The sequence below is a fragment of the Strongylocentrotus purpuratus genome, unplaced genomic scaffold (assembly GCF_000002235.5).
Source record: "Strongylocentrotus purpuratus isolate Spur 01 unplaced genomic scaffold, Spur_5.0 spur5_scaffold_3, whole genome shotgun sequence".
Classification (NCBI taxonomy): Eukaryota; Metazoa; Echinodermata; class Echinoidea; order Camarodonta; family Strongylocentrotidae; genus Strongylocentrotus; species Strongylocentrotus purpuratus.
In genome coordinates, this window is record NW_022145609.1 from 2,624,513 (window position 1) to 2,696,601 (window position 72,089).

At 36.1% G+C, this 72,089-nt stretch overlaps 1 protein-coding gene across 1 annotated transcript; it reads left to right on the forward strand.

The window, feature by feature from the left end:
• Positions 1-3,399: 3,399 nt before the first annotated feature.
• Positions 3,400-41,759, forward strand: LOC105441720 (dual specificity testis-specific protein kinase 2-like). The gene is made up of 10 exons (XM_030996082.1): positions 3,400-3,823; positions 7,148-7,269; positions 17,348-17,396; positions 27,897-28,046; positions 30,547-30,623; positions 32,116-32,200; positions 32,835-32,918; positions 35,145-35,231; positions 36,724-36,823; positions 37,529-41,759. Exons 1-10 carry the CDS (start codon positions 3,476-3,478, stop codon positions 38,149-38,151), a joined length of 1,725 nt encoding a protein of 574 aa, XP_030851942.1. The 5' UTR covers positions 3,400-3,475; the 3' UTR covers positions 38,152-41,759.
• Positions 41,760-72,089: the final 30,330 nt, after the last annotated feature.

Below are 72,089 nucleotides of genomic sequence, written 5' to 3' on the forward strand. Positions count from 1 at the left end.
TCGGAGCTGAGTGTGTGAGCATGGAGTAGCGGTGACCGGAGTAGCCAGGCCTGTCCGTGGTGTGAGGAGAGTCTAAACAACACTTTGAAATTGCTATTATATTGCCCCGATTTCAATATAGTTTCGTGAATAGATGTATGAAACCTGGGCTTAGATTGTGATTATTCTGGCCATGTATAGTTGTATACTGAATTTCGATAATCATTTTTCAAAGTAAAGTTTTCACAAGCAAAGTAAAGTTTTCACAAGAAAATCAGACGGTCGTCATGGTTGTTTAAAAACATGATAATACTTTTAGTACGATACAGTTCTTGCATCAAATCAATTTTTAAAGTATGGGGGGGGGGGGGGGGTCAGGTAACTCAAAGCGATTTGAGTGCAGGCGTGGTGTCCACGGGTACAAAGGGCTGAACCCCCGAAAGCTCGGGGGTTTTGGGCATTTAATTACGGTCAGATGAGCATATTTTTAATACCTTATTTGTGACACTGGCAGGTCGATCACTAATTGGCGTAGGGTCCATATAGTAGAGTTGCGTACCAACTACGCTGAGCTGAGAGTACGCTGGCCTACGTTACCATACCCTGAGGAACGCAAAAAAGTACGCAAGATGGACGCAAACAATTTAATATGTTTAACAAAATTCGCGTACTTTCGACGTAGAAACTTGACGCAGAAAGTACGCCTTTTTTTACGTAACACTACGCTACTAAACTAAACAAACTGCATCTTTAAATGAATTAATGAAAAATTAGCCCAAGAAAAATGAGCCCCCGAAAGATAAAAAAGTAGCCGCCCCCCCACCAAATTTTCCCAAAATTTGATATAGATCGAGTCCCCCCCAAAAAAATCTTTCACTGGATTCTACGCTCACAGTCCCACACACAGTCGAGTCAATTTGTGCACAAACCGTCCAATTTTTCGCGTAAAATCTTTACTTTGAAAATAATTGTACACATTTTGTGAACAATGCCAACATAATCATAATCCAAGCCTCTGCATACATGTATGTAGTCTTTTCATGAAACTACATTGAAATCACAACATTAATAATGCAAATAAATCGTAATTATCGAGATCCTATCTGACATAGTTTGTTTTACGATGCGCCATTTATGGTCAAACAGCATATATTATAAAAATTCTCTATATAAAGATAATCTATTTTTTTTGTGGATAGCACATAGGCCTCTATCTATCTATCTATTTGGCCCCTCCCCTAGAATCCCGTGGATTTTCCACGGGTCCTGCTAGTCCCTCTTTAATACAGAGTATTGTTGTACTATACTGTAGGGTCTACTGGGGTGTGCAATTGCAAGTGGACCACTACACCGGGTTTCCCCCTACTCTTATACTGCACGAATAGTGCTGTGGGTTCTTCACATGCAAAGGTAGAATTCTCTACATGGGGGCCTGTATTTAACGTCCTATCATAGGGACGGAGTGTTTTCCAATTAACATAGCCTGCGTCTATGAAACATGGGGAGGGGGCATGTTAACACACAACGCAGGCTAAGTTCATCCCCTGGGTGGGATTCAAACCCGAGATCTTTGGTTCGACAGGCAGACGCTTAACTGACTGGGCCAACTCGCCTCCCTTCGGTGTAGACCAGGCCTTCTCAACTGGCGGCGCAGGTGGTGCCACTTGTAGCGTGCGCAGTCAGTTGGATTTGCACGTGGCTGTTGCAAAAATAATAATATTAACAAAACAAAAATATATATATTTTTAAATTAAAAAACTCAGCACAATCAAAAAGTGGTAGTCGAAGTTGAGCCCAATCGACATTTCCCGTTTTTATTGCACAACATAACTACATATAAATTTACATCTAGTGTACATGTATTTGTACCCAGGAATTGTACATATCGTCCTTGTTTTCACGAAGTGACGGTAGTGAGGAAAATCGTAACGCAAAGTGAATGCAATTTTTTTTCACTACCGCCACGTCGTGAAAACAGCGACGATATTCCTTTACATCAATATGAAATTATGATTGATAATTATATTTTTGAATAAAAAGGTGTTAAAAATGCCACATCTGGGCCTCTTCAAAGCCCTAAAATCCATCAGCTTTCCTGGACCCTGCATGTTGTCATATGTTTAAAAAAAATGGCCTTTCCAAAACCAATCATAACTTCTGCACTGGGTGACTTGTTGCATCTCCAAACCAGAACTGTCTTTTTAGGACAGCAGCTTACTGTACTGTAGGCCCTACATTGTAATTCAATTCTTTAGCTCGGTAGCAGAAAAATTCTCAAAGGGCAATACAACATCTTTTTCTTCATAGCCTAATATGCATGCATTAACAATAGCCAACATTAATTTGCAAGTTATTTTTACCTTGTGATTTGGGTGTTGGAGCTAATTAGAAGATTTTTTTTAAAAGATCCCCTTAAAGAAGTGCTACTTGAACTTGAAGCTGATATCTTTAAAGACAAAGACCAGTTTATTCATGCGATTGCATTGTGAAAGAAATGTTGTGGAATCGATCAGAAAAGGTTGATCATCTAGCGTGTACTGCAAGGTTCTGGAATCATCAAAATGATTAGAAATTTGGCCCAGTCTTGATGAAGTTACAAGCATTGTTACTTTGTACACAGAAAGATGTATATGGAACTACCCCACACGTGCGCGACACGTGCGGTATATCTATCAGGTCCAAATAGATGTCATAATTTACCCAATATATATCAATTAGTAGGCGGTTTCTCGGCAAAATTTGTATGATCACGTATTAGTCAAAACATACTCTTTCACATGATTGGTAATAAGAGCTTCCATTTCATTTTTTGAGAGGGTTGTGTTTCCAAAACTGGTCTTTACCTTTATCATATACATGGTACATGTACATACATGTACAGTGTACAGGCCCGGAACTGGAACTCCAACTTCTTTAAAAGACTATTTGAGGTGTGAGTCCCCTTTAAATGTGTTGAAATAACCATTTTCTATGTGTGGATGATATTGAAAATGCAAGTGCAAGTGCAAGACATACATTTGTGTACTTTGTACAGTATGCATGGTACATGTACATTATAGGCAATATTGTTGTACTTTAATGATGTTGCATTGAAGCCTGTACTGAAAGGAAATAATCAAAGGAGAAAGGAAGTGAAAAGAAGTTGCGACCTTGCCACCCATGCGCTGACAAACCTGGCCTAGCGCCAGCCAGCTTACATGTACATTTATATCTTATCCAGACTTCAGCTGCGGATAGATCTAAAGTGGGAGTGACAGTGTGAAGAACAACAAAGTCCTTCTTGAATATTGGTTTGCATAAAATATGTGTATTAAATCATTCACTGATACCCTGTTTATTTTCATTTTCATTTTTTAGGGGGAGGGGGTTAAAATTGGAAAGCAACTTGTTTTAAATGTCTTTACTTTCTTTTTATTTCTCTGTACAGTCACTTCCAGTTAAAGTCCACATCACATGACTGGACTAGCCTTCCAGGTAATTCCTTTAATCCATCACCATGACAACGGATGTGAGACTGGTTACTCTGGATGCCATGCCGTCTACCACTGAAGACTCTTCAAACAGTAACACCCTCTACACGCAGAGGGAAGATGAGGAAGGGGAAGGAGGGGAGGATGCCCCCTCACCCCTTGTCAACCAGACCCTCCCCCATCACCCAGGCAAACCTCACCGGAGGTACTCCACCCAACCACAAGACTTGAAAGTGAGATGCCGCACATCCTCCGGAGACTCCAACAATTCTCTTGTCTTTGGAGCAAGAACATCTCCTCTCATGAACATTGTCTTCCTGGACGACTTCGTCAAAGAGGAGATAGGAAGTGGCTTCTTTGCCACTGTTTACAAGGTACGCCTAGTTAGATACACCTTAGGGGTTATTTTCTAGTGTTCCATACATTTCATATCTTCAGTAGGACTCTACATGTATGCCAGAGTTCGCTGAGGCTTAGCAACCCAGAATACATTGTCATTTGCAAGGTTATAAGGTCAGCTGTTGACGATGTGTTCTAAAGGTCACAAAGTCAACTTGTTTACACTCTGTTTCATACAAACATGTTTTGTAAATATCTATACAAATAATAAAATCCCATCCTTTTTTTGCCTCCGCTCAACAAAGGTGGTGCAGGAGGCATTAGGCGCGTCTTCATCAGCTCGAGATTCAACCTCGAAACTTGAAACTCGACCTTGAGAAATTAGCTCGAGATATTTTGCTCAGCATTCGCGCATAGTGCGAGTCTTCGGTCTGGTGAAGACGCATCGGACAAATAGCTGGATATTTTGCCAAACAGTGGGATATTTTGCAAATTATCCCAAGATATCTTGGGATGACAATCCCGACCAAATACTGTATCCCGATAATTGCAACTTCGGGCTGATGAAGATGCAAATTAGCTGGATAGTTTGCGATCGGGTAGTTCAAATTTATATTTGATATTTGGCAATCTCGAGCTAGTGAAGGCAGGCCTATTATGTTTTGGGGTTGTTTGTCCATCCAGCAATAATGCAATATCTCAAGAACCACTTGAGATATGCACCTCAAACTTAATGATAATATGTATCACCAAAGGAAGACAACCTGAAATTACAGGTTTTAGCCTTGCTATTGCAATTTCTCACGAACCACAAGAGATAGGCTTTTTGTTTTCATTGTGATATATCACAAATAATTACATACATTTCCTATGATTGTACATGTAGGTTTACTTTTACATTGGCATGCAAGTCTATAGTCTATACGTTAGGTTTACAGATTATGCTGCATGTTCATGTGGGTAGACCTCTTGAGTCGTGAGTAACATTACCAGAGTTTAATAGGGTTACAGTGGTGAATGAAGCATGCTCGTGTGTAAACAGGAGTTGATCTTTAGACACTATTTACATGTCAACAGATGGTTATCAAACAAACACAGACTTTAACCTCATGAATGTGTGAAAGAATTGTAGACTAGAATGCGTAATTACCTCGTGCACCCTGTGTTCAACCAAGGAGTTTTAAGAGCTGGAGTCATATCTAGCTCATTTCCTTTGTACCATCTTCAATGCTGCCAGGAGAAAATATGTCAGGCATGGGCCACTTGACAAAAATCAGTGACAAATCTGCTGATAACGAATCAGAAGCAAGGATTTCTATAGCTTAGAACAATAACTGTCATTTGTCACTGGCGACAAGTTTTGTGAAATGGGGCCCTGCAGTGTCCTTTTGATATTTTCTTTTTAATGTGATACTGGGTTTAACAGTATGTAGGTTACGGTAATACATATTGTTGAACTTTAAGCTACATGTACATGTACATGTACGTGTATAACTGATTTAACTGATTTCATAAAGTGTAGAAACAATTGTACATTATATAAAGTGGCTTAGTTCAAGGAATGAATCAATTGATCTTGCACTTGACAACATACATGTACATGTGTATGTAACATGGGGATACACACTTGCCTACAGGTGAAAGGTTACACCTGTATGTCAGGGGTTACCTTTGTAGGGGGGTAAGACACAAAGTACCTCTTTCATTGGCTACATGTATGTTTTCAGTTCATGCTACTTCTCAACTTACAGTTACAGGTGTATATGTCACAAAAACATGTACATTATAAATGTACATGTAGGTCTACATGATTGCATGAGCTTTTTACAATCTGTACCGGTATGCATAAAGCCCTAGATGTAGGCGCCCATGTGTCCAGGGGACCTATTAGTGTCGAGCTCTGCATGCATACATGTACATGTACATGTACATGTATGTTTCTTTTATAAAATGATGAAAAATAACAATCTTTTCAGGGCCACATCCCTGAACATGTACCCCCCCTCCCCCTCCTGCCCTTGAATTCCACCCCTCTGCCCCTCCACCCCCTCCACCCCCTCCACCCCCTCCTGCCTTTCCACCCAAGGAGCTTTATTATCTTATTTTATTATCCGATATTTACAGTACCATACATGTACATGTACATGTAGGCCTACACTACATGTTGTACATGTCTAATAATAGAATTCATGTACATGTATGCAAACATTGAAACTTGAAAGCATGCCGAAGGGGAACTATCTTTGTGTTGAGGCTGGAGAGAGTTAATTCAAATTACCATATCAATTCAATAACAAGACCTGGAGGGTAGTCACTTGACATTTCAGTGGGCGCTTCTATAAAATGTGCATTGTTGATTGTTATTGGTGTTGAAAGAAAAGAAATGTTTGCATCATGAAGGTACATTTAATAAGTACAGCCCATACAAATGTAATTTTGAAAGAATAGATTTAGGCACAATTTATCATCCTCAACTGAACCTTTCTTGAAGATTCCAGGCCTGTAATAATTTTTATTCATGAATAGGCCAAATATATATTAAAAAAAACAAAACATGTTTAGCCTCCTGCCTTTTTGAAAAATAGGAAGGAGGAGGCCCTTTTTTTTTTCTTTCTTTTCAAAATGGCCACTCGATTTTCCCTGGCAGTCAGGCTATTTTTCAAGATGGCTGCCGGCATTTTTTTTTCTTCTAAATCAAAAATGGATCATTTTAGCAGTGTTTTTTCATGTTTGTTTTCTTTATAAAAAAAAACATTAAAAACAAAATAAAAAAATTTAAAGAAGAAAAAAAGGAGGCGGCCCCCAAAAAGGAAGCGGGCGGGAATGCTAAACATGGATATTTGTTACTTGGCCTTATGTTGTTGTTTTTTGTTACTGCAGTGTACATGTAGAGTAGGGTTCTCTTTAAAATTACCGGTATGAGCTACATGTACATGTATATTCCATATCTCACTACTCCTACATAAATTTCATTGATTAAAATATTAGAGCTGCAGCATCGAGATACAGGCCAGGTGATGGCTGCTAAGATCAACACTAATCAGAATAACTGGGATAATGTGCATCATGAAATACAACTTATCAGTATTTTTTTTTCTTGACACCCTGTATAGCTGCAGCATCGAGACACTGGACAGGTGATGGCTGCTAAGATCAACACTAATCAGAATAACTGGGATAATGTGCATCATGAAATACAACTTATCAGTATTTTTTTTTCTTGACACCCTGTATAGCTACAGCATCGAGGCACTGGACAGGTGATGGCTGCTAAGATCAGCACTAATCAGAATAACTGGGATAATGTGCATCATGAAATACAACTTATCAGTATTTTTTTTTCTTGACACCCTGTATAGCTACAGCATCGAGACACTGGACAGGTGATGGCTGCTAAGATCAACACTAATCAGAATAACTGGGATAATGTGCATCATGAAATACAACTCATTAGTCGCTTGGTACACCCTAACATCAACAGGTAAGCACTCAATCAGTCCTTCTTAACCCATTAACAACTGAATTAACTAATTCTCATAGGATTAAAACAGGACCATCCAGTTCTTGTGGGCAATGGGTGACACCCTATTCGTACATGTACATGTGTACTTGATGTAATGAAATACTGAAAAAATACCTCCGCTGCAATTTTTTTTAAATTTGAGGCAGTTTACATGATTGGGCTTTATACCATGAACCGTACCTCTAGGACATGTCGGCCTAGACGTTAAATGCTTGGGGATTGAGAATATACCAGTAGGCTCTTACAAATTTGAGATGTCCATTTTTTAATTTGGAAGCTTTAATAATGCTGTCAATATGAATAAAAGTAATATATGTTTGAATGTAATATCGTACTTTGTACATTATCTAATAAAGCAAATTGTCTAGAAGAATTGGCAGGGTTAGGGTTAGGGTTCTATTGTCCATTATAACAACCCATACTCAATCATAATCCTCTGAGGCTAATGGCTTTTCATTCTAAATATCATCAATCAAATTTGGAACAATTCCAAACTTGTTATCTTGTTCCTCTTATTTCCTAATGATGAATCATGAACAACTTTTCTTATTTGTGTAACCTTCATCATGTAAACACTTTTATTTGTTACTCTCAAACATCAAATTCTTTTCTCCTCTCTTCCAAACATTCAATCAAACATGGAAGTCTTGCATGAAAGGGTACATTATGAGACTTGTTTTGGGGAATTATGTGCACTCCAACTGAGTGCAATTGAGTCGGGTGTAAGATTATTTTTTGTGTTCTTAGTAAAACATCTGATTTTTTTTGTGGTGATATGCCCAAATTACATGATAAAGAAAAAGAAAAGAAAAAAAGAATCATTAGGCCAACAGAAATACATGTACAAAAACATTGCACCTTTTTAGGGTCATAGCCATTGGGCTTACAGCCAATCTTTCACTGATATCCAGACATACACACTGTACATGTACATGTACAAGTGTGCAGTCAAACCTGTCTATTAAGGCCACACAAGGAAAACAGAGAAAGTAGCAACTGTAGATATGTGACCTTTGTGACAGTTTGTACAACATATTTCTTTTTTGATGGAGACACAATACATGGCCTCTATAGACAGTGTTGCCTTTTAAAAGGCCTTTATGGAGACTACATTGTACATGGACAGCTTACACATAGTACACCATGCCAGGATGCAGTATTAAACTCCATTGTAAAGAGTCAAGACCATCTACATGTAGGCTTATTTACCAAACAACGAAATACAAAAATACAGACAATTATTTAAAATTATTTTTAAATTGAGATTTTTTGTCTTGAGATATGTAAATCAAACTTTAATGAGATAGTATTAGTTTAACCACTTTAATACATGTATATTTCAATTATATCCATTGTGGTATTTTGCAAGGTATGAACCTGGGAAATGAACTATCGAGTCTGGGTTCTCAAATACCATTCACACCCTATACAATGTTTGGATTGCAACTGTTCACACCTTGTGATGTGAAAGTACATGTGTTATTATTGAGAGGGAGCGATCTAAAAGGTAAACATGCTCGCTGATTCTCAAATCACTTCCAGACTGAGTTGTGTTACGATTAAGGCTCCAATTCATTTCCTTTCAGACTACAATGGAAGGATACATGTAACAAATATCGTATTCATACCTCTTGTATATTTTTTTTGGTGTGTTTTCATAACTCAAGAAAAAAAATATGGGCTGGTTAAAGTAGAGTCTTTGTTGACTACCTTTATTTAAGCTTTATTCTATCAAAGTATGTACATTCATGTACACGTGTAGATCAGGATGAATCAACCTGGTAAGGGTATGCATAATTTAGATGTTAACTGTACATGATGGTTGGGACATGGAGATGTACAATATACTGTACATACAAGTAGAACCAATGAATATTACACCATGTGATACACTTTGTGTTTCAATGAATAAATTATAGGTAATTTTGGTATTTTCCTACATTTACAAGTTCATGATAGAAAAGAAATCACTCCTATCTAGCACAAAGAGAGGTAAATTCCACTTTAAAAAAAACACACTGGAAAGATACATTGCATGGTTGTTTTTGACATGTACCTGTACACCTCTACAACAATTGCCTGGAAATGTGCAAACTCTACCTTACATGTATGCATTTCATACATTTTATACTTTTCAAGATATTTTTACATGTATTTTGATGATTAAAACATTTTTTACCTTGGATTTGTTAATTAAACACACTTATTGACCAGATTACATGAACATAATCCCTTTAAGCGGGTGTAATCATTGCATATATTGTTTGTTTTATGTCACACCTGTACATCAATAGAACGATATTGTCACAGAATGACAAGGTCTCATAATTGTTTTGACGTTGGCCGGTGAACTTGAACTTTAGGTATTAAACTAGGTTAATGCTGCTACAATAGCGTATACCGGTAGTGCAGATTGTATTCAGCATCTTGTTCACTACAGGGCTAATCTCTCACAAAGCCCATCATTGAAACATGTACATGTAAATACATGTTCATGTATATACTGTACACAGTGTACACAGATGTGAAAAGGTATTACCGGTACTATAATTGTAGTATTAAAGCAATTTAATTTGAAAATTAACATTATAAATGGCATGTGACCTCCAGAAAAGAAGAAACATGGATGTTATTTTTTCAAATTTGCTTGATTTCAGGCCCGATGCCTACCTGTATTATTTTATTTCATGCTTGTTTTAGGCTTGATGATGTAGAAAACGTATGTTATAATCCTCGTTACAGACAAATGTTAAAAACCAACCAGTATTTCTGAAAAAACAGCTCTTGAAAAGATGTACCCGGTAGACAAAAACTCTTCAGAGGTATTCACAACTTGACGGATGTGTACATGTATGATCAACAAAGCTATAAACCAATATGATTTCTCTAACATGCAGATCTAATGTACAGTACATGTGTATTTCAGAGTGAACAAGTTTGCCCATGACTGCAAATATAGATTGAATAAAGGATAGAGACATTATAATAGGCTGGATATTACAGGTATGTCACATTTAGCCTGTAATCTACAGTAGATATGAGGATAGTTTGATCAAAGAACAGTACAGTTAGGAGACTGCTCAGCCCTCCCCTCCTCCATTTAATGTTGTGAAAAGCATTCATATAGATGCTTACATGTACATACATGTACATTCATGTATATATGTACATTATTTTTGTTTATAGATTGGAATTATAATAAAGATGACCCCTTAAAGTGCCAAGTTTAGGAACATGAATTGTCAAGAAATTTTAATTGAAGTAACCATTTTATCCTGCCTTTTCATATTGGTTTTTGATACAGTAACCATTGTTCCATATATTAGATAATTAAGCGATGGTACATTTTATAAACCATCACAATTTTTAAACCCATTTTAAATATGAGGAAAGGAGAAAGACAAGCCCTGGAAAGCTAATGTACTCCCTTAGAAAAAACAAACAGACAAAAACAACAACTCCCATATAGTGGGAGATTTAATTCAATTATACATTAGTTTCAATTCTCTTCTACATTTGCAGCTCCAAGCTTTTAAACACTTCCCTTTAGTATAATCTAAAAATCAGTTTGTCTGTTAACTGGGTAGCTGATCAGTAGCTAAAGGCAATTCATATCTACACTATCTTCACAGCGTGGATGATTTGCATTCTCAGCTTTATCACAACTGGAATTTATCTATCATCGTCTTTGGTAGAGGACTGCAACTCTATCAGCTAGGCCAATCTCTCTCTTTCTGATAATTAGCATACCATACATGCCTGTCTACCTCATACGTACATGATGCGATGCATTTCCGATGGACATAACTTACCAAGCTGGTACATGGGAGGGATAAGATACAGAGCTGGGTGAAAACCTACAGGTATACAGTGTATTTGTGATTGGTAACAGATGCGAATCTCCACTACATGTACTGTACATGTATATAAAAACTAATTATTTTAATGTGTCAAATTTTACAATTTAATGTGGCTTGTTCACTCCACATTGAGATCTATTGAATATTTTTACAATGATGTGTATAGTATCCAACCTAGGGGTGTGCATGGTGCCCCATGAGTCCAACATATGCATGAATTGAGGAGGAATTATAGATTAATATTTGTAAATACTCCAATATTGTTTTGAAGCTGGAGTCTGCTAGTTTTGACACTGGTCACTGTGCCATGGTTGTTTGATGGATATACAGTGTATGTGTACATCATACTGTATACAGATCGAAGACCTGTTTAAAGGGATTTTTAAGATGTGATGTTAAGCTTTTGTGAAATTCAGAGATGTGATGTTTTTCCTGAGTGTAGTCATGCGGCGTAGTAAAATTTATAACTAAACATGGATTGTTTTCTCTCGGTGGAATGAAATAATTCGATCAGCACATTGTATCATGTACATGTACGTGTTGACCTGTCAGGGGCTAATTTCAACACTAAAATAACAAAGAAAGTGATTTGTGCCATTATGACATCATATGTTCAATGGAGCCTGATCTTCTCTCAGCAGGTTACATCCAGCTGTTTATCAATCCATTCATGTCAGGTCTCAATAGAGTAACGTCCATCTTCACTCATTCATCAAGACAGCCATCACTAATCATGCATTCAGACAGCTACCTGCGTAATGGCCTCCCACATTAATGCTATTACCATGCCTGGGACGAAAGCAATAACAACTGGCATTTTAAGAGACATTGCACGCTTTCAATACAACAATCGACAATGAATTAATAGCTAAGAACTGCCAGTAAATAGGATTAAGTAGTTAGGTTGATTGTCAAAATGTCAAATGGTTAATTGCTTCCTCGATTGGGTATTAAGTGGGTGTTCAATGACAAAATGGTCAAATGATACAAACTGTGTGGTTTTGTTAGCTGACAATATACCAATTACATGGTTCATGCTTGTACATGTACATGTATTAGCCAGTTAAATGAATAGACCTTGTGTATATTGTTTCCTCGACTTTTATGTAAAGATTAATTTAAAAAGACATTTTGTACGTAACAATTTTAAATTAATGAAATGACATTGGCCCTTGATGAATAATACAAATTGGTACAATATACAGATATATATATATATATCAGTAAAAAAAAAAAAGAACAAAAGCATAAACAAAGGAATACATACCATGTATGAAATGATTAATTGCTAGTTTTAGAACCCATTCTGTATCCATGTTTTTATTTTGACTGTTAAAGTGGTTGAAAAGAAAGCACACCATCTATATAGCTCTTGTACCTTTTCCTGAAAGTTGGTTTTCCATTCAGCTTTTGAATGAGAGTTTATAATGTAACAACCTGGTGTAATTACAGGTTTTAATGAACTAAATCCCTCATCCAGTATTTTGTTCCTTCTGGCCCACGATTGCTACTCGTTGCCCTAAGGTTCAAACAACCTAGAATCGTGATTTAAATTGCCCAACCCAAGGTAAGAGTCATGTTTCTCTACACTCCCTCAAGGCTCAAAGTAGAGTTCAGATTTAATTAGATTAACCATTGAAAGCGTTGCCCTGTTCACATGGATATATTATGTGTACTGTATGTTAAAAAGCAAGAACAGGTAGAATCTGGGGACCTTAAAGTTGCTTTAGAGACGTACTCGAGCGCTAACTTAAACACACCAGGCATTCAGAAACCCTGGAGCCTTGCTGTACCTCTTTTCCTATGCTGAATATATCTAGGAACATCATCACAAAATTTAGCGTGCATATGCCACCCTGCCAGCTTTCATTACATTCTTCATGATTTGTGTTGAAGAGATTGCAAACTGCATGTACTGTACATCTATCTTTTCATGTAGGCCTAGAATGTGTCTAGGGCAGGTAGCTAGCCCCTGTCAAGTCCCAGGCTTCGAGGATTACCCCCCCCCCCCTCCTAATGATGACGATGACCCCTCTTGGCCTGAATAAGTATCCCCAGACAACTAATTGTATGTACAAATGTATGTGCCCCTCGATCCACCCCTCTCCATTTCAATAACTACATACACAGTCTCTTTGTAGTTAATGTATATACCTGGTGGTACATACATGTACATGTATACAGTAACCATACATTTGTTGTCATCTCAATATCATATTTGTTGTAAGGGTAATTGCATCCCTGCCAACTGTTCTGATTTAAAGGTAAAGACCAGTATTGGAAACGCCCCAATTTCAAAAAATGAAATGGAAGCTCTCATTACCAATCATGTGAAAGAATATGTTTTGACTAATACATGATGATAAAAAATTTGCCGGGAAACCGCCTACTAATTCATATATTTGGTAAATTTGTTTCTCTCATGGTCTGTGAGAGATATAGGGTAGTCCCATATACATCTTTCTGTGTATAGTGCTTGTAACTTTACGAAGAATGGGCCAAATTTCTTATCATTTTGATGATTCCAGAACCTTGCAGATGCTAGATGCTAGATGATCAACCTTTTCTGATCGATTCCACAACGTTTCTTTCACAATGCAATCGCATGACCATAACTGGTCTTTACCTTTAATTTGAATATTCAGATTCTGATTTTTCAAAATTCTGAATGACCATTTATTTTCCAAGCCAGATTTTACTTGTACAAAAATGTACTAATAACTATCCTTAACCAGAGCCCATCATTTAATTTTGTTTTGCCCATAACACTTCAGCTTCAGGGGGTGGTGTCCCCTATACCCCTGCAGGTGCGCTGCCCTTGACCCCAGTGAGGTGTACGCCCCCAAACCCCGCTAAGGGTACATTTTTTCTTATTTTCAATTGTTGGCAGGTACTGGTATGTAATTGTTGTAGGGAGTAGTTGTCCGGTGAAGGGGGGGGGGGGAGGGGTAATTTTAAAAGATGTGTGTATAGTGGTGTGTGAGTGTGTGTGTATGAGGGTAGGTTGTCTTCTGGGTAGTTGTCATGGGGGTGATCTCAGGGAGTACATACACTGTGTGTGGGTAATATTACATGGACTCTAGAGTGAATTTGTAATGAATTACCTAGCTGTGAATGTGGACTGGGCAGAAGCTAGAGTGAAACCAATTTCAAGAGACCCTAAGGTGTGTAGCACTATCTCCTTGTTAATCATGATGTTACATCAGGATCTTATTTATTGGAATCTCTTCTCCAGAGAATCTGGCAGTGGACGGAAATCTAGTATTAGGACTGTACAGTTTTTGTGTACATACTAGTCAGGAAAGGATGATGGACATTTTGAAATGCCCTATACATGTACATGTAGATCTTACCCCTCTTTGCCATCTGAAACCGATTCTTCCATAACAGTTTCATTATCTTGATTTTATACAAAGTAATCTTGGAATGAATGATAAAAGGTTCTGAAGCCTCTTATAGAAATTTACATTAACTATGACCTTGACCAGTGCTGCCTATTCCATATCATTTTAAAGCATTTCCATGAAATTCAATAATTGCTACATTTACCTTGAAGTAGCATTCAATCTAACAAATTACCGGTACTTGATTTAGATTGAATCTTGAATTTACGAACAGTTTGCTTTAGCAATAACAACGTACTTGTTTCAAATTGAATCTTGAAATGAGTTCCTTGTGTATCTGCCCTTTCAAAATTGAATTTTTATTGCTTTTTGAGGCTTTGTGACACTTATACAAACCAATAAGGAGAGCAGGAAATGGGGGGGGGGGAGAGAAGAGAGAGAGAGAGAGAGAGACAGAGGATGAGGGAGGGAGGAAGAGAGAGAGAGAGAGAGAGAGAGAGAGAGAGAGAGAGAGAGAGAGAGAGAGAAATACATGTAGGGAGGGAGAGACAGAGAGACAGAGGGGGGGGGGGGGGGCATAGCATAGAGATGATATGAGATTTAATTTTTCCTTGTGATACAGTTATCACATTTTAATAGGTGACAAACAAGGCTACTGAAAGTGTCCTGGTTTCATTTTTTAACTCTTTGTGATCACGTTTTTAATCTTAATTTTTTCTCACATCGATAAACATTTAAACAATGATGAAGGCCTACATGTATGTATGTTAATAATCCATCTCATGCGATATGTACATCCTTCCGTCCTTCTTGGATCATCATAAATGATTGATTATGATATCTTCGTAATTAGGATGGCCTTGCTCACTTCCTGTCATGTGATGACGTCTAAAAGAGAAATGAAAGGCGGAAAAGAACGTTTGATCATGATTGAATTATGAAATGAGGCGTGAGCCAGGCTTAAGTGCTCTCTCTCACACATTCATAGAATATTATTTATGAAAAAATATTTGATCATATTTCCAAGAGAAAAAAATGTGGGTGGTAATTAATGAGAAGTGTGCTCGAGTGTATTTGGATATACATGTCATGTACAAGAAGATCATATATAAAATGAGAATAAACTAATTATTGAAAGTGTGCCGGAAGGTTAGGGGAGTGGGAGGGGAAATAAAAAAAACCCGGGGAAATAAAAAAAAACCCAGATAAATATGAAATACGGGGAAAAGAAAGCCATGCAAAATAAAAACTTTATTAATTCTGAAAATCTTGGATGAATATTGATGCAGGGATTCTCTTATTAGCAATTTGTTTCTGGTGAAAATATGGGCTCCTGGAATATTACTCTCTTTCATGGTTTCATTTTCAATATTTATCAGGAAAACTTACACATCAAACTTCATCTATGATTCTTACAGTGTATCTGCAGTAGTAGTTTTGTTACATGTATCTATTGCATCTACATGTACATGTTAAAAAAGATTAACAGATTATCCTTTTTTTTAAATAACATTAATTGAGAGTGTTTCTCTTGCTATCCATCGCCCTTTTTATTTCACCAATTATGTATTTCTGGATGTAAATAACCTTTTAAGTATTGTTTATTATTGGGATGATAGGAAAGTACTGGGCATTGATAATCCAGAATACACAAACTAATGCAATTTTCTTGTAGATTCTGAACGAACATAGGTGATTACCTTATCTTTGATAAAAAAAATAAAAAAACAAAAAACAAAATATCTGTTTATTACCTTTAATGCAATTGCTTTGAAATATAAAGCTCTGTCATTCCTCTTACCCTTCATGTTATCTCTATAAAAAAAACATCCTGGTGCGGAAAGAATGTTTCATCAACTGGTCATTCATTTGTAGATGAGGATAGAAGCAGGTAAATTACAATAGGCCGGTTTTCATCAGCTCGAGATTGCCGAATATCCTGCCATTTGAGCTATCCCGATCGCAAATTATCCAGTTAATTTGCGTCTTCATCAGCCTGAAGCTGTAATTAGCGGGATATTTGGTCGAGATAATCATCCCAAGATATCTTGGGCTAGTTTGCAAAATATTCAGCTATTTGGCAAACTATTCCGCTATTTTTCCGGTGCGTCTATGCGTGAACGCTGAGCAAAATATCTCGAGCTAATATCTCAAGCACGAGTTTCAAGTTTCGAGGTCAAGTCTCGAGCTGATGAACACGCAATTTGTAACTTCGGGATTATTTCCCAAATCAGAAATAGCGGGCTATTTTGCAATCTCGAGCTGATGAAGACAGGCCTAATGTGACGCACATGGTCGCTGCCGGCCTACATCGTGTAAGGCTCAAAGTAGAAGCAACAATATAAACAGATCTCTTAGTGATGAAAAATTGCTCTGATCTGCCACTTTCATCAAAATTCTATCTTCATGAGAACGCCAGAAGGGTTTCTGATCCCGGTGTAAGTCAATAAAGAGACCCTCGTGTGCACTTTACTATTGCGTTGCTCTAGATAGAGTATTGAATTGATCCATATTTTTATGTCTGTACGTCAACAAGGGAGTTGAGAACTGAAGTCTTATGGAATTGTAACTGTCACGGAAGGGGAAAGATGGCATAACTATAAAGAAACTAACATTTTATATCCAGATATTCTGTCTGCTGAGAGAAAAAAAGGGTATTATGATTATCTATAACAAGTTACTTTAAAGAGTAAACATATCTGTGCTGAAGAACTTGGTTAATGCCCCTACATGTATGCCTCTTTAATTGAGAAAGAGCAAGACATTAACATTTCCAAATATCTGTGTATTTTAAAATGTCTTATTAACAAACCTTCTTTTTGTTTTTTTCAGGTTTATGGGACTCTGCATCCATGAGGGCAGTCTTCATCCACTTTTAGAGGTAAGAAAGAGAAACATAGAGAAAGAGAAACAGATAGAGAGAGAGAGAGAGAGAGAGAGAGAGAGAGAGAGAGAGAGAGAGAGAGAGGAATAGAGGGGGAGGGGAGAAGATATTAGGGTATGAAGAAGGAAAAAGAGGAGAGGAAGAAAAGGGAAAAACCCAGATACATTGATTGCAAGAGGGTAATATAAGGTATTTATTTAAATAGGAAATATTTAGAACAGAGGAAGGAAGAGATAGAGAGAGAGAGACAGAAAAAAAGAAAGGGAGAGGGAAAGAGACAGAGAGAGAGACAGAGATATAGGAAGTGGATGGGAGAGATCCAGTGATAGAGACATGTACAGAGGAAGGCAGTAAGATGTGTGGAAGGAAGACTGGGAGTCACGAAGCAGCTTGACCATGGTAGAGTGCACATTTTCCATTTGAGAATATTTTCTTCGTTGGTAATCAAGAAAGATGATCTAGAAAGACACCCTAAGGAGTGTGACTGTGAGAGAAGCCTCACCCTCAGATAAATGCTCTTTGTATCATCTGAGGACCCCTCAAGAGATATCTTGGTGTGAAAATGCATTTGAAGAAGACGAAATTGCCATGGTAATGTGTAAATTTACATTTTAAAAGCAGAGAAATGTGAGACTTCCCTGATTAATGGCACTGAAAACATATGGAGAAAAAAGGGGGGGGGGGGGTGTCGTCACACTAAATTTATAGACATGAAATTCTAGCTCCCCATTAAGAATATGTGTTACTTAGTCCAGCTTTAAGCCCCTATTTTACTATTGTGGAAATGTTGGAAGGAACTGTACAGCGAAAAGGGTTGTGGGCTAATTCATCTTGCTTTCACTGGTTCAAACAACCAATCTACTGCAGGATAAACAATCAAGAATAATTTTTTTTCATAGCAATTTTCTCTCATAATACGATTCCCATACCAGAGCTCAAGATTAGCTTTAATGTTTCTTTACACATGAATTTCCTATGGTAGGATGTACACATCTGTCTTGTCCGGAGAACATTTGTCCTCTTGGCCTAGCCTGAATTGACCTCTGAGTGAAGTGTTTTGTATGAAGGTGCACAGTAGCACACAGGCTTGCTTGTAATGAGATCCGCTATCAAGGTGTTGATAGGGTAATGCATAATGGATAGCATCGGAATGCTATGGTGGTAATGAAGATGAGATTATACTGGACAGTGTCTATTGTACTATCATATGCAAGCTCATGCCCCCTATCTCTCTCTCCCTCTCTGTCACGCATCCCCCCCCTCTCTCTCTCTCTCTCTCTCTCTCTCTCTCTCTCTCTCTTTCTGTCTCTCTCTCTCTCTTTCTGTCTCTCTCTGTCTCTCTGTCTCTTTGTCTCTCTCTGTCTCTCTGTCTCTTTGTCTCTCTCTCTGTCTTTCTACTTTCTCTCTACTTTCTTTCTATACCTCATTTCTTTTACTTTCTGTTGTTCTATCAAAGACATACATTGTACAGTATCAAAGAGATATCTTGTTGGTTATTTCTTGCTCTTTGTTACCGGACAATACCGGTATGCACTCCCTCCTTTCTCTCTATCTCTCCTGCCAACCAAACTCTTTCTCTCTCTTTTTCTCTGCTCCCCTTCTGTAACTCTCTATTTCAATTTTCTCATTTTGTATGCTCTTTCTTCTCCCATCCTCTTTTCTTCACATATCCTTTTCACTTTCTTTCTTTCTCTCTCTCTCTCTCTCTCTCTCTCTCTCTCTCTCTCTCTCTCTTATTGTGTCTTTCTTACAAGTTACATTCTTTCCTCATCGTTCTCTCTCATCATGAATATATGCATTCAGTTCAGGAACTGAAAAGATGATTGCTTTTTCTAAAAATTATTTCCTGTCTATTGACAACAATTTTCACTATACTGGTAGTCGTAGGAATGAAGGAATTCAGCCCGCCCCCTTCACTTCCCATTCGTGTACATCCACATGACTTATCTCCCCCATCTCTTCAAGCTGTCCACACCTTCTGTTGCCCATCTGTGATGTTCTGCATTAGGCTCTTTCACACCCTTCCATCTATCTCATATCATTTGTCCTGTACATGTATCGGTATCTCACTATCTGTCGGTATTTTCACACAAGAGGAAATTGGTATAATGGAACATTTTACATAGAGATGCCTTTGGTAATTGCATAGTGACAGGATGAATACAAAGTCATGAGCTACGCATAGTCACTTAAAAATAAACGACTTGAAAGTTGTTTAACAATAACAGAATAGTGCTTATTGTATACAGTTTCCTTATTGAACAATGTTCACACAATATGATAATCTTGATTCTGTATACTGTAGATGTCTCTTTCAAAGTGATCTCCAAACCTTTGTGTACCACTGCTCCCAGGAGAGCTGTATCACACAAAACATAGTTTTTGTTGTCTGAATGAAGGTTTATCAGTGTCTCTTATCTTTGTCTGCACACTATTAAACAACTTTTGATGACAAAGATTTATGAGTACTAATGAGTGATTGTGAGCTAAAATATCAAGGGCAAAGCTATATATCACATCTTATGGTGCAATCACACTAGTGGGATATATTGATATAAAGGTATAAAGTGGACATAGAATATACCTGCTCTCATGTTTAGGTATTGATAATCAAGGTTATTTTCTCCAGCAGTGAAAATTATACTCCATTTATACATACATTACATGTCTTTATTATATCACTCATATGAAGTACTGCCTGTCCTTTTATCTAAAATATATGTCATCCTTTCATACAGTGCATATATTGTATTGGATTATTATTCACAGCTGACCTGATTTGATTATTATTTACATCTGACCTGATTAATTTACGATGCCCCCCCCCCCATAATTTGGATGAAAAGGAAGCATTTTCTTTCTTTTGTTGGCTTTTTTTGGGCTTCTTTTTGCAATCTAAATATTGTCATGTGCCCAACAGAAGGTTGTGAATTGATCTTCTCAGTCGGCTGCTGTTTTGATGTGTGATAGAAAAGAAGAAGAAGGATGGATGAGGTATGATTGTTAATACTACAGGTACATATATTCTTTGATAGAGATGGAAATGACTTCTGGTGATCACCATGAATATGTCATGCTGTAGACTATAAATTGTCCTTGTTTTCACAAAGTGACGGTAGTGAGGAAAATCGTAACGCAAAGTGAATGCAATTTTTTTTTTCACTACCGTCACTTCGTGAAAACAGCGACGAAATGTGTCATCTTTAAAATCAGCGACGAAATGTGTCATCTTTAAAATCAAGTGGTATATGTATATTAAAAGTTTTGAACTAAAAGATAACACTTCCTACATTGTAAGTGTCTGTCCCACAAACCTCTGTGATTGACTCAATATTTACAGTGAAACAAATGGGAAGGATGCCAAGATATTCAACCTTGTGAATAAAGGAACAAACCACACCAGAGACTAAACCAAAAAAAAGAAATTGTCACAAGAATAAATGGGAATCCCCTTCTATTCTTTACATTGGTCAACATTTCTTTTAGACTGAATCAACATCTCATAATGGTACATGTATCATCCCACGAGACATACATGTACCAAGAATAACACCGTCTCAAGGCAGGAGTAATTGTGAAATATCTCACTGGACCAGGACTTCCAAGGAATTGGGGAATTCCCTTCCAAAATATTCTAGGGTACATGACCGAGACAGTGTCTTCACTTGGAAAATACTTTCATTTCTCTGTATGAATTATGTTTTTGATCAATTTGTATTTGTAGTCACACTTAGTTCATCAACATTATTTTCTAGGAATGTATTAATGTAGGCCCCTACAACTTACAAGGGTATATTGTTGATAAAACAGGTGCAATGCAACTGTGGTAATTTTATGGAAAGACTCGTCCGCTTGCGTAATAATTCAGATGAAACAGACTGGAACGTTTTAATATTTGTTCTGTCAGTTGATCAAACAGTAGTCAAGGTTACACACTTGCCTACTTTTCAAAGTTACTAACGAAACCTTGATGACAACTATCTACAAATTTTGACAAGCGATATTGCTTTTTTTGCTAATAATAGAAGCAAACATAACAAGGAAAATGAAAATGAAACTTGACTGTGGCTTTGTTTTGGTGTGAGATTGGCCATGCATCATTAGGAAGGCCTGGGGAACTTTGAATGAATGCTCTCCTTCTCTCTCTCTCTCTCTCTCTCTCTCTCTCCCTTTATCTCTCTCTCTTTCTTTCACTCCTTTTCTCTATCTAAATGTATATCTCCCTCTGCTGTGAACCATCATTCAGTTTTGATTTTCCTAAATTAATTTCTGTTAATTCTAGCATGTTCCAAACTACACCTTTTGCATCCATGTTTTCTTTCAATACATTTGTATGAATACACCTGATAGTGGTGGAGTTGAACATACTGTACACTACCCAGTATGCTTGAAAGCTTGAAAGATATATTGATTTGTGATGCATGGAGAGAATCCAGATTTTTCAGAAATTGGCTATTGAAATGGGCAAATGGCCAATCACAACCAAAGAGGGAGAACACATCTTACCCCTCTCCACAGATTGATCTGTTCATGAGTTGACCTCCATCAGACAAGTGCCTGGTTAAAGATTCCCATATTTGTGTTCAGAGTATACCTTCGAGAAATCCAGGACCCTGTCTTACGAAGAGTCTCGATTGATCCAAACCAATCGCAAGTTTGCAGCCTCCTATCTCTTTTGTACCTAGTTGTTTATAACTTTGAGATTTCACAAACTTAACGTTTATAAAGGTAATGTAAAGTTTTGGGAAATTTTGAAAATTGGATGGATAGTAATTCTTTACAATTTTGATTTATTTGGATGCTCCTGTGAATGTAATATACGCACTAGAAAATTTAGACCGTAAAACACTTCTGCTTTCGAGAAAATGAATAATAACAAATTTACCGGTCCTCCCAGTAAATTTCAAATATCAAATATTTCAAATAGCGCATAAGACCATTCCATGGTAGCTGTGACCATTTAATTCTCAAAATCTCAAAATATGCAGTTCTGATATTTTCCAAACGGAATTAGCAAATCGGTCGATTGTTGTAAAGTAAATATCAGTCTTGAGAGGGCGCTTTACAACTTAAAGAGTTTATTAGTTACAATTTCATCACTCAATTTCATTCGAACTTGATTTCAACCGCGACAACAATCATTGAATATTTTAAAATCGCATATATGCTTCCAATATGTTCATTTGAACCAAACTCATGACCCCATACCAAAAATTTGTATTACCCCGGTACCTTAATATGACAGTCATGTGTGTACATGGCTATAGGTAATTTCAAGTGCAGGCCTAAGTGTTTTTAGATGCATGTTTTGTATCAAGGGAGGATTTGGGAGGATCAGAGGGTTACGGTAGTTAATGAGGGAAGTCAATATATACACTCCTTCATCTAAAGGTAGACCTATATAAACTTGATACTGTAACAGGTCAGATGGTGCCGGTTTGTGATGTAAACATAATCAAGAACCAACGATTTAATTCTCATTTAATCAAAGTTGGATGGATCACCTCCCTGGATGGATTTAGTGCCTTACTTAATCATTGTTTAAGCACAGAACTGTGGAATGCACTTTTTCTTTAAAATTAATCTCTATTTTCCCGAAATTAAAGACATATAATTAGGTATCATGTAGCATTAACTACAGCTGGATAATTATTGATTTAAACTGCACATCAAATGTAGTGATGCATAGAATTAAATAGTTTTCCATGAAAGGAAATTATTTGATCTCTATACCAAACCTTCTTAGAGAAACCAATCATATTGGAGGCCTGTACAATATAGGGATCAGGATTTTTCTCCATAAAGCTGTACTAACCCAACCAATGGAATTGTAAATTTCATATAAGTACCTGTGATATAGGATAAAAGTTTTCATAAATAACTCAGGCTGAGTATGTTTAGAGGTGAAAAGATCAGGTCAACTGAATCAAATAATATATCTTGAGGTCACTGTGCACAGATATATCTCAAACCACCAGGGATCTGGTCAAAACTTAATAAGAAGTAAATATGTCAAGTCATTCCTTGGAGAAGCAAAGTCCAATTTCAAAACTTCTAGTCTTGTTCTAGTCTGTTTTCCAGATATAGTGAGTTTTCCTTGCTATCAAATCTCAAGGGATATGCATTTCACCCTCACCTGCAGCATTTCCTCTCCATTTTTTAATATTTTTTTTATTTTAATTTATTTATTGAATAATTTATTTCAATTTTATTTATTATTTTTATTACTATTATTATACTTATTTTTAATTGTTTTGCGGGGGGGGGGGGGGGGGGGGGGGGGGAAGGAGGGATATATATATATATATATATATAAATTTTAAACATATTCACAAGTTAGAGTTTCAAACGGCTATGCAACTCTACAAATGTATTTGGACCTAGGCTATGCTGAATGCTGTTTTCATAAAGCTCGTTATGAGAGGAATGTCAAAATGAATTTGTAGGATTCCTGTCATGCTCGGAATGTTATCATGTCAGAGAGGGAAATATTTGTCTGTCTAGAGCGAGAAGGGTAATGACTGAAGAAATGCCCTCCTGGATGCAGTGGATGATTTTACTAGTAATGATTATTCAATTAACATTAATATTGATCATAAAAATGATAATGAAAATAATTATAATAATCATCATTATCGTCATCATCCTCTGGATTTATATAAATATATCTCAAAGCGTTTCATGCATTTTTTTAAAAATCCCAGTCGTCAGATTCATAGAGTTCATTTACTCACAATGGGCATGCACAATGTACACCATCTCCACTCCCTGTATTTTAGTCCTTTCATATCATTTGATATGTTTTCTATTAATTAACCTGGAACCTTATGTAACCATTGCATTTTTTTTTTTTTCCTTGTGATTGCCAGGATTTTATATTCTGATGATGAATTTCTGTTGATAAAAAGTATTTGTACAATTTCAAATAATTTTCATTTTGATTGAAATGGCATTTTCAAGTCAGTATGTGCTATGATACTCTGATTTCCATCTATTTAGATGTTGGTGAGAAGCAAGATAAAGTACATTGTAGATGCAGAGGATAGATAGAGAGGGGAGCTTGTGTAAGGGAAAGGGGGAGAGCACATACATGTATATGTAATGAACAAACTGCAAAGCCAGAAAGACACGATATGGAAGGCTAACGGCTCCCAGAGTTTTAATCAAAGTCCAATAAATTGCAAACAAGCCTGTATTGCATTGTAAATATACCTGCGTCAGTACCAGATAGTGACCAGTAGATCGGATAGGAGTATTTGATCAGTCCTTTCCTAACTGTCAACAAGGCAGTGTGTGTTATATTGACATTAATGCATGAGTCACAGTAGCTCCATGAAAAGATATATCTCAAGCTTAATTGAGTTATATTTCTATGGCCCTGTGGGTCATCTATAAAGATTACAAGTGTACACACAGTAGAAGTATATCAGGAGCTGCATTACACTGCAAGCACAAATCATAGATTTTTCTAACATTCCGATCAATCCCGTGTTTCAATTTAAGTTTTATGCTTACAACAGACAACCCTAACTATGTAATCTTTTATCAATATTGGTCTTCAAACACATTTTTTTTTTTTTTTCGGGGGGGGGGGGGGGTAAATCCTTGCAGAAGTGTGTCTTAAATGACATCCTCTTTCAAATAATTATGATACATTTTAAGTGAAATATTGCCATCAAATTTGTTGGGCTCCCAACACTTTAGAGGGGCTTTAATACAAGGTATCGTATTATTACCCCGGCTGTAGCCTACCGGGTACCCATTTATTCTACCTGGGTGGAGAATGGCAAATGTAGATTAATGCCTTTCCAAAGGACAGGACATTTATGTCTCCCCTATTAAAAATGATTACAAAAACAAACTCTGAAAATTGCAAATAAATTCTTATATCTCAGATGATAAAGAGGATGATGAATTACAAGTGACAGCTTTTCTTGATGAGAAGCCTTGTATATCCAGGTCAGGGTATTTCATTTCCTAAAGAATATATAGCATCATAATCAGTAGGGCCCTTTACCAGGATCACTTTCTAAAACTAATACTCTGATAACGATGTAATGAAGATGGATGTTTTTCTAATTATAGATCAACCAGGATATTAGATGCCGTATCAATCTGGAACAAACCAGCAAGGATAGGAAAGAGATTTCTAAAACTATTTATTCATTTCCTTCAACTTCAGGAAATCCAGTAGACTAGAATATCCAGTAACCTTTTCCTCTTTAAATTATTTAATTCATGATGACGCTTACATGTATGTCTCAATGGTAGAATCTGATTTGTTTGTTTAAATCTCAACTTATTGAATAGTATTAAGCCTGAGATACATGTACATGTACCTAGAATATAACTAATCTGAAAATGCAATTTAATCAAAATTAAATTGTCTCCAATGGTTTGAAAGTAACTGAAAGTGAGAGAACCTCATGCCTGCCCTTACCTAGTCAATGGAGCATTATTTCAAAGGTATACATGCATATAACACAGAGTTCAATACTTTAATATACATTTTACATCTTGTCCAATGGCTTCTTTAAATGATCAAGAAATGGTCTTATAATGTTAGTGGGGTAAAGCTTTCTAAGAGTGCAGAGAGACACTGTTTTCTCTGTGATTTGGGCTATATATACAAAAACTGAGTATCATTTTCATATTTGTTATTGACATGTTGGAAGGCAAATTAAAGGAAACAAAAGTTTAATAAAATTAAAACAAATAATATGTGATCTGAATAAAACCTTTAAAATGCCTTGGGCACAGATGGTTCCTGTCAGGAAATGTTTTTTGAAATATTAAATATCATGCTGTAATAAACACAAACATAACATAAACATAAACATGTACATGTTATTGACAAAACTAACTTTGACTATCGGTATATATGTAGGCTTCTTACACACCTTAGGGAAAGACAATCATTCTTTTAGTCAGACAAAATGAGGAAAGTGAACTCTCTATCGTAGGATGATTTTAAATTATCTCATATCCCACATTTTGATTAGTTTTACACTGGAGGGGCAAATAGAAAATTATATTATCAAAGGGTCCATAGATCTAGTGTATACAAACTCGTTAAGATACATGTAGTCCGCCCCCTCCCCTTAAGAATCTAGAGGAAATAATCAGCCCCCTAAAAATTTATCACACCCTGCAATAAAGCAGTCTTGCAAAAATAAATCTGCTCATAAATAGAAGCTTGCTGAGATCTGTAACTTGTGAAGATGCATGTGTCAAGTGATAAATTACCTCCACCCTTCCCTTCCTCTGGAAGAGTCTGGTTTCGATGGGGGACCTGGACATCCCTCTAGCATGGCTCAATCCCTAAAAGCTCTCGTGAAGAAGTTTTTGTGATTGATAGAATCGTGTAACCCTTGAACCCCTCCTGACAAAACAAAAACAATGAATGACCCAACAAAACACACCCACACTCACACACGCAAACAAGTAAAAATGAAAACAAAAAACACAGAAACAGGTCCAAACATTATAGAGTAATTAAGTGCAACATTTATTTGTTTTGTGTTGACCCAGAAAATAGCTTGAACGTTCTTATTGCTGTATGGCATTTTTCTTAGTTTTACTGTGTTCTATTCCAATTTATTGTTAAGCTTTCTTTCTACACTGGTCCTATAGTATACCAAGATACAATTTTATAAAGCTATTTTAAGTGGTGGCTTGAAACAAGAAGGTGCTTTGATCAGATCCATGTCCACCACAGATCAGTCATCGTATCATTTGACCCACACTAATGGGGCCGTGTTAATACCAAATATGTTTATTTCCTCTTCAAAATTGTGTGAAAGAGACATTATTTGGAATATTATCCAAGCATGTTTACAAAGATGGACCATATCATATGATGGCCATGAAATATTTGTTGGTCATATTGAACAAGAACCTGGATTGTTTGAAAGTGAGAATGATGATGTGTTCAAGGTATGTAATGGGTGAGTTTAGAATAGAAATATGAGGTCATTCTGGTGATGGATGAAATAGAGATCTTGTATAGAAATAGAGAAGGGGAGAATTAAAGGGGAGAATTAAAGGGAAGAGAAATAGGGAAGCACAGGGAATAAAGTGGGAGATGTAGGAAGATAGAGAAGAGAAGAGAAGAGAAGAGAAGAGAAGAGAAGAGAAGAGAAGAGAAGAGAAGAGAAGAGAAGAGAAGAAAAGAGATGAGATGAGAAATAGATAAAGAGTAACAGACAGTAGTGATGGACAGAGGGAAACAACATATTTACTGTTATCATGTGATCATGTTTACCTGCAATTCTCATCATTATTAAATGGAAACTCATAAAGATAATTTATATTTGTATAACTTTTAACTTATACATGTAGATTCCCTAATTTTTTGGTAAAGAGCTTGCAGTATCTTTTTATTTGTCATATACAGTGTACTGTGTGTTATAAAAAGTAACTACCCTATTTAGTGTTTTAAAACTATGAAGTGCAGTATGGTAATATCAGTTGTGTCTCAACCTTGTATAATTTCAGTTCGTCAATGGAGGAACGTTAACAGACCTGCTTTGTGACAACCAAGTTTACCTATCATGGATCGTAAGGATTAGCTTAGCGTCGGACATCGCTGGAGCTATGGCTTACCTTCACAAGAAAGCTATTATGCACAGGGATCTAACATCATCAGTAAGTTGGTTAAAAGGAGCAGGCTTGATACAAACAGGCGCCTGGGACATGTGCCCGAAATCAAAGTCTGGACCTAAATTAATTCCAAAAAATGCAACAAAGGACTGTATACTCCAGTATACAGACCTTTAAAAATGAAATTCAAACCCTGATTAAATGGGCACTAATTTACCTCTTTATGGTAGGTGGGCTTCAATAGAAGCAGACAAAATGAGAGGAACAGATATCAGAAAGAAGTTTAAGAAAAATTAGATGATTATAAGGGAGCCTTGAATATTTAAACTCAAGACCAGATCACTTCTGAATGGGGATTCCCTGTTAATGATGTGGTCATCAATGGGGATTCCCCATTAATGATGTGGTCATCATGAGTGATGTCATACAGGGAGAAATTCCAAAAGAATTGGGAATTTCAAATTATTTGTGTACACTATATTAAAAGGATTGAGTTTTCCTTGTACGACATCACACATCAAGTTCGAATTGCTATTTGGAGAATACCCATGGCAATGGTGATAGGAGCTTTCAAAAAGGTATAACTTTCTTATAAAATATGTCTGATTTGTTGCAAACCTAGATAGATCTGTTTTCACTGAGGCTACCTGCTTATGAAGGGTTGATTAATGTAATTCTTCGCAAGAGACATTAGATATTGTGAGCACAGGAAGAAATCCTGTATGTGATGTGAAAAAGTTCACAAACCCCATTTTAAAAGCATGTTTGGTTCATACAGTTATTAGATATATATATATATATGTGTTATATTTTCGGGAGATACGACTTAAAATAGTTGGGAAAAAACACATTATGAATCTTCTTTGAACCTTTGTAAATTAGAGCTTTTGTATAGATAAATTCCCAAAGTCTGTATTGACTGTCATATTCATCTTTTCAAAACAATTTCCTCCCCTTTTCTAGCGTATGAACAATTTCAGGTTTGCTCTGAAGTTCAGAAATATATCATTGAGAGGCAGAAAATGTATTATATTTTAGAGGCAAAAGAATTCATTATTTTAGAAATACACATTCCTCTTCCTGTTTTGGATGGACAAAACTTGTTTACAGAATGACAATAAACAATTATCTATTGTGTTTGTTACCTGATTGCTTCCAGATCCACCATGCTTGATTAATTATCTCATTAATATGCTATGTGCAGTTCTTTATGCAGTATCATGTTATGGGAGTGAAACAGTTACACAAAGTCTATAGTCCAAGTCAATGATTAGGAACATGTATTTCCCAGTTAAATGTACAGGAAAAGAGGCGTGATGGCTTAGTGGTATAGCAGTATTCTCGTAATGGGGAGGTCCTGGGTTCGAAACCAAGTCGATGTGCTTGTGCCCTTTGGTAAGGCATGAGTCATTACTAAATCCCTCAGAGAGGACTTAAAGCCGGTGGTTCACCGGTTGCTTTCTAACGAACATACACATGCTTGTTTTAGCAGTCAGGTAAAACAAACAAACAAACAAGGTTCACACATGTTAAACACTAAAGGCAGGAAAATAGGAATCACTACCCCAAAACAGTATTGGGCAGCAGTTAAGATACATGTAATATTTTGTAGAAGGCATGTTTGTTATATTGCTTGTTGTTTCTGTAGTAAGTCTTGCAGAATCTCTTTTAATATCATTCTATATATACAATGCTAGTATACATATTCACTTCCTCAGTCATTAAGAGAGATGAAACTGGAGCTTTATGTTACCTTGAATCAAGATCTTGAGTACTTGAAATACAATCCTTTAAAGAGGGTTTGGTACATATCTGTAGTATCCCACCCATAAGTTCAACAAGTTTACAATCATACATCCTTCTTGTAAAGATATACATATGGTTTTGAAAATAAGGATATTTTGATAAGATCTAGTCATGTTTACTAGGATATGAATCTTGAGTCAGAAATAAAGATCTTCACAGCTTGGATACAAATTGAAACTAACAGGATGTCAGTAATTGATTAGTGAAACTTGCTACTCTCAGCATATACATGTATGAAATATACCAGTATAATTATCCATCATGATTAATGTTACCATTGTTGTTTTCACTGCCAAGAGGTCATTGGTTCTAGGCCACATAGTTTCATTTTCATCCTCATTAATAAAAGCTCTTCAGATATGATGTTTACAATCACCACCAATTTATTATTTTTATTTATTTTGGTAACTTGTTAAAAAACAAAAAAATGACAACTGCACGCAGCAAAGGTCCTATGTGTATTCACTAAGATCAGCATTACAAGATGGGAGATGCGAAGCATGACATACTTTAATTATCTTTGTTTCCTATTTCTTACAATGTTATCCATAATATTTTAAGAGTGAAACAATTTAACTTTGATTTATGTTATTATGCTATACCTGCTGTAGTGTATAATCGGAATGATTTTAAATTGAAAGCTTGAATACCTATTAGTGTACGAGGTATTCAATATGTGGGCCTCATTTTTAACATTAATTTATTCATTTTTGCTCTCTCTCTCTCTCTCTCTTCACAGAATGTTCTAATCAAGAGAACTGGTTTGGACATGAAGGCCATTATTTGTGATCTGGGACTCTCTTGCAGGTTTCCAAGGTAACATGAATCATAACAATCTCATCATCTATAAGATCATGTATATGAAAGGTGAATGCATTGTTGATCTGAAGTCATGAGTAATTCCTCACATTCTGGCCGGGCTGATGAAACCAAAATCCCAGATGACAAAAATCAGAAAAACCAAAGTCTTACCCCAAATCCTCTTCCTAGTTTTGAAACAATGCAAACAATTACAGCCACAATCCCACAATAATAATTGACTCATGAAATTTAGTCTTTAATAACACATGTTGTTACATGGAATAATGCCTTTATCTTTGTAATGATTCCAATTTATAATCCCCTTTCACCTACAACTGTTTAGTAAAGAATTCCACTTTATTTATACAATTGAAATAGCTTGTTTAAGCTCACTTTACATACTTTTAATTGTTTTGTCTTTACAAGCTTTACTGCGTCTGTGAATAAATGAGCCAGCTTTCATGAGATTAAACTGAAATTTGACCTGACAATACAGACTTTATATATTTTCTCCTCCTAATAATGTTCCTTAACTCCAAATGATTCTACGCCTTCTAACCGAAATGTAAATCACCTAAATTACATTTGATTCCATATATGATTCAAGTGAGATAGATAAATGGCAATGTGTGTAGGATAATTAATGTTAACACTAATGTACATGCATTTGTTTAATAAGTCCATTGTTCTGAAGCCTTTCCATCGCTATTTGATTGTCAAGGCCATATACTGCCATCATAAATCAGCTGACCGACCGATTAGCCTTAAACCACTTCCCTCTCGATCAGTCAGGTCATTGTATACTAGGTCATTTAGCAGAGGTCATTCATTCACGGAAGGTCAAAGTCTTAGATTGTAAGATGAGACATGTTCATCTTTAGATCAATTATTCATACTCATTTTAATCATCATAATGATTGTTTCTTGTAAAGCGAAACCAAACAAGAGTGCTCATGTATTGCGATTCTGCATTTTGTAATGCATGCTCTCCACTCTCCTGGGAAGCATAGTGCCACGTCTATAGAGGTGGCACAGGGATATTGATTTCATGATCTATTAAAAAATGTTGTCATTATTTAAGCAACATGAAAGGGTACTTTTAATGGAAATAAGCTGGTAGATGAATGTCTGTCTAAGTCCCACTACAGTAACAATAGCTTTCTATCCCCTTGGTGAATGATGATATTACATTACAAGCTATTCATTGCCAATTTAATGTTGTTCTTCTTTGCTTTTGAATGCCAGAAAGTGCAAATTACCTCCATATTTATCACTTATGTCAACCTGACAATATGCTACAGGTGTCTGTTCTGATGCCATAAGAAATTGGATGAGTAATATATGATAGTATGTGATGAGGCAAAGAGGTTGGTTCAAGATGGAAATACTTGTAGAGGCAATTTTTTGAGAAGATAATGTAGTATGTATAAATCTTTGGACATATTGTTATTAAAGATGATCTGCTGCAATTCGTAATTTGTGTATCTTTTTGTTTTGTTCCATTTAGGGAGTTGTCTAGTCTGAAGTCCCCGGTAGGAACTCCATTCTGGATGGCCCCAGAGTGTTTGCACTACAAACCATATGATGAGAAGGTGAGATATACCCGACATAGCAACAAATCTAAGAAAAGCATTGCAATGAAAATAATTCACTTTGTGATCATTGATTTCTTAATGGTAATAAATTTTAGTAGTTTTCTGAAATCTGTTAACTTATCAATAGGTTAGTAAAAATTTATATAAACACACTGTACTAATATTGTAGTTGAATGAATGATAGATGTGTTAAACATTAGCTTCAGTTCTGGTAATGATAGAAAATAAATTCTCACAGAATCCAACAAAACTTACACTGAATGTTCAAGATTACAAATAAATGACATGTGCCAAACGACTTTGGTAGAAATGTATAGGGGCCGAGTAATGAGCATAGAAAGATAAGGAAATCTGGTAAGTCGGCCCGACACCGGCCATGTGCTTAAAATAGCTCACTATGTGCAAATGTGAGTTGTATTTTTTATTGAAGATGATTCCCAGGAAGTTTTTGTGAGGTTGTTTTTATTTTACTGGTTCAAACAATCAATCTACTGCAGGATAAATAATCCAGAATGAATTATCACCATGTTCTCTGAACATACGATGCCCATACCAGAGCTCAATATTGGCGTTAAAATGTTTCTTGTATCTAATACCTATGAATGTCTTTGTCTTTCCTCCCTCTCCTTAGATTGATGTCTTCTCATTTGGCATATGTTTGTGTGAGATGATAGCAAGAGTAACGGCAGATCCTGATGAGCTTCCAAGATTAAATGTATGATCATCCTTCCTTTCATACCAAACCAATCAATATGTTAGTTCCGGCTAAGGGTTGCTTTAAGTTACATTTTGTTGAAACGCCAGATAATGTACTTACTCCTCTTTTATATATTATTTATATGGGGATATTTCACCTTAAAGCTAAAGACCAGTTATGGTCATGCGATTGCATTGTGAAAGAAACGTTGTGAAATCGATCAGAAAAGGTTGATCATCTAGCATAGATGTACTGCAAGGTTCTGGAATCATCAAACTGATAAGAAATTTGGCCAAGTCTTCATAAAGTTAGAAGCACTGTACACAGAAAGATGTATATGGGACTACACACACATGCGCGACACGTGCATTTCATATCTCTCAACAGGCGAGAGATACACTAATTTACCAAATATATTTTTCACAACATAATAAATACTACAATTAACCTTCATTAGTTACCATTAAGTTTGTAAACATTGATTATAACTAAATTTTCATGAGAGATGAAATCAGTGTTTTACGGTATCAAAGACCACAACTCATAAGCCCATTTTGACTATCAATAAGAAATATAAGCTTCACTCACTAATGTACTACAATTAAGATGCTCAAAAGTGTCTTATGGCATTGTCAGGGTTAAACAAAGCTAAGATCAGCAATGTGGCATGAGAGAGAGGCAATCGAGCTCTCTGATCCTGATGTAGACATGATTTAGGCTTGGTATCCTTTTATTTCGGAAGTGGGTGTAAGCCAAGCTTAAGGTGCTGCATTTCAAACCTAAAATATGAAAACATATTAAAGGAAGTGTGCTTCCTTCCTATGTGGTTTCACAGCTCGAGTACCCTAGGAATAGTCGACCTTGAAAATAAAGACTTTTTCCTGATGTTCTGTGAAAGTTTGTTTTCCTTGCTTGTTGATTTTTGAAAGACAAAACTAGGATTAAGTTTAGAGGATGAGGCTAGAGCCAGTTTCATATCAGTGAGTATGAAATCAAATGCTGGTAAATTACAGCGCAGGAAGTAGGCTGGATAATAAATCATTTTCATGTCGTCTGTTTGGAGCAAAAAGGCCAATATTTTCCTCAGAATTAATGCCTTTCCTGCTGCAAATATACAATATCTTCTTTTCTAACCTGGATTAGGGAGAATTATCCAGAGATATATTGAGAATGCCTCTATTGGTTCTTGCTGATGGAATGCATGTCCTGCATTTCTTCCCGACTTCAAATCATACCTCTCTTTCACCAGACTTGCAAATACCAATTTGGGCAATACCATCATTGCCCAATGTATATGTTGGCACCACTGAAGGGAAAAGAGATTTGAACACACACATGATGCAAGAGGAATATACTCATGGAATTGAAAAAAAATAAAGATTTAGCCTAACTATAAGGAGGCAGATTATTTTGAAGACGAAGAAGAGATCTTAAGACTATGATATCCATTGGGAATATATGTTTAGAAGAGACACTAAGTGAAGAAAGAAAAGCAGGAGGAAAATTGACCAATAGAAAAATAAAAATTACTTTTGTGCTTCATATTTGATTTGGAACCGATAGGTTTATTGATTTGGACATATCCCCTTTTGGATGTCTACCCAATCATATTGAAAGTGTGTCGACCTTTAGCTGTCAGTTATACAGTTCCCACAAAATGAAATCCATGTCGTGTTATTGCGAAGGTAGAGGAAGGAAAGTGTTACTCATTTCATTGCTCAAATTGAAAAAGGGAAAGGGCAAGGGTATGATTCTTGGCAGAGCATTTCATCTCTCAATTTAGAATGTAGCCTATTGGGTATGAGATTTCATTTCACGGCTCTCTTGATTCCTCAGAATCAGAATATTCAGTAGACTTTCAAGGGAGACTTTACTTGAGAGATTGCAAAATGGCTCAATGCCATTTAGGCATGGAAGAGTGGATTGCAAAGCTTTGTCTATGGCATTCGCGGTGTAAGTACAGTGTAATCATGACGTAGATGTAAAAGTATTATGTACACTGTAAGCTACATAGCTTGTTCACTGTGTAGTCTATGAAAACATTTTAAGATATTAATATATTTCAATGAAATCTCTATATTGTAAAGAATAATGACAATCTTTTTCTTGCTTTGACTCTCTCTCTCTCTCTCTCTCTCTCTCTCCCCTCCCCTCCCCTCCCCTCCCCTCCCCTCCCCTCCCCTCCCCCCTCTTATCTTCCCTCTCCCTCCTCTCTCTCTCTCTCTCTCTCTCTCTCTCTAATAGGACTTTGGTCTAGATGAAGTAGGCTTCCAGTCGATCAGTTCAGGCTGTCCAGAGCCTCTCTTAGAACTAGCTTTTTCCTGTTGCAAGGTCAGTATCTTGTCATCCACCATGTTACAGAGTTTTTTTTTATAACATCTATTAAAGGTATTACAAAGTTTTGGGAATTTTGAAAAATGGGTGGATAGTGATTCTTTACAATTTTGATATATTTGGATGCCCCTGTGGATGTATTAAAAACACCAGAAAGTTTAGCCCCTAAAACACTTCTGCTTTTGAGAAAAATTGAATATAAAGATTTACCGGTGCTCCTGGTAAATTTTAATAAATTTCAAATAGCTCCTCCGGCCGTACAATGTTAGCTGCAACCATGAAAATCTCAGAGTATGTAGTTGTGGTATATAATTTCTAAACGGGAATAGCTAAACGGTCGATTTTAGTCAATAAACATTGTTTTATAGCTTAATTAATATCTTGACCTTGAGAGGGAGCTATTCAACATAAAGTGTTTATTATTTCCAATTTCATAACTTAAGAGTCGATTTCGACCGCGACAACGATCACTGAATATTGTAGGATCGTATATGCTTCCAATATATTCATTTGAACCAAATTCATGACCCCATACCAAAACTTTGTATTACCTTTAAGAGCCATATATCGCCGTCAACAGATAAAAAGCAGACAAAAACGAAAAAGAAAAAAAATATTTGTGACAGTGCGAGATAAATCTGACAAACATATTTTTTTATTGTTTGTTGTTGGGAGGGGGGGTTGCTTGATTACATATGAATTGATTTCTCTGGAGAGCATTCCTTCATATGTTATGAACAAAATAAGTCTGAACTATATAGATGATAGGACCTTTGAAAAAATATCAAAGAAATTTGAATCAATTGTAACTTTGTGAGTGTGAAATCTTGCAGCCCACATCCTTTCGGACATATTTTTCTACAATCTTTAATATCAAAGTTCAATTGTACCTGAAAGTCAGTGTACACAAACAGTGTCAGTGAAGCTTCTAAATTTGTATTCTAGATTCTGATTTTTTTGGGGGGAAAGGTATCAGGACCTATTGGATGATTTATGGACTATAGATCATGAGGTACGGGGTATGGATCCCAGCCTTTCATTCCTGTTGTTTAGTAAGACATTAATTTACAATTGCCAGTCTCCACCCAGGTGTGGATGGGTGCCTGATATGCTTGTTACTTTGGCGGCTCAGCTATAACCAGGGTAATAAGGTCTAAGCACCGCGAGCGTCACTGTGTGATGGATATTAGCGCTATTATGAAGCTGTTCTCATTATTACTACTACTATTCTTCATGACATGACTCAACCTTATTCAGTCAAACCTGTCTATAGCGACCACCCAAGGGAAACACAAAAAGTGGCCTTTGTAGACAAGTAGTGTTTGTAGACAAGTTCCTTCAGTGCATGTTTAATGAGAAACCATTTTCAAGGGAACCCAAAAAACTGTGGTCCTTGTAGACAGGTGGTCACTAAAGCAGATTTGACTTTATATCTTCTGTGGGATATTTTGATTCATGGAGATTGTTTTGATTATAACTTACATTACAGATGAATAAGAACAGTAGACCAGCGTTTGTAGATATTGAGTTTCAACTGCAGCATATCAAGATCAAGCTTGGACGGAACGACAGGCTGATGACGGACAAAGGTTTGTTGACGCTTTATTCATTTCATTCTACCTGGGTGGTATCAGTATATTTATGTACCAGCTTGGATTACTTTTATGTTTCATCTGAGTAAGGAAACTATTGTCGAGCCAAACATGGTATGAAAATGGGGAAAATCTACTTCTTGAGCTTGGAAGACTAAAAACATCAAAATAATGCTGATCTTGGAATTACTCAGAAAAAAATTCAAATTTGGTTTTGCAAAATATATATAGATTTTTTAATTTTGTGAAATTTGAATTGATCCATTTGGATTTGTTGTTGTTGGTTGTTCTGCTTTTACATTGCACAAAAGAAAGGGATTTATGGAGGTTAAATCAAGCTATGGAAATGTTGGCAATTTCCATAGTGGAATTACCCTTCTAACCATGACTTTAATCTTTTAAGTTTGATAAACCAAGTATATCAACCTGGATGGTGAAGAGTTATCAGTATTTTGTTCTTCTCATAGCAGTGATTGAGGGTTCAGCTTTGCCAGAGAAAAAATACCATATGCATTAAAATTGGGACATGAAATATAGATGTATTACGAACTTCATGTTAAAGAATCTCAATACTTTATGTTCTGTAGATAAGTCTTGATATGTGTGAAAGGGAGAATACAAGTATGAAATAGTGCATATATTATCTTTCTAAAGGGGATCATTTTTATGCATGTTTGCAATCTGTTTTTTTTTTTTTTGCAGGTGATAAAACCACAAGATCTCGGCGTCACACCGTTTATTTGAATGTTCCTAACACACCCAACGCCCCAGCAGTGCAGCAACCGCGTAAGCATCCTTTAGTACGAAGCAACTCGGACAGAGGGGCACGGGATCGCAGGCATTCGCGCCAAATGAACCGAACAAATCCCTTTGATACGCCATCGTTGAACGGTGGCAGGACAAAGTTTGTGAATTCAGGTCGGGACCAGCTGAAGCAGCTGTCTCCAGATATGTCCTTGGACATCGGTCAAGTGCTTTCCACCTTGTTTGGAAGGACGGACATCATGAGTATCTTTGAGCAGCCGATAAAAAGAAGACTTTCCGTTTCCTTGCCTTCGTCTCCGGAGCTCCATCGCCGGGAGCTCTCGATGGAGGATGATGACTTCTATGATGATCTCATGAGCTGGCCAAGCTCGTCGGATACCTTTGAACTTAGTACGAGTAGAACCCCTCCCCCTCCGGATGATGCATCACCCCCGTATGGAGTGGGAGAGTCCGCAGAGTCAGCATCATGCAGCAGTGCGCAGGATGATACCACTTTAAATGGAGGGGAGCCTCACAATAGCAATAGAAATGGACCAAATTCCAATGATAATAGGAGGTAGGACTGGTAGAAGGGTTCTACTCAAAGACTGAAAGCGAATGGATGGTGGGTCTATGCATGTATGCATCATCATAATAATGGCCCTTTATCTAGGCTGAAATAAATAAAAATGCCAAATGTGAAAAAGGTTGTATCTTAAGAAGAAATGGGTTTGGAGTTTCAAAAGTTATTCTTACCTATCGCATGTGTATCTACTATGCAGACAAACAGAGATTAAGTCTTAACCAATGATATGAATATGCATATGTTCATCTATAGTCGTACTGTAGTTATTCAGCATTTTACTCATTTGTGCTGTTCTCTGATCGTGGCATTAAGCTCTTGTATAGCTTGCATACTTTATCTACTACGAGTGTCTTGTATAGTACATGATTACATGATGATGATGAGGGTTTTATCTGAAAAGCCAACTCTCATACTCCTGGATGTGGAGAGTCAATGATAAAAGCCCTGCCTTGTAAAACTCAACCTAGTCTTCAATCAAATGTTAGAAATAATTGATAAGTAAAAATAGGAAACATCTTCACTCTGTGCATTTTTTAGATAGGCATCCAGTTTGAAATTTGTGTCAAAAAAAAAACGAAATTTCATTCCTTTCTGTCATTTGCATGCTTTGGATAGTACTCTTGGCTGACCAAATTTACAAAAATCCCTGCATAATGGCATTTATATTCTGTTTAAGACCATTCCATATTCAGCAAGTTAACTAGAGAAGCCTGTAAAATTATGAAGAGAAAACCTTATAGCCTAAGGTATACAAGTCACACACACACACACACCAAGAAAAATAGCTCTATATGCTAAGGGTTCCATGTTGCCTACTATATTCAACGTATGAACTTCATATATTATTTCTGGAAAGATATATTGCAAGTTTAGATACACTCTCAATTAATATAAAAAGCAACTTGTTAGTACGTTCACATAGAAAAATAGAAATGCACCTACACGGAACTCAACTGAGTTGGGCTCTGTGATTGAACATACATTATTTTTTTAGGGGTTTGATACACAAGTATAATAAGATATTAATAGCACATATTCTCAAGAGCAGACTCAATTAAGGCTTGGTTTTATATCTGAAAAAGTGGGTGAGTTCGTCTTACCCTTTTAGTGAGGACCAATAGCCATTTAGTCTCCATTTTGTTCACAATAGTTCTCTCATAAAATTTATCAGTTATAATAATGTCATAAATTCAATATTTTTTGTTTATGCAAGACATAAATCTGTCTCTAGCTCTTTGCTCCTTTTTTGTCCAAAGAGAAATGCCAATGCACTTCTAAAAAATAAAAAGTTAAGTGCTATGTTAATCCAATATATTAGAATTGTACCGGGATAGAATCAAGGATATACATGAAAACATGAAAACTGCCCATTTGTCTGATATGCCATCCATTGCTTCCACTAAATTCAACATATGTTTGCATGTGCTCAGACAAAATAAAACAATGCCTTAGAAAAAAAATCTCTGCAAAATGTAGAAGCACCAAATGAAGAAAATTGTCTATATTTTAGTTATTGAATGTGAGAAATATATTTTTCTTATCGTTCCCACATCTGCACAGAAAATGTAATGATAGGGCATTGCAAATATATATTTTATTACAATTTTCCTGACTCCAAGATTACATACAATGTATAATCAGAATGATACATATATTTTGTGTTTGCTATGCTATTTCTAGTATACTGGAGATAAAACAAATGGTGTGTATCATGTACATGTATTATGATATTGACATTTGAAGTGAAGTGTCTCATAGTTGTTTTGTAAGTAAAAAGACAGAAACCTTTCGGGACAACTCTGAAAGAAAATGATGGTAGTCAACTCAGCAGAGCAAGGAAACCTCAATCTTGTTTTGGTTTGTCCTTGCTACCTTTGGTAGATCTGTCACCATACATGTAGGTGTTCATCTGGCATTAAACTGTGTATGCAAGACTGTTCTCGTATCTGCAACAAACAAAACAATTTCAGGCTACATCTGCACATTTTTTTTGTGTGGATAGGGATAGGGATAATCTAAATGTATCAGTAAGTGACAAATAAGAAATCTGAAGAGTAGAAGTGTTTTTATATTACATAATATTTGTGATGTAAAAAAATAGGCAATCTGTATTGAAGCACCCCTCCTTGAAATACAAAGGAGTTTTGTTTCCTGCAAATGCGCTCTTTTGTTTTTGCAACATGATCTCTCGCTTTTTGCAAAATATCTCTCTTTCTTTCCCTTCAAAATAGGGATTATTTTGATATCTGGAACAATCTTGTTTTACACATTCTACATAGTGAGTGTACATGCTGGATGCAGAATCCTATAAAAGTTAAATTTAGATAATGTTTAGTAATACTTACAGCTCTCACTCTATCTCAACATATTTAGAATGCGTACACTTAAACAAATATTTGGTAAACTGTAGGTTGCAGCGTGCTAGGTTTGTGACAGGTAATTGCATGTAAAAGTGGAAAAAGAAAGAGTAACAAAGTAGTTTGCAATAGTTTTACAGTCTTGCCCCTATATTTTTTCCAATCAATATGTACATGTAGATCAATCACTTGGGTTCACAGTATCTGTGTTGTGAAGTATTTAGAGTGAGATTCCAATCACTATATTACCTCAAAAATTAATATTTCTAACATTACAGTGTGCTCAGTCTATGCTCAGAATCAATACTGTAAGTCTGTCTATGACAAATGTTTGTCTTTTGTTTTGTTTCGTGATTGTGGTTTTTGCATTTCAGTTTACCTCATAATTAACAGTATACTCTATCTCGTTTCATGTACCAAAAGAAGCAGTTGAAATACTCCAGAAAGATGTGCAGCTTTTTAGTCTCCAATTCTTAATGAGAAAAAAAAGTGAAGAAAAGAAATGAAGAGATGGCAGTCATTTTACAGAATAAACTGTTCTCGTTTTCCATTAAGAAACAAATTACTTTTCTGAGGATTTGGGTTATAGAGCAGAGCAATTACTGCAACAGAAAGCAAAAATGTAGGCAAGAACACACTTTTGGAAAATGTTAAATATTGAGTGTACTCAATTTTCTTGGATACTGTATATTTAGTCAACAAAAGATTGAGGTGAAGCAGCTGATTGTACTCTGCTGGATCAGGAATGGAAAAGTATTTTGTTGCTGCAAAATGAAAATGCTCTTGGGTAAAATTGAGTTGAAATCTTTTAGTATTAATCAGGTGATCAAAATAGTTAAATGTATAATTGATTATTTTGCTAATAATGTAAGAAACTTTTCTGTGGACCCCCCTCAGCCAAATGTCAAAGAATTGTTCAGTTTAAGGAAATATATATACATGTGACTGCAACCCTACTTATATATTAAATCTGCATATGTATACCTTGGTCTTATTAACAAGAAAAGAAAAGACATTGCTCCATTGGCCAAGAATTGTATGGTTTGGAGTAGGTTTGGCATTGGTTTTACATTAGGTATGGTCAAACCATCACAATTTTCAAAATACTGCATTCTTCTTAATATATTTTTTAGTTAATATGTATTGTATTATGCTTTGAAATTTGTTGAACTCTGAATGCCTCAATTTAAAAGTCAGTCAAATGAATCCCATGAACATCCTGGACAATGAAAAACATATTTAAGAATCTGATAGAAAATTTTAAGCAATGTTCATGTATAAAGGAACACTAATCATTAAGTGCAATATAATATACACACGTATCACAACAACTACTTACGACTTCACATTGTGTAATTCATGCACAGTAGAAGGGCTTTAATAGAATGATAAGATAATAAATTCTGATGAGACAAGCCCATCAATCTGATCTCATCAAAGCTATTTGACATTGATTGATACACAGTAGGAGGACTTACACAATGTTAACTACAACTCCCCCATCAATATATTATCTTTTTGTTGAAACAATGCTTCATATTCACACAGTGATAATGCAGTACAACTTCCATCTCCAGATGTTCACCGTGAAGAAATGATATTTAAAAGAAAAACATGATAATAATAATAATAATATTTAAATTTTATATAGCGCTTAATACAAATGTCTCTAAGCACTTTACAAATATACTATTACCCTGTTATAATCTGTAAGGATGATGGCTGAGGGGTAAAGTAGTTCACATATTTTTGTTTTTTTATCTTGCCAAATGTGTTTTGTAAATAATAGTTTTGTCTACTGGTACAAGTATGTATAATTTGCTTGAAGAATTTGTTTGTAAATTTTTAAAAAAGAGTATTATTAGAAGAGAATATGTTTATTCTAAATTGTGAAATGAAATATATTTTGTAGATTTAAGATTTTCAATTCATAATTTCTTTTATTGAATGCTTTATTTATAATTCTTCTCAGACACATATTGTTATTCAAATTCCACCTTAATTTATCCTCGCTAAATCAAACTTCTAAGTGACTTCTGTGACAGTCATCGGTGAAAACATCTTCTTCTTGTTGTATTTAGTTGGTCAGAGACCAAATCAATTTAAGCTTTTTATAATGGGCTTTGATAGCTGTATTAAGAGGATGACCCTCAAAGGTGTATCCAAAAATGAAAAGCTCAAGAAACTTTCTCTTTAATAATCCCTCTGACTTTCGCCATTATTAGCTGAGAGTTTTCTTTAATACTAATGTTTGCACAGACTGATTTAAATATCTGACATTTTGTAGTATCAAGCAAAATCGTACCACTGTTGATGTCCTATGTTTTTCTGTGCTTGAATTCAATTCACAGAGATGAAATTCCAAAAGTAGAGATATCCCTGTTTAATAAGTAAAGCAGGAAGTGCTGAGGGAATAGTTTGGAAATTTATAAGATTTTCAATGAAAAGGAGATATTTGAACTTCTTTGATATTGTAGAATTACTGAGAGATGTGTACATGCAACTGTAAATATAGAGAAAAAGTGAATTCTATTTTCAATGTGGGCATTTTTTGTTTTTACCAATGACTTGTTTATTAAACATGTACATGTAAGTGTCATATGTGAAAATGATCAATAACTCAACTTTTAGTTACACTCAAATATTACTATTTACTCACATTCTAGACCAATATTGTATGTTCATTACTTTGAAAAAGTGTAATATTTCTTGAAGTATATCTGAAAGTTTTTTTTTCTTTCTTATATTTATTTTATTTATTCATTTACTTTTTTTTTATTTTGAAGGATCTGTTTTTCTGCAGAAGTTGGACAGGATCTTTGATAATTTTTTAATTTGTATTTCTTTGTATTTTATTTCATTAGGTTTATATTGAGTTTCTTGTTATTTGATTTTATTTACTTTATATCAATCATTCATCAATCAGATCATGCCAAAAAGCAATAATCTTTATCCTTTAAGTGTTTATTGTGTTGGGTTTACTAAGTTTGCATTGTGACGTTTGAGTTATTATCATTTGTTTTAATTTTAAAGAAGAAAATTGTGTTGACATAATTTTGATGAATATTTACATTGATATACATGTATGACATTAAGTTGGTCTGTAGGCTCAGAGGTTACTTATCATGTAGATCACCTCAAATCATTTTCTTTCTATAATAATGCACGGATAAATCTTTGGTGATTTATGATGCAATGTTGAAGGTAATATGGTTCTAAAACTGTATTGAGATGTCGCCCTCTCGTGTCGTGTTACACTGATTTTTCTTATTCTTCATCAGTGTTCGATAGTTACTCTCCATAGTTACCAGTATAGCGCTGTACATGAATCTACATACAATTAACAATTGTGTCACCATATATATAAACAGTTATGATGAACTTTAAACAATAGTAGAGTTTTCTTCAAGTTTTATAAAAGGGTTTGTTTTTATCATGAAATTCTTTGCATTGACTTTAACCGGTCTGTTCCTAAACAAATTTACTTTACAATTTTCTTAAATTTTGAAAAGATTTATGACAACTTGTTCATGTTGTGTCATAGTTTATGTGAAAATCTCAGTATGAATTCTTAGGGCATTATTCAAGCATTCCCCTGCGGTGGAAGATTTTAAGCAAGTGATTGTCAAACAGTCTTTAGCTTTCTCATTTCCTATTTCAACAGTAAGGTAAAGTATACATAATACATGAGAAATATGAAGAAATCTTGATTAAAACATGTTGGAGTGATGCTCGTGTCATCTGTACTCTATGTGATAATAATTAAACATAAGATTTGTAAGGCGACAAATCCACTTGACAATCAAATGCTTAATGCTCAGTGTTGCTCCGATAGAATTGTTTTATAAATATTAATTTTCCTTCTGTTCTATAGCACATTAATATATTTTTGTTTAAAGTCGCGGTTGAGAAAATTATAATTTATTTCATTTTTGATGTATCTACAGATACAGGCTATCAAAAGAAAGCTACTGCTTGTGCTGTGCACAAGAACAGTTTGGAATATTTGTTTTTCTTATATGATGGCTCTACATTTTGGCAATCAATATATGGTTATCACGTATATGGTGATTATTACAAAAATGTTTGATTTTGATGAATTCATTAATAAAAAGGTGCGTTTTGTTCACTGTTGCAAACTGGAATCAAGTCTTTGATTATGATCTGTGTTTTTGATCTCTTTGTTGTAGTGAGATATGTTGTAAGTTGCAGAAAGGGCGTTGAAGGTGATGTTTTCAATCATTTACTTCAGCCCATGAACTTGGAATCAATTTTTATGCCTCCGTTACGAAGTAGCCGGAGGCATTATGTTTTCGGGTTGTCCGTCCGTCCGTACGTACGTCCGTACATACGTCCCGTTCTCATGATCGCGTTATCTGAAGAACCGATTGATGGATTCCTGCCAAACTTTGGTCATGTATGTATCTTGCAGAGCCGATGAACTGATTAGATTTTGGGGTCACGAGGTCAAAGGTCACAGGGCTCATTATGTATGCAAAAACAGCTCGTGATCGCGTTATCTCAAGAACCGATTGATGGATTCCTGCCAAACATTGGTCATGTATGTATCTTGCAGAGCCGATGAACTGATTAGATTTTGGGGTCACGAGGTCAAAGGTCAAAGGTTACAGGGCTCATTATGTATGCAAAAACAGCTCGTGATCGCGTTATCTCAAGAACCAATTGATGGATTCCTGCCAAACTTAGGTCATGTATGTTACTTGCAGAGCCGATGAACTGATTAGATTTTGGGGTCTTGGTCAAGGTCAAAGGTCATGCGGCTCATTATGTATGCAAAAAATATAGCTTGTGATCGCATTATCATTAGAACAGATTGATGGATTCCTGCCAAACTTAGATCATGTATGTATCTTGCAGAGCCAATGAACTGAGTAGATTCTTGGGTCATGAGGTCAAAGGTCAAATGTCATGGGCTGATTATGTATGCAAAAATTGCTTGTGAACGCATTCTCATTAGAACTGACAGATGGATTACTATTTAACTCAGGACATCTTGCAGAGCCAATGAACTGAGTAGATTTTAGGGTCATGAGGTCAAAGATCAAAGGGTCATATATGTATATGAGAAATTGCTTTTTGGTTTGTAAACTTGCTCTATGACGGAGGCATCATTTTCGACTGCACGCAGTCGAAGTTCCATCTAGTTTGACCTCTTTTCAAGAAGCGATTATGAGAATATGATATATTCTTGAATTCTCGAAATTGTATTGGAATGGAATGGTGGTGGTTATTTTACCTGACTGCTAAGAAAGCATAAATGTTTGTATGCAAGCAACCAGACGGCCGACGGCTTTAGGTCCTCTCCGAGGGACCTAGTAATGAGGATTAATGGCTTACCAAAGGGAACTAGCACATCGCCTTGGTTTCGAACCCGGGTCACCGGATTACGAGACCACTGCTCTACCGACTGAGCTATCGCGCTTTTGAAGATATTAAACATTTTCTATCAAGAATAAATCTTATTGTCATGATCACGTCAGAAGAGGAGGTAATAAAGTAAAAGTTTATCCAACTTTATGGGCAACAGTATATGATTGTAATGGAGTGAAGAAGGAAATAACTGAGAGACTCTTTAAAAATTCATTCCAGTGTAGAGTAGAGGGAAATTAGTCGGTCATACATGTATGTCAAGTGTACGATGTCTCATAACCATTTCAGGAGATAATCTTTTAAAGGACTAAATTGATAAGTTTTCCTATATTTCAAACCTGCAAAGCACTGATATATTTGTTATCATGTATCAACAAATTTCGATTTATTTTATTGTTTGCTTCGTTTTCCTAATCAAGAGTCAATGACCAGTGTTCCCGTAATAGGGCAAAGTTTGAAGAACGATGACAAAATAATTCGAAAAATACATCAAAAAAGATTAATACTCAATTACGCTAATGGACTTTAAAACTGCGTTGACGTAACCAATTTATATACGGGAAAACCCCCGATAGTTTTGAACATTCATTTCAACATATTATTGCCAATATTAGGGATTACGTTTATTTAAAGAGTCTCCTCCCACAAGCTATTCTATTTGTTGTAATATTAACTCCTTCCCTGACGATTTGATTAAAATGTACTCCTTGGTGAGAGAGGGAGGAGATAATTAGATGAAGAGAGGGGGAAGGAGGGAGGGGAAAGAGAAAGGGGCGGGGTTGAGAGAGGGGGGGGGGAGAGGAAGAGAGATGGTGAGAGGGAGAGAGAGGGAGAGAGTGAGGGAATAAGAGAGAGAGAGAGAGAGAGCGCGAGAGGGAGAATGAGGGAGGTGTATTGATAAAGAAAGGTTCACGTTGAAACCATTTTGAGTTTTGTTGATGTTATGTTTCGGTGTTGTTGTTTTTTCAGTTTAACTTATCTATTTGTTTTTGGTTCTTTTGTCATTCCTTAGAAAATAAAGAGGATATGAATCTGCTATAAAACAAGATATAGAAAGGGGGAGTTAATTGGAAAGGGATTTTGAGGAGGTGGGGGTCTTCTTTTTAATCAGACATCTATTATTTCTTTCTGCACGTTTTCTGTGAGGCTTCCTTTATCTAGTTCAAATATTCATCGATACACTTATATCAAGAGAAGATAATCATCCTACCCATGTATTTGCTACTGACATTCTGACAAGCTGGCTTTGATAATATCTTTATCTGTTATTTCATGCTCGAATTCAAAGACTGACCGCATACATGGAAAACACATTTTAAAGTTATATAGATTCATCAAGCAGATTGGCAAACAATCGAATTCAAAAGCCCACTTGTACCTTCATTATTTCCTATTACATAATTTTACAAATTTATTGACAAACTAATGAAACTTGTATAACAGTGAACAAAAATTGTATAAGAATAAACTTAGATCAGGCTTAGATAACAAAATAGTACAAACCACATGTATAATTATGTACACAGCAAGGGCGCATAATTATTATACCAGTGCTGTACGTAAGAATCAAAAGAATCATGAAGAATACAACACAAAGTTTTTGGTTTACTTATGTCAAAGGTCACTGTGGTAATGGGAACAATACATGAACCCTTTTTAGCTGACATCACACTTTTGCATCATCTTACGTCAAAGATGATACTTTCATATCTATTTTCGTTTTCTGCTTTTTTGATTTTGTCTGTAAATTTACGTGCGTCTGAGTTGTTGTTTGTTTCTGATATTGGCAAACATGTTTTTAATAACCTGGAGGTATAGATTTGACATCCAAACTACTCGATGGCAGCCAGGGGTCTTCAAGATTAAAAAAGTTGTTTACTATCAAATCTCAGATTATTAAGTCTTTAAGTGGACATAAACATGATTATATACGCCTTATCATTCTATATTTGAAAATTTGCCTCGAAAACATTTAAATTTAGCTCCTTCCCTCACAAATCCGGACAAAGCTCGTTGTTTTGAAAGGACATCCATAAATACGAATACACAGAAGCCCACAGAAGTCATGAGGTAACGTGAATTTATGACGTAGCATCAACTCATGACGTAATAGTAGTTTGGTTGACGTCATCCATGACAATGTATGTTGATTGGTCCATACGGCATGCGATGATGCTACATGAAAGCCGATTATTGATGAGGCTGAGATGTCGATCCCTTGCTATTCAATGAGGGATGATCGTATGACGTAGCAAAACGTGAACCTCCACCGACTGATTGCGTGCTGTCGAAAGATGGAATTCACTGCGCATCGCGAAAAAGGTGAAGGAAAAAAACATGGATTGTTATCCACCGATAGACCTACTATTTGTTTTCGGAAGGGACTATTTATTCGGACGAGGAACACTTCCTCCTAAATTGCACATGCACTTTTCTATGAACTAATGTTTACCACGGTCAGGCAGTCCTTCATGTCAACTCCCCATTGCTTTTATTTCTGACAGTTTATGGGAAAATATCAAAAAGTCGATCTCCTATGAAGGTACAGTCTTACTACTTCATTGTAAATCATATATATACACAGTGTTGCCAAGGGGGTGAGTTTTTATATCCGATACATACACATTGAAGAAATCCTTGGGTTATGCTTGTTGTCGGGAGTGTCAAGCAAACTTCGGAAAGTAAGAGGGGGGGGGGGGGGGTCATGAGCAAATTGAAAGGGTACGCATTTCAGGATAACGACTAGGTGAAATACACAATTACCCTTAAAGCTATAATGAGGTGCTTTTTAACTTCTAATGAAATCATTATGACAATATAATATATACTTGATATAAATATCCTCTCAGAACGTTATCATTGATCAATCGTTACTAATCAGGAATCAGGAATATTATCATATTGTCATAATCAGGTCATACAAAATATTGACAGATCTATAAATATGTAAGTCATACTTTCCGTTGTGATGTATCATTATCTAATAGGGAGAGTGGGATCGAGGAAATCCCATTATGGCATTTCACCCCAATACTTTTAATTAGATTTACAAACTTGTCATACTGCTTGTCAAAGCATATTGATTAAAAGTGTCACATATTGTAAGAGTAAAAAGAGAAATAATAGCTCACATTGTCACACTCCCTTATTGTTTCCACATGCCCAGAGTCTGTGGAGCGTCTTTCAAAGTGTGTTTGTGTGGGGGGGGGGGGAGGGGGGGGGGGGCAGAAAAGGGCACTTTCTGAAAAAAGGGCTCCTACAAAATATTGGTATACTGATTATATTATCAGGGATGATAAAAAATATCTATTTCTCTCTTTACATTATCCAAGATACTGCTTAAGCATCATACTTTTCAGTTGGGTGTTATGATCTGAATGGTCTGATGGTCTCAACCTTTTACAGATTTTAACCCGTTGACTACTGAATTATCTAATTCCCATAAACTTAACACAGAGACTTCCAGGTTCCAGTAAGTAATGAGTTAAATTGCGAATAATAACATCTTTAAAAAATGAAGAAAAAAACAACAATCCTGATTGAGTTTTAAGCACAATCTAATCATGAAAGCCTGAAAAGCCCCTAATAAGAAACATAATTATACTAACTTTAAAAGCGAGCCAGCGTAACTACCAAGCTTTGGGTGAAATAAAAGAAAAAGTTGCTTTTAGCCGCTCTAAATTAGAAGCACATTTTATGGTGAAGGGAAAAGGGGCACACATCCAAAGGGAAAAGGACACGTATTAGAAAAGAAAAGGAGCAAAGGGCATAGTAAAACATTATCAGAGGTGAAGATATGGCACTAGCTTCTCCTACCTGATAAGGAGCACTCATCAGAGATGAAAAAAGGTACTGATGAGAACGAAAAAGGGGCAATTATCAGAGGTAAAATGACACTTATTGGAAAGGAAAAGGGGGCACGTGTCAAAATAAAAGGGGCGCTTATCGTAGATGAAAAGGGGAATAAAACTATAAGAATGAAAAGGGGGCATACAAACGAAAAGAGGCACTTTTGAAATATAAGGGGCACCTTTCAGATTTGAAAAGAGGGAATTTTAAGAGGTGAAGAAGCACTTATCAGAGGTGGTAAGGGGCACTTCTTGTACATGAAAAGGGGCGTTAATCTGAGATGAATAGAGGCACTTGTGAGACTGAAAGGGGGCACTTATTAAATCAGGGAAATGGGCAATTGTCGAATGAAAGGGGCACCTATCGGGTTTCAATAGAGGCATTTATCACAGGTATGAGAAGGGGCATTACTGATAAGGGTTAGGGGCTTTTTTTAAGAAAAAGAAAAAGAAATCATTTATCTAGTCAGGAAAAGGGGCACGTGTCAACATAAAAGGGGACGCTTATCAGAGTAAATAAGAAGCACTCATCATAGATGAAAAGGGGCACTTATCAGCACGGGAATATACAATTATTACAAAGAAAAGGGCACTAGCTAAAGTAAGAAGGGGCCAGACGTATACGCAAGGGGGAGGGGGGGGGGTCGGAAAATTTTGTGCTAATGGTTGAACAAAAAAAAAGGTGACCTTACCCCCCCCCCACCCATCGGAACGAAATATCGATCGGCCAAATTTTCAAATTTCGGGACAAAAAAAAAAAATGTGCTTTACATTACTAGGGGAGCGGAGATCATTATGTTGAAGTGCACTCGTGAAATAGTGGAATCCGTCCTCAAGATTAATTTTACCACTATTATGGGCTGGATTTCAATAAAAACTTGGAGCGGACACGGGCATTCAGCTCAAAATAAGATGACCGCAAGTATGAATCCTAAAAATGTGGATTTTTACTCATCTGTAAATCAGAGAGTATACGATATTTGGTAAAAATGCCCCCTTCCCCCATTAAAAACGTGTAATTTGCCCCCCCCCCCCCTTAATTCCACTCCTCTCCCTTGGATTGAACTCACAATAATGTACATCACATATTTCGATAAGTTGCCAGAGTTTCATGTGAACACCATTTACAATGATTTGATAAGATTTGATTACCACCAGAGGGCTATAAATCAAGACATTTTCCAATAGAACACAATCTTGGATCACGGCCATAGGCTTACCAGAAAGGCAATACATACAAGATCAAAATAGAGGACCAATGAAAGACACGAGCTTATGGAGGGCGACTTGGAAAGTCTAGACAATGTAATTAGTTTCTTATTTTCTTCTTCTTCTTGTTCTCCTTCTGTTATATTTCCATCTTCTTCACCTTCTTCTTCTTTAGATTGACCCATGTTCTGCTTTCTAAAAGTACTTTGTATTATTTTTACAATGTATAATGAAAGTGATTTATTTCATATCAAAATGAGCCTTTTTTGAAATGCTTGTAAAAGAATCATATTGGAATTCTGTTTTCAGTGATTACCGCCCAGTGCGGAGGAAACATCATCTCCAGGACGTTAGCTTCTGTTTTGTGTACGTATATGTCAAAAACAAGACCCTTTTGTTTCTTATCGGTTTCAAATATTTTTTTGTTTTCTCTCTTGACGTCGATAGCACATATTTGTATGTTTGATTATGATTGCCATTTTTCTCGCTCCAAAGATATCAGCTAACAATGCTTACATAAGTTACATTACTGTGTTACAGGATTAAGAAATTCAGAGAAATGATTCCCACAATAATTCTGGAGCCGGTCTTATACGACATCATATAGACTATTATATAAGTAATGTTATCATTATTATCATTATGATAAAATAGTTCATCGCTACCTAGTAAGAGGTCGCGGAACCCAAACTATGGAAGCAGATATTGCTTGTGAATGCTTGTTATTTGCTGATATAGATCTGTATATTTCTCTCTTCTTGCGGAGAACGTTTTGTATCGGCATGTAAGAAAAGCAATCCATATATACACACATGCCCTTTACTCTGACATTTTGAATTCTCTTGTGGTTTAATTTGACGATATATCATCAGCTGTATGCGGGTATACGCCACTCTGATCCTCCTTAAAACGATCAAAACCTCAGATAGTTGAGTTATACACGAAATAAAATGGAATAAAACAAAAACGGTTTGAGCGAACAACGCCCTTCTATCTAGTGGTCTTTGCGTGCTTACTGTAAACGGTTGACGTTTTGATAAAATATTCATCATGTCTGGTTGTCTTCCATATTCCTAGCAAAAGAACATTTTATTATCAATCACATGTAAACATAGTTATTCTATTGACATTTGTGCTGTTAGATAACCACGAAAACAAGAAACTGAAGCTTTTTCCCGGATAGGTTTATGTAAATCATTCCAGGAGCATACGCCTCTGTATATGACACAGAAAATGTACCTTGCGTTGTCCTTACTTAAGCCATACTTAGCCTGTTAATTTTCTCTTAATCCTGTCTCATATCTGTGCTCTACGAAATAGCAGTACTGAATAAGGGACTGAGGCAATTTGTTATCCAATAATTGATGCATAAATATATAGCGCTTAATACAATGTTTCTAAGCGCTTTATATACTATTACCCTAATGGCCTTATAGGGCTAAATGTTATAGCTCTGATTGCCATCCTTTAGCTTAAAGGTGCCGGTAACTTTGTCTCAGATTCTGAAACAAAATCCTGGATTTAGCTCATGTTGCAATGATATGTATAAACCTTTAGGTCAGTCAGGAACCCCATAACTTTTACAAGCCGATCGCCTGTCTGATTATCAAGATATTTATGATTGGAAATCGAAACAAAATTGTGCTTTTTCCTATTGGTTTTCAAAACACTACAGTCAACTGGGGAAAACAAGTATGGTCAAACCGGTCACTCAAAGATTTTTACTTTTTTGAGGTGCTTCTTGATCATTTTGAAGCGCGATTTTTTTTAGGGCTTCAATATTACACCAAATCACAGACACTTATAACACGTAGGGCCGTGCATCTCAGATTTAACATTGTTAAACGATGCCTTTAATAATAAACATTTCATGTTAATTTTTTACAGTTGCTTCCCCAAACCTCAACTCCATATGATATATCTGGTTGAATTAATGTTTTATACAATAACAATACAATAATTCTAGGTACAAACTGTCTTATTCTATACAAACACCAACCTGTTTTAATACACTTAATATATATTTACTCTTTCGTATAAGTTTTAAGTCAAATGTTGGACTATATATGGATTTCTAGGAATGATACAACATAAACCTTATTTATTTCGGTGTCGGCTATTTCAATACCCCTTGAATTATTTGAATTACTACTGGTTGTCTACTCCCTCGTACAAATTTACTGTAAGTTTATGCATTTTACACCTGTTGTCACCTTACCGATCTCATATCCTTACGTTCCCGTACGTCGTCACGAACACTTCGTTCATCTTCCACATTACTGTTAACACCTGGACCCCGCACTAACACCCGGTATGGTGACCGCGCCTTTTCAGTTATTGCCCCCGCTCTCTGGAACAAACTGCCCGCCTTTATTCACTGCGCCCCCTCTGTATCTCAATTCAAATCTCTACTCAAAACCTATCTTTTCAAATTGTAAATTGCAGTTGTGCGTCGGTCAATGGAGGTGCGCACCATATTTGTCTTTATTTAGTTGATTGCCACTGTTTTTCTTACCTTATCTATGTTACTTTTGTATTTTGCTTTTTCTTCTAATTTAATTCTACGGGTTATAGTCTTCTCTTAATCAGAACACTGTGCGCTTAGAAACATCAGTATTAAGCGCCTAATAAATGTTATGTATTATTATTATTATTATATTAACTAAATCCATATTTATTACATTTAATAGTGGAAATATACGAAACAATAGAATTATCAGCAAAAAGTTGAAAATTGAAATAATCTGTCGAGTTTGCCAATCATTTATATAAATAAAAAAATAGTGTAGGTCCCAACAATGACCCCTGAGGGACACCACACACCGTCATCTGTCTTAATGAGCCATAACCATCATAAAATCAAAAACTGAAATCTATCATAAAGGTAATCTTTAAACCACTGAAGAGGCATTCCCCTATATAATGCAATAATGTTATAGTTTACTAGCCAGTATTGTGCGGTCTATTGTATCAAAAGCTTTCTGAAAATCTAGGAATACTCATAAGGTTATACTAACCTTATCCAATGATTTTAGTACATCATTAACTAAATTGATTAATGACAATTTTGTATTAAGTGTTTACAAAACCATATTGGTTTTTATATAAGACATCCTTTCTTCAAAATAATCAAGTAGCCGGTATGGTGCGGTCTATCGTATCAAAGGCTTTCTAGGAAAACGCCTTTACTACCCTTATCCAACGATTTAAGTACATCATTGACTAAATTGATTAACGACACTTTTGTACTAAAGTGGTATAATAAAAACCATATTATTGCTTATAAAAAACGTCCTTTATTTCAAAATGATCAAGTAACCTTACAAGTTTCTTAAATACCTTTTCCAAAAGAGGCAACACTGAGATTGGTCGGTATTTACCTGGTATTTTTCTCTCTCTTCCTTTAAAAAAAAATAGGTGTAACTTGAGCTACTTTCATCGCCTCTGGAACCACACCCAACAATAATGATTGGTCAAAAATATCAGCAAATGGTCTTGCAATTAAATCAGCAGCATCTTTCAACAATCGAGCTGGAATATTATCTAAACCACATGCTTTCTTTATATTCAAAGTTAACAAATGGTCTTTAACCTCAAAATGTGTAATTGGTTTCTAAAACAAAGAGTTTGTTGCTTCATTACTAATATAAGGTAATATTCAAATCTGTGTTAACATTAAAAGTGCAATCGGTAGATTAAGCAAGGTTAGGCCCAACAAAAACCTCACTAAAGCCTTTTGCTATTAATTCAATCCAATTTGCAAATGGATCGGACCTGCCCGAGATAGATATAGGGAATGGTTATTTCACCTGTTGGACTGATAATATAATTTAAAAAAAGTTTAAAGATATTAAGATTTTAAAATTTCAAATAGTATCATTAATATTCTCCATGAGACTACTAAGATTACGTAGGGATTATCTATGTTGCTTGAGGTTTGTATAACGTGTATACTACATTTGAAAAAATTATGAAAAAACAATTCAGTGCTCAAAATTACTTTTCAGTTCGTACTTTGTGAATGGCGTGGGCAAACATTTATTGACACCTTTCCTTGACGACGGCCATGACGGGCAATAAAATATGATTAATGGAAATGTTTACGGTTGAACATAAGCCGCTGATATAGGATGACACGGGAGATACAGATATCATAATAAATCTCAGTTGATGGTATACTGATTTTAAACGGAAGATTGTATTGTGTATGAGCTATGTGAATAGGTATTAACCTGTAACCTTGCAATGAAATTAGATTTTGTCATTTTGGTCTCAATTAGTCCAGTGGCCGTGAAATCAAATTTGATCATGTCAATGAAAGAAAAATTTAGAATTAAATTATATTTGTTTAGATAATCAAACAAATAAACGGTGTAAATTAAAAAGAAAACAATGCAACAAAAACAAAGACACAACAAAATGAAACATTTGACTCTTTTGAATCTATTTGTCAATTTCGTCTTTCTTATGCGTGATTTTCGGCAGTCTCTCTTGCATGGCAAGATAAATATACAAAAAATATTCGTATAGAAACAGGACTACCCTAAATTTAAAAGTAAATGGAGCATGCATCAAATCGCGATCAACAAAACAGTATCATGTTTGGTGGATGAGAAAGAAATTCTAGAATTGTTTACATTTGCTTAATAAGTATTGTGAATCGCGTAGACTTTGTCCTTTTCAGTTACAACAATACTTTAATTTCAGACTAAATTCTTTGCAAGCCAGGAAACAATTTCCTTGTATAAGCCTCTTGCTTAATGGTATATTAGTATGAAAAAAAGACATAATTTCTTCGAACTGTTGACTTTCATCATCCTGCAATAAAAAATCAGCTCGAATTATTGTGAATGGTGTGGAGGAACGCTGAAACCTTTTTATTGGAAAAAAAACTCCAATACAAGTGTTAATAATGATAAATCTAATTATGAGTGCATGTATGGCTAGATATAATAAGATTTATTTTATCTTTTTATCCATTTGTCGATGCTAGCATCGAGTCACAATGCATCGTAGCAGAGTCCAATAAACAAGTAATAAAGACATCATCTTCAGTATTATTCATGCCTCGTATCTTTTCTTCTCCTCTCATCATTTTTCAGGCTTTAACGTTACCATAGCAGCGAGGAAAGATATGGAAGGCATCTTTTGCGCGCGTAAAACTGAATCGGAATGGAAACAGAGAGATGGAGCGACCGAGTGCGAGACAGAGTGAGAGCGAGAGGAGGAGAGAGAGAGAGAGAGAGAGAGAGAGAGAAGGGGATGCTGAATAATTTATAATCCTTTGTAAATGGTCTAGCGGGCTCACATCACGTATTATGCATCGTTCTGTGTGTAAAAGCGTACTCCGTTTTCCCTGTAACGTACGAACTGAATTTCCTCCTCGCTGCCTGCCTCTCTCTATGCATGCGCTATCTAACCGAGATAGTAAGGTAGTGCATGTAGCCCGCATCATCATTTGATGGGGTTGTAGTCCAGCCCCGCGGATTTTTGTAATTACAGCACGGGAGGGCTTTACAGATCAAACAGGTTGATCTTGATCTGACCGTCTGAGAGGTTCTGAGGAGGCTACTCTGAAACGGAGGCCCTCTTGATTCATATTTCATATAAATCATTTGCTTTCAAATCTAACCGCTATAGAAAGGCATGAATTCTGGTGACTATAGCCCCATGGATGGAGGGGTCAATCGTCAGTTCGACATGGTAGTCGGCAAGTCGTGGAATTGATCGTTGGATTACCATTATATTGTATGCCCTCTATGGTCATCATTAAGAACGTGTTTGATGGACTACATCAAGTGCCTTTAGGAGGTTTCTTACAACCAACCGTCTGGCTAAAAGGCAATGGTCATCTAGTCTTTCTGACCATTGTGTGACCATTGCGGTAAATGACAGCAAAGGTAGGTAGTGTTTTTCATTTTCACCCATGTTTACTCTAATTGATGCTAATTATGAGTTCGTTATGACTGAGCGTAGCTACATACACACTAATGGTATATTGCTACCAGTAGTACCAGTATCAGGGGGTTCTGCCTCGCTCGAACTGTTTATAATAGGTTTATTTACACAGGGATGATCCGACGGGGGGGGGGGGGGGGGGACCTTTAATGCTTGCACACAATCATCCATATTAGAGCACCCACTCTATTCCTAATATTCATATTTTAATAGCTGTATTGATCAGGGTAAAATGACGACCATATAACATTATTGAATGCTGTAATACACACACCTACGCATTCCTAGCTGTAACTATTTATTTCGTTAATTTTTGTTTAATGTATTGTCCTGAGATGTATTTTGGTGAAACAAATATTTTCAACGGATCCAACAGAATCTTTCAATGAATGCTAAAATTGTTTTAAAAAATGATGAATTCTATCCACCTGCCAACCAATCAAGTGGCTTAGAAAAGATGATTGTATGCAGTTTCTTAATTTATTTTTTATGTCAAGTAGGCTTGCTTGTATACGGTGGCGTATCCAGTAAGGTGGGGGTTCGGCATACGCCCCTGTCCGAAAGGACCTATCTTCCACATCGTAATATTAATTGCAGTGTGTTACAAAAGGCTGCCCAGTTATATCTTCCAACATGTGAAATAAAAATAAAAATCAGTCTCCGGATACGCCATCAGCACATGTTCATATTAATTTACCATATTTACATTCGCTGTTGAACCACATACATTATATTACATGGTACTTAGATTGAAATCCAACTTCATATTCATTAGAAAGATTGCTGATGTGAGTTTATCAGTACTGGTGCTTTATTATGAACATTAATTGTATTATATTCTTTCTCCCCAGCCTTATTTCTTGGAAGTAGTGGGAGAAAATTTAGGTCGAATACAATTACATGCAGTCATTAGAAAAAACGGTGCTTGTTCGCACTGTGTGTGTTTTTTCGATGCTGCTTTTTCTTCCAATCACCAAGATTTATTTGAGTGACCCTTTTCACAATAATCTATTGTCTTCCTATCATGGACGTGATGATGTGAGGGATAGAATAATAAAATATTGTTCTATGGGAACAAGGTTTTAAGTTGATGACCGGAGATCAGTGGGAACGACGTTTGATATTACTTTCTGCATTACTCGATCTATCATAATAAACCAACTCTCTCGCTCCACTGCGCGCGTTACTTCAGCCCAAAGAGCACGCAGAATAGAAGCTCATGCGCGCGTCCGTTCACGTGTACATGCGAACAAGATAATGAAATGGTGAGAGGGAGAGAGGCACAGAAATTATCCGACTTGAATGAATTCCCAGATGGTAATTCTATTGTAATACCATAAAGTGTGCACCAATAATCAACACAGAGGCATTCACGTTGCAAAGTTATCTATCTCTGTATAAAACTAGTTGTATATATATATATATATATTTATATATCAGTCCAACCGCAAAAAGAGGGCCTTTCATGTTTCATTAAACGTGGTTTGTTGGTTGGTTTGCGGCAAAGTAATTAAATCACCTGATTTATGTTTTATTATCTGTAATAACAAATTGCGTTATCAAAGTTAGCAAAGTAGGCCTACCTATCTCATAACTATTCATGTAGAAAACCAAATATCAGGCTTAACATAAATATGCCTAAACGGCAAAGGTCCTTTACCTCTTGATTCTACGTTTCATTCGAGAGTAGTCATTTTAACGAAAAGAGCATTAACATAATTATAACAGTGAAGAAGAAATAAATGTAGGCCTTTACCTGTTACTACACATACTTCTTCATAACAAATACAACAGTTTTAACATGTAAATTAGTAACATACGGTGATAGTTTGTTACGTTGGCTAAACCTCAGATAAGCAAGGTTTATTAGCAAGGTCAACGTATATCTATATACCAGTGATTGGACATGCTACGCTATTGTTCTTCTTAATTGTGCTATTATATAATTTAGCAATGCTGTAATTAAGCCGTGCTCGAGTAGATAATGATTTGATTCGCTGCTACCGTTATAGAGCAACGACCAAGCCATAGAATCGATACTTTATTATCGGTGATTGATTCACAAAGGTCGTACGGGGGAGTTCAACCTCTCACTGGTTTCGGTGTCCTTTGTATCGTCTCTCCTTCCAGAAATTTCTCATGGTACGACATTGAGGTTTAAGTGAAAAAAATATCAAGGTGATCGAGTTTCCATATTATCATTATGAGTCATAATAACAATACAAATAATATTTATAATAATAATAATGATAGGCCTAGTAATGATAACAATGATAGAAATAACAATACAAATAATAAAAATAATGATAATGATAATTTTACTGGAAGAGATTTTTGAGAAATGCTTGAATCAAGTCTGAAAGACATGAACGCTATACAAGAACCCACTATTACTATTATTATTAGTATTATTATCATTATCATTATTAGTAGTATTATTATTATAAGTTGAATCTGAAAGAAATACTCAAAAACTTCCATTAACAAAAATCAGATCATTAGAACATTAATGTTCTACTCTCTGCCCACACATTAATATACTCTTTATCTCTAATCATACTTTATGGCATGTCACTCGGATGGTTTTCATTTTCTTTGAACGATAACCGCTAATGGAATCATGATCCTCTCTCCTGGAGGTATAATACTTTCCTGAAACTTAACGATTTTGGTTCCTTTCAAATGAAAATGTGGGCTAATTCGCCTACATGAGAATTATGATAGTCCTCATTTGCAATTATATCCTTTTTTGTATGATCGTGAAAAGATAACCAGCGGGTGGGCTGAGGATTATGAAGGAGATGAAAAAAAGAATATTCACCCAATCATCACATTAACAGGTCCTTGTACTAAAAACATACTTAATCATATTAAGGACATTTGAAGTGGGTTTGGAATTGACTAAAGTCGATGTATTATATTGTGCTGCACGATCATGTAGATCTTTTGCTAAAGACTGAACATATTAGTGGCGGAAGCTATACGTCAACCACGAGGCTCAATTTTTACTATTTTTTTTTCTAAATGAGTGGTTCTCATTATAATAAATAACAAAATAATCATAACACCTTGTCATTTCCAGGATGCTATCGTATCCCGCGTACTTACAATGTAGTCATTAGGTCTACTTCAGTCTTGTTTGTACTTCAATATGTGCACGTCATTAATAATTGAATACTTGCTAATTATCGTTTACTTCTACACACTTTATTTAAAAGTGTTTCTATTTTTAGACATCCCGTCTGGAAGTGATACTCTCCTTTTCGACCAGAATTGCAACGATAGTTGCATAATAATATAGTTGTTTTATTATTGAATATGATAACCTACAAAACATGATTATTTTTCGGAAAAAGAGAGAGAATATTGATTAAAAAAAAAACTATCGCAGTTTTTAAGCTTGAATGAGTATGGAGACAGTTTGAGTTTGAGTTTGAGTTTGAGTGTGAGTTTATTAACAACAAAAATAATAACAAGTAAAACGTAATGTATCAAGCATGATTACATAAAATATAACAATATAACACAAGATCGATAACATAACACATGAATAACATAAATATGTTTTACAAAGTATGTCGTATATAAATGGAATAAAATATAATGTGTACACTTTTGTTGTTAAAGGGGGTATGGAGACAGTTGTATGCTAACACTTAGAGATATAGACCGGTAGTGGTAAAATTGCAGTTCAAGGGTTTTGGGTGCAAAATATCCATTCAATATTGTTTAAATATTGCCTTATTAGGTTTAGATGGCAATATAGTTCAACCTAAATTCGCAAAAAAGCAGAAATATATGCCCAAATGTTAAATGTTGAAGTGCATTCGTGATCTTTATCCAGGCCGGATCGATATGATAATTTACCAAATATATCAATTAGTAGGCGGTTTCCAGGCAAAATTTGTATCATCATGTATTAGTCAGAACATATTCGTTCACATGGTTGGTAATAAGAGCTTCCATTTCATTTTTAGAGAGGGGGGCGTTTGCAAAACTAGTCTATACCTTTAAACTCAGGATTCACATGATGTCTCAAAGAAGATGATCATAATATAGTAGTTAGACTTTAATAAACACCAGTGTCCTTTGTACCTATGTTTATCAAAATATAATAGTTCACTCTTTTGAAATATATTCCAGGAAAACAAAAGGAATAATACCCCCCCCCAAAAAAAAAAGGATCAAGACAGACGGTTGATATTGATATTTCATATTTCAGAATACGATTAAAATGAGGAAGAAGGCTTGCGTGGGCTTTAGTCAGGTGGCTTAGTGAAATTATCGTTACTTGCCGGATAAAAGCACCATTTTTGGTACAGGGGCCCTACAGTGTACTAAACGATATTAGGCTAGGAGCCCTCGGCAAAAAATTTAATTTAAGGGTGTGGGGACGGGGGCGACTTTTGGAGCCCCGAAATAATTTTATAATATCGCTTTGTTGTTGTACAAATTCCATTTTTGGTACAGGACTTCCTACTAGAGGACCTACTGAACAATATTAGGGTAGGAGCCCCCGACAAAAATATGATATAAGGGCGTGGGGCGGGGCGTAGCGTCGTAGCCCCCAAATAATTTAGAAGGTAATATAACATTTATATGTTGTTGTACAAATGCCATTTTGGTACAGGGCTTCCTTAGGACCTACTGAACGATATAAGGGTAGGAGCCCCCAGCAAAAATATCATATAAGGGTGTGGGACAGGTGCGTCGCCTCGTAGTCCACAAATAATTTGTAATGTAATAAAACCCTGATTTGTTGTTGTACAAACGCCATTTTTGGTACAGGGCTTCATTCGGACCTGCTGAATGATGGTAGGGTAAGAGCCCCCAGCATACATATTCATATATGTGTGATTGGGGGCCCATGGCGTTTGTACAACAACAAATCAATGTTATATTACCTTACAAATCATTTGTGGACTACGAGGCGACGCCCCTGTCCCACACCCATATATGATATTCTACCCTTATATCGTTCAGTAGGTCCTAAGGAAGCCCTGTACCAAAAGTTGCAATTGTAACAACAACACATAAATGTTATATTACCTTCTAAATCATTTGGGGGGGGGGGGGCTACGAAGCGATGCCCCCACCCCACACCCTTATATGATATTCGTGCAGGGGACTCCTACCCTTATATTGTTCAGTAGGTCCTAAGGAAGCTCTGTGCCAAAAATGGCATTTGTACAACAACAACTAAATGTTATATTACCTTCTAAATTATTTGGGGGCTACGAGGCCACGCCCCGCCCCACGCCCTTATATGATATTTTTGCTAGGGGCTCCCACCCTAATATCGTTCAGTAGGTCCTAAGGAAACCCTGTACCAAAAATGGCACTTGAACAACAACAAATCAATGTTATAACATTATTTGGGGCTCCAAAAAGATGCCCCCGTCCCCCACACCATTAAATTATTTTTTGCCGATGGCTCCTAGCCTAATATCGTTAAGTAAGTCCTAAGGAAACCCTGTACCAAAAATGGTGCTTTTATCCGGCAAGTAACGATAATCGATACATTTGACGCTAAGCCACCTGACAACTAGAAATCCTTACGTTGGTAGGGTGGTGAGGGCTCCACGGGTATATTCATGTATTCTCTGTGAGAGAGCGATATGGTTTATTGTACTCGTGCCATTGTATTGAGGGGACTTAATCAAGGAGACTTCGCTTTGATATACCGTGTTCCTGGCTTGTTGGATACCACCTATTGTATCATGCAATGTGCTTCAAATGTCGTATCTAGACATCGTCAAAGAGGATAATGGAAAGTGCGGGGGTTGCTGAAGGGTTGCGGTGCCGGATGTTTTCTTAACTAGTACTTAAGCAACTTTACTTCTTGGATTCTTGGATTGGACAGGGAAAGGGTACTTCGGCTCCATAAACTGGACACGCTGAAGAGGGTGGGGGTGCTCCCCGGCTATTTTGGAGTTTTGTTTTCTTCTTCAATAGGAATATCAATCTACACCAATAAATCTTGACCTGGAAGGAAGGGGAGGGGGAGGGCTACGCTGGTTCCATCATATGCTGGAACGGGCTCACCCCGGGTAGTATAAAAGGCATTGTGAGAATGAGAAAAGGAAATGTTTGATGTAAAGGGGGGGGGGGGGGTGTCTTGTGTCGGCTCCATTATGCTGGCGATGCTACTCTGAACTGTTCTGTCGATCAGTGTTATGGGGATTCTTTCTGGACTGAACAGCACCGTGCTGTGGTATATCTAATCATGTAACCTAATCAGTGTGCATACATTATTATCTCGAGTGGAAACTTTTGCAGAAATATGATTTCACACTGAGATGGTCCAATAATATGTCATAAATCGAAACTCTGTAACTAATCAAATATTTTTATAATATTTACCCGCATAGAAAAATATTTTGTCATTATTGAGCGCATCATTATTTTATTTGGCTGCCAGCCAACATTTCTAATGAATTTGAAACCCTATCAGACAGCGCTACCTGACAATGTATCAACAGTAATCGTTGATAATACGATTAGCTGTGCCATCAGATGGCAGTTGAATTACATGATCAGCTTCGCTATGGTTTAGGGATTGGTGGCGAATCATCACAAATTGATATAATTGTAAGGCTACGTGATAAACCTGTGTTATCATAATAACAAGAAACCACACAGTTCCGTGAACAGGGATTCCTTAATCATATATTATATCAAAAAGTGTCGGTAAATGAATTTCTAAGAAATATTTCATACATCGTGATACGACTTGCGGTACAAATACTATTTTGTGTTTCTGACATTCAATTCTATGGAGTTAGTGAAATATTGTGTTCGGTTCCTTGTAATGAAAACAGTTGTTGCACAAAAGAAAGAAAAAGATTCGCATTGTTTGATTCAACAAGTCTTTTATATTCGTGCCAATTTTCTCACATGAGAATCTACCCAAATTTGCTGAGAGAAAGCAACCTCACCTCCATGCAGGCTTGTCCAAGTACAATGCTTATAGATGAAAGATGGATCTATTCCAGTGAGTATCTATACGAGCTATAGGAAGGTTTCGATCTTAAAGGTAAAGTTGAGTTCTGGTCATGCGATTGCATTGTAAAAAAAAAGGTGTGGAATGGATCAGAACAAGTTGATCATGTAGCATGTAAGTATCGGTGTGTACTGCAAGGTTCTGGAGTCATCAAAATCATAATAAATTTGGCCCAGTCTTGGTAAAGTAACGAGCCAGTCTTGGTAAAGTAACGAGCGTTGTACACAGAAAGATGTATATGGGACTACACTAATGGTGTCGGGTCTATTTACCTTGATTTCCTAATCTTTCTATGCTCATTACTCACAGCCAGTATACATTTTCTACCAAAATTGTTTGGCGATTGACATTTATTTGTAATCTTGAACATTCAGTGTAAGTTTCGTTTTATTCTGTGAGAATTCATTTTCTTCTTCTTTTACCATAACTCAAGTTTATCTTTAAGTGGGTTCTAGGTAATCCTAGTGGGATGACTTCCGGACTTACAAAACGAGTGAAGAGGCGTAATAACTGGGATTAGTCGGTCTGTGTATGTGTGTATAGTGGGCGTAATGGTGAGCGATGGGACTTGATGCAACACGTATCACGTCGCGGAATAAGGTCAATTACAAAGAACGATCCGAGGATCGAGAAAAAAACTTTATTGAAGAGAGGCAGCATCGTCAGATGAGAGACAGAAATGTGTTTGTTCCACATTTACATAAGAAACAATTCAGATTCAAAACGAGTGTAGAGTAACAAAACATAACTGGTGGATTACTTATAGAGAAGTATAATGCACGGTGGATAGCTAAGTGATGTTAGGTCACTTATAATAAAAAGAAGCGGAAATCTATTATTTTTACAATCAATACGCTTTGGAGTTGTATCCACTAATCAGAATCCACAGAAGAGTAGTAGTTCAAATCTAACTCTCGTTTCATACTTGTTTCAAACCCCAAAAGAGTGGATCTCCACTCCTCACCTTTTCACATATGGAGGAAGGTGTCTGGAAAGAGTAAGGAACCCGCAATGAGGTTTCCTCAACCATCGACACGTTGGCTTCACAATGCCAGATACTACGTTCATATCTAACCTAGACAAAATGACACTATCTATGCAGACACTTCCATGAAGAGCTTATACAGCGCGTGATATCTGAACCCATCGAGTTTCTATTTACCGCTATAGTGTATGCGAGCTCCTTCGACCCTGGAGCGTTTCATACCTTCTCATGAAAGATACATTAGCCCACGGAACGTCCATAAATGTTATACATGTTTGTAATGACTCCTTATTTCAGAGGCAGTCATCCAATCACCTCCCCGTGCATGCGAGACTGACCATGGATGAATTATAGTACGTCGAAAGGTATATTAACAAGTGGTCTTCTGGAGGTGAACGTGTTCTTATCATGGATACTAGACAGAAATAATTGTGTAGAGAGAGAGAGAGAGAGAGAGAGAGTGAGATAGAGAGAGAGAGAGAGAGAGAGAGAGAGAAGGGGCGGGGTCATATGAGTCCAAATGCAATTTTGTCCTTGATTAGGGAACATAAATTCACAAGCATCCACTCACGTGGCATAATTTTTGAAAGTTTCTAAATGTTTTCACATCAAAGGCTTCCTTTAAGGTGTTGGCACCTGTTTGGATGGTATAAAGGTGCTTAGCAACACCTCGAAGAAGCCCCTTGTTCAAATGTACTTTCTATACAGTGCTCTAGAAGGAGCCGCTGGTTTATGTTTTACAAGCTTCCCAACCTTTTCATGCTTCTAGATTAAACCATTTCTTTGGACGCATGAATAAATTATAAGCCCGTCTAGTTTCACGGAGGATTAAAATCAGACAGCGAGAGGGGCAGAGATAAACAAATAGATAGATCAGGGAGGGAGAGAGAGAGAGAAATAGAGAGAGAAAGAGAGAGAGAGAGAAAGAGAGAGGGATAGAGAGAGAGAGAGAGAGAGAGAGGGGGGGGGGAGAGAGAGAGAGAGAGGAAATACAGATACCGGCAATACAATATACGAGACGGAGGGTTCGGTGTGGGGCTCAGAGATTCATTTCTTTTGGATAGTGTAGAATCAAAACGAACATCTCTCGTGTCTTGAATGCATGCCTCTTTGCCAGAGGCCATGAAGCTATACATTTACATGTTCTGTGAGATATATTCATAAGACCTTTTCCCGACTGAATAAAAGGGTTGTAATGCTTGGTGGATGGTAATGGATACCGTTTCATACACTATCTTTCTATACTTTTTAACTATAGTGTCTCCATATCTTTCTGTAATGTATACCTACCTCTCTACATTTCTATCTACCTATCTATCTATAAATTATCTATGTACATCATATTTTGTAATCTATAATTATAACAGTAGGCCTATATCTATCTATCTATCTATATCTATCTATCTTTAAATCTATAAATACAACTATCAGTATATCTATCTATATATCTATATCTATATATCTATATCTATATCTATCTCTATCTATCTATCTATCTATCTATCTATCTATAAATACAACTTCCATCTCTTGCATTGTGTGTCTCAACTCGTGTATCTATCCGTCTAAGTAGCTATCTATCTGGCTTTCTACCTAAGCCCTACCTATCTATCTATCTATTTTCTTTTTTCTGTCTGTCATCTACGTGTCTGTCTATACATTTACATATAAAATATGCATATTTTAATACCAAATTATCTATATATCCATTTTCTTAATCCATCTTCTAAATATCTGTATTTATATTATATCCACCTTCATAATATCCCCCTTTTCCAACTGGCCGTCGAACTTTTTATTTGCACCCCTTTATAGCTATGTGACCCGCACCCCTCCTAATCCTCTCTGCCCCCCCCCCCTCACTGCTTCTATTTATGACTCTTATAATATCTATTAGTCCCCTCTTCTCTTTCATTTTCACACATAATTGTGTACTCTCTCTCTCTCTCTCTCCCTCTCTTTCTCTGTCTCTGTCTCTCTCTTTCTATGTCTCTCCTTTTATCCGTGTCTCTCTCTTTCTCTCTGCTCTGTCTCTCTTTCTCTGTCTGTCTCTTCTTGATGTCTCTGTCTGTCTGTCCCTGTATGTCTCTCTCCCTCCCCCTCTCTCTCTCTCTCTCTCTCTCTCTCTCTCTCTCTCCCCCTCTCTCTCTCTCTATCTGTCTCTCTTCATGTGTTACCTACCTGTTCATTTTCTGCTAAATTCCTTTCAATCTATCATTTTTTCCTGTAAGTGCTTGGGGATGTAGGGATATATGCATTTTATCTTCCATATCTCTTTGTGATCTGACAGCCTTAAAACGTACTTCTGTGGTCTTCCGATAATGCCTTAGTTCCTCTTACTGTCTTCATTCTAAGCTCTTAAAATGTTGCAAAAAAGAAACTCATTTTGAGGAATAATCGAGTGATTTATTTTCCATATCCGTCTAATCAATCATGACGAAACTGAACTCGTATTTTCTGTTTTATTTTTTCTTATAAGTTTGATTTGATTTGATTTGATTTGATTTATTTATTTCTGTTTGATTTTCTTTTTCTTTTGCATTTTTACAAATATATAACAAACAAATATTGCAAATTTACACATGACAAAAGAATATATGTAGAATAAAGTAAGGCTGGGTATAACTAATCGAGAACATCAAACAGGAGCAAGTTGTCAGAGCACAATTGATAATTTAAGGAAAAAAATGTCTACACGAATACAATGACACCTGGTTTGAATCGGTATTAATGTCATATCATTGACAATATAAAACCCAAGATAAAGCACGAATTATGAAGAATAGTTTTAATACGGATGTGGCACCTGTTAAAAAAGAGTCTGTTTATATTTCCTTCATCAATAATTACCAATGCACCATGTATACTTATCTGCCCTAAATGTATACGTAAAGGACCCACATAAAAGGAAATGGGAGAGAAGCAGAAGAGGAAAAAGAAAAAGAAGATGAAAAATATATTTATTAATATATCACTAAAGAGCATTTCATGGTTATTTTTGATTAATTTGCGTCATCTCATAAAATGGACTTTAAGCATTTTCAAGTACAGATATAGTCATCGATGAAATTCGCTGAAAAGAGCTGCTATATGCACAGCCAATACCCTGCAGCAGTTATCATGGAACGTTAATTGACTTGAAAGCTATTTCTGGAAGGGTTTTACAGTAAAATACTGTAGAAATAATGAGCATTACCTTATGAGAAGGATAATTAGGGCTCATGTGTCTGCAAAATAATGTGAAATAAGGCAAGGTATACAATGATGTACGTCATTAACAAGTTTGGACTAATACAAAGTCTGGAATATTTATAGTCTGTAAAAGAAAATTTGGTATAAATATTGGCAATAGAAGTAGAAGCAGCAGCAGCAGGAGTCATGTTAACGGTAGTAGTAGTAGTAGTACATGTAGTAGTAGTAGTAGTAGTAGTAGAAGTAGTAGTAGTAGTAGTAGTAAAAGTACATGTTGTAGTAGAAGTAGTAGTAAAAGTACATGTTGTAGTAGAAGTAGTAGTAGTAGTAGGAGTAGTAGAAGTAGAAGTAGAAGTAGTAGTAGTAGTAGTAGCAGCAGCAGTAGTAGTAGTAGTAGTAGTAGTAGTAGTAGTAGTAGTAGTAGAAGTAGTAGTAGTAGTAGTAATAGAAGTAGTAGTAGTATAGTAGTACAAATGGGTTATAGAATGAGATACGCTGTGGAAGTATTTCATATGTTGAGGCAATTACCAGAAATAACAGTAGTCATAGGTGAAAGCAGTAGCAGTAGTATAGCAATTACTGTCAGAGTAGAAGTATGAATAATAGTTAAATCAGGAGACAATGAATAGAAAATAGAAAATTAAATGTAACGATTGAAATCTTAAAATATAAATATTTGTTGCTGATAACGGTAAAATTGACATCAAACGAAAAAAAAAATGTTGTAACAATGCAGTAGGGGTAAACGAGTATTTGACAAGCTCAATGCTTTGATTGTGTATGGCCAAAGCAACCATGAATAGAGCTAACTATAGAATGTGTATGCATACATGAGTAAACCTGTTTCTATAGAGACAGGTGTATGATGATAGTCTGTATCATTCGGGGGCTAATTATATCTCCTATTCAATGCACCGTGAAACAGGTGAAGTGTACACAGACTTGAGAGAGAGGTTAAAACCAGAGAGAGAGAGAGAGAGAGAGAGAGAGAGATTGGCAGATGATAAGTAATGAGATACATGTAAAGAGGGTGATTGTAGAAGAGGTGATGGGGGGGGGGGGGGGTTGCAGGTGGTGGGGGTGGTGGTGGGGAATGGAGATGTGGAGAATGTATTGTCAAAGGCCATTGGTAGTCAGATGGTGGTGGTAAATATCATGGTAATTAAACACTGTAGTGATTGTAGGAGGGTGGGAGTGGTTGAGAAGGTCTGGATGTGTGTGTGGGGAGGGGGGGGGGGGGGCAGTGAAGTACACAAACTGAACGAAAATAAAAGATTGACATAAAGTAATCAGTTATTGTATGACTGAAATGGTTAACATTTAAACTATCCCTTGAGAAAGATGGAGAACCCAATATACTTTAATTTGACAAATAACCAGTTTCCCTTGACACATTTTCACTGTAATCCTTTAAACTTGTTTAACAGTATTCATTCAGGGAGGTGAAAGAAAGGAGTGGTAACTCTTGTAATTTATTCAAACGCGTAACAATGGGATGTGTAACATTCCACTTGGCTTTGAAGTTCCATGCATGCTCCGAACCGCGCTTCCACTACGGGGAATTTCGGAGGCCATTCACCAGTTTCACATTTATTACAACATATCAAATTACCGGCAAAATGTCAGTGTAAATTATAAACTTTATATGGGGAATGTAATGGAAATAGTGCATCAAACAATTTTCTGATTTAGTACTCCGCCCTTCCTATAATTTATGTGCCAGAGTTGGTAAAAGAAAAATTTGATCCTGACAGAAACTCAATATTTTAGGATAATGCGCTAATTTGTTCGTGTTTTAATGCCCCGTTATTTAATCCATGATATACAATCTTCGATAACTATAAGTAACTCTTGGCTCATGGGCGTAAATCCTTACGTAATACCCCCTGAACAATAGGTGTTACGTAAGGATTTACGCCCATGTGTTGGCTAATGCGTGTTTTCGCGTGTTTTCTGTATTTTTGCAGTTGCAAAAAAGGATGAAATTACACAAGTTTGTGTTCGCTTGTTCTACTCATTTCACATTTAACAATGATGAGAAATCATTAAAAGGGACAGCGAACAGTTGCTGTGATACCATTTCTGATGTAGGAATTCTAAATCCTGAAATTTCATGCGCTCTTTTATCTCACCACCTGGTCAATAGTTGCAGATTATAACGCATAACTTTTCGGCGGCTTGGAGCATGGGGTCAAAGGAGAGCGGCTTGATTCCAGTCCTTCTCTATCACGTCCCTGATTCATTGATTGAACATTCAGAAGTCATTGGTTTCAATTCCATGTGAAACACGCGTTGTCTCTCTGCTTCTTTGCCTCAAGACAGTGTACCCACTGACAATGAAGTCATATACACTATAAAATTTGACCGTTTTACTTAATTGAATTACATACAGGTTGAGAAATCTGTCTGTATATATTTGGGGGTTGTTTTCTAATTATACATTTCAAAGCATGGACAACTTGAGTAATAAGGGCAGATTTTTTACGACATGCACTTTCGATATTTCATCCAGAGTAAAATAGCAATATGGGTCATTAGAATCTTCAATCTTTAAGGCAGGGTGTTCCTTCCGAAATGATGTTGTCATGTTGTCATATCATATTATTGTCTTTATGGTGTTATTTTCTTTACTCGGTAAATAAACTTAATCAATAAATCAAAAGGCAGTGTATTGATTAATGAAATCAGATAAAACAGACGGATGCGTTTTATATGTCTTGAAGTAGAATCTCATCACTCTTTGATTTTGTTTTCTATTACATGTGCATTCAGGTGATAAATTAACATCGGGAGTCTATTTCGCCTTGACACATTGTACTGGCTGGCTCTGTTATCAGTAACAACCCGACTCAGTCTGTCGTGTGTTTCACCCTATTAACAATTCATCAGTTTAAAGCGAAATGAATTCTGCTTCTTTGAGCGATCAATTTCTTCTCTTTATGAATATTAATGATTCTAAGCAGCCCGTGCACGATGTCATTTCCTCCAGCCTGTTCCTGTTAATTGAATTCTACTTGATATATTAACGGCCTGCGGAGGAGGAGAATTAATGAGGGCCTAAACTGTTTTGATGAAGGAATATACATTGCATCGTTTGCTGATGTTTTGAGACAAGAGCGAGTATGTTAGCCTCAAGTTTCATTAATATGTATCTTATTGATGTAACTTGTATATATCTCAAGCATCTATTCAATTTGTTCGTGATTAAACAAATAATAATTTTTTTTTTTTTTTTTGGATTCGTCATTGGGTAGAAACAAACCAAGATAAGATATTATGAGAATCAGATATTTTCAAGTCCAAACATTATACATATACCTGAATGTATATTTATCTTATTCACGCATTATTCTTTCTCTGTTGGAGGGGGGAGGGGGAGGGCCCCAGATGTGTGGGACTAAAAATGAATATTAATCAAAGGAAAACAACAACACTTTGTTATTTCATAACGTATACGGCGTACTCTCTTATCTAATAGCCTGTTTGAAATAAGTTTATACATCAATATAAGCTGCCTTCTTACAATCATACTCAAGTCCAACATTCGCGTCGTTTATTAGTATTATATTAATTTTTTGTTCATACAGGAAGAAGAAAAAAAAATTCCTCGTAAGAACCGTGTTATTATGAAAATACACGATACTCGGCATTATTCAATTTGGAGGGGAAATGTTTCTTTGGTGAGAGTGCTATGAAGGACATGTTATTGCCTGCGGTTACCTAGCTTTCTACAAGATAATTTAATTTCAAAGTTATTTTTAAAGCACTTACTTTCAAGTTACGACATTTACCTCGAAATTCCTTATATGTAAAATGTTTATTAGCTCTTGAGGCATTGTACCATTTAACATGTCCAACTCTAGCGAAAGTATAACCAGCGCATTTTAATTTTTAGATGAAAAACTGATTAAATGCGGCAAATGTCGGATGATTGAATGAATTTACAGGAAGAAGAGCACAATTATTATTCATTTTAAAGCTTATCTGCCA

Coding starts and splice junctions, on each gene's coding strand:
- LOC105441720 (XM_030996082.1), top strand. CDS start 3,476: ATGACAACGGATGTGAGACTGGTTACTCTGGATGCCATGCCGTCTACC. Junction 3,824..7,147: donor TCTTTGCCACTGTTTACAAG/GTACGCCTAGTT, acceptor CACCCTGTATAG/CTACAGCATCGAGACACTGG. Junction 36,824..37,528: donor CAGGCTGATGACGGACAAAG/GTTTGTTGACGC, acceptor TTTTTTTTGCAG/GTGATAAAACCACAAGATCT.